The sequence below is a fragment of the Triticum urartu genome, chromosome 6A, assembly GCF_056163025.1.
Source record: "Triticum urartu cultivar PI428250 chromosome 6A, HENAU_Tu73, whole genome shotgun sequence".
NCBI lineage: Eukaryota > Viridiplantae > Streptophyta > Magnoliopsida > Poales > Poaceae > Triticum > Triticum urartu.
This window is the reverse complement of record NC_141878.1, coordinates 60,321,860-60,393,948: the sequence shown is the minus strand read 5'-3', so window position 1 is coordinate 60,393,948 and position 72,089 is coordinate 60,321,860. Positions and strand designations below refer to the sequence as shown.

The following is a 72,089-nucleotide window of genomic DNA, read 5'->3' as shown; positions in this document are numbered from 1 at the left end:
CAGAGAGAAGGATTCATCGCATTTTACGATACGGAGCCGCCGCCAAGCCCTAAAACCTCTCGGGAGGGCTGATCTGGAGTCTGTTCGGGGCTCTGGAGAGGGGAATCCGTCATCATCGTCATCCTCAACCTTCCTCCATCACCAATTTCATGATGCTCACCGCCGTGCATGAGTAATTCCATCATAGGCTTGCTGGACGGTGATGGGTTGGATGAGACTTATCATGTAATCGAGTTACTTTTGTTAGGGTTTGATCCCTAGTATCCACTACATTCTTAGATTGATGTTGCTATGACTTTGCCATGCTTAATGCTTTTCACTAGGGCCCGAGTGCCATGATTTCAGATCTGAACCTATTATGTTTTCATCAATATATGAGAGTTCTTGATCCTATCTTGCAAGTCTATAGTCACCTATTATGTGTTATGATCCGTTAACCCCGAAGTGACAATAATCGGGATACTTACCGATGATGACCATAGTTTGAGGAGTTCATGTACTCACTATGTGTTAATGCTTTGGTCCGGTACTCTATTAAAAGGAGGCCTTAATATACCTTAGTTTCCGCTAGGACCCCGCTGCCATGGGAGGGTAGGACAAAAGATGTCATGCAAGTTCTTTTCCATAAGCACGTATGACTATATTCGGAATACATGCCTACATTACATTGATGAATTGGAGCTAGTTCTGTGTCACCCTATGTTATGACTGTTACGTGATGAACCGCATCCGGCATAATTCTCTATCACCGATCCATTGCCTACGAGCTTTCCATATATTGTTCTTCGCTTATTTACTTTTCCGTTGCTATTGCTATCATCACCACAAAATACCAAAAACATTACTTTTTCTACCATTACCTTTTGCTATCGTTACCACTACTATCATATTACTTTGCTACTAAACACTTTGTTATAGATATTAAGTTTCCAGGTGTGGTTGAATTGACAACTCAGCTGCTAATACTTGAGAATATTCTTTGGCTCCCCTTGTGTCGAATCAATAAATTTGGGTTGAATACTCTACCCTCGAAAACTATTGCGATCCCCTATACTTGTGGGTTATCAAGACTATTTTCTGGCGCCGTTGCCGGGAGCATAGCTCTATTCTATGAGTCACTTGGGATTTATATCTGCTTATCTTTATGAAGAACTTGAGAGATCCAAAACCAAGATTTATCCCTCAACTACGAGGGGAGGTAAGGAACTGCCATCTAGCTCTGCACTTGATTCGCCTTCTGTTTTGAGTAAGCTTGCGACACCTAAACCTGCTTCTGCTATTCGTTCTGATATGTCGCATGTTACTGATGATGCCACTTCTGCTATGCATGATACTTTTGGTGAAACTACTTCTATGCTTGATACTACTGTGCCACTTGGTGAATTTCTTGATGAACAAGTTGCTAGGGTTATAGAGAGTGGAAATATTGAATATGATAATATTGATGAAAGTGATGATGAAGACTCTTCCCCTAACAAATATGAATCGCCTGTTATTCCTGAGGGTTATGTTTTTGAAAAAGAAGCTGCTTTAGCTATTTTAGCTTGCAAAGATAGATACGAACTCAAGAGGTTATTAGCTAAATGGAAGCAGCAATCTCTTAATGCTAGAATGAAACCTGACCCGGCTTTTGCTACTTCACCTATCTGTGTTACCGATAAGGATTATGAATTCTCTGTTGACCCTGATATAATTACTTTGGTTTAATTTGATCCTTTTCATGGCTATAAATCTGAAACTGTTGTGGCACATCTTACTAAATTAAATGATATAGCCACCCTGTTCACTAATGATGAGAGGACTCGTTACTTTTATATCCTTAAAATATTTCCGTTCTCATTAAAGGGTGATGCTAAGATATGGTTTAATTCTCTGGATCCTGGTTGTGTGCGTAGTCCCCAGGATATGATTTATTACTTGTCTGCTAAATATTTCCCTGCTCATAAGAAACAAGCTGCTTTGAGGGATATATATAATTTTGTGCAAATTGAAGAAGAGAGTCTCCCACAAGCTTGGGGGAGGCTTCTCAAGTTACTTAATGCTTTGCCTGATCATCCTCTTAAGAAAAATGAAATACTTGATATCTTTTATAATGGACTAACCGATGCTTCCAGAGATTACCTGGATAGTTGCGTTGGTTCTGTTTTCAGGGAAAGAACACCGGATGAAGCTGAAATTCTATTGAATAATATGTTGACAAGTGAAAATAATTGGACACTTCCTGAGCCTATTCCTAAACCAACTCCGAAGAAGAGAGGTGTCCTATTTCTCAGTCCTGAAGATATGCAAGAGGCAAAGAAACCTATGAAAGAAAAAGGTATTAAAGCTAAAGATGTTAAGAATTTACCTCATATTGAAGAAATACACTGTCTTAATTTACCACCTGTTGAAGAAACATATGATCTTAATCCATTACCTATTGAAGAAGTACATGGTCTTGATAACCCAACACAGGTAGTAAAGGTAAATTCTCTCTATAGATATGATAAAGCTGAAATCCCATTTACTAAGTTTGCTAGCCCATGCTTAGATGAGTTTGATAAATTTATGGTTAAGCAAGAAGACTTCAATGCTTATTTTGGTAGACAATTGAAATACAATTCAAATATGCTTGAACACTTGGGTGATTATATGTCTAATGTCAAAGGTGAACTTAAACTTATTAGTAAACATGCTTCTATGGTTACCACTGAAGTAGAACAAGTACTTAAGGCTCAAAATGATTTGCTCAATGAATTGAATAGTAAGAATAATGATTATGCTGTTAGAGTGGCTACTAGAACTGGTAGAATGACTCAGGAACCTCTGTATCCTGAAGGCCACCCTAAGAGAATTGAGCACGATTCTCAGAGAAATAATATAGATGCACCTAGTCCTTCTAAAAGGAAGAAAAAAATGATAGGACTTTTCATGCTTCTAGTGAACCTATTGTTGATACACCTGAGAATCCAAATGATATTTCTATTTCTGATGCTGAAACACAATCTGGTAATGAACCTGAAACTAGTGATAATGCTAATGATAATGCTCATGTTGATGCTCAACCTAGCAATGATAATGATATAGAAATTGAACCTGTTGTTGATCTTGATAACCCACAATCAAAGAATCAACATTATGATAAGAAAGACTCTGTTGCTAGGAAACATGGTAAAGAAAGAGAACCATGGGTTCAGAAACCCATGCCTTTTCCTCCCAAACCATCCAAGAAAAAGGATGATGAGGATATGGAGTGCTTTGCTGAAATGATTAGACCTATCTTATTGCGTATGCGATTAACTGATATGCTTAAAATGAATCCTTATGCTAAGTATATGAAAGAAATTGTTACAAATAAAAGACAGATACCGGAAGATGAAATTTCCACCATGCTTGCTAATTATACTTTTAAGGGTGGAATGCCTAAGAAACTAGGAGATCCAGGAGTACCCACTATACCATGCTCCATTAAATGAAACTATGTTAAAACTGCTTTATGTGATCTTGGAGCCGGTGTTAGTGTTATGCCTATCTCTTTATATCATAGACTTGATTTGAATAAGTTGACACCTACTGAAATACCTTTGCAAATGGCTGATAAATCAACTGCTATACCTGCCGGTATTTGTGAGGATTTGCCTGTTGTAGTTGCAAACGTTACTATTTTAACGGACTTTGTTATTCTTGATATTCCCGAGGACAATAGTATGTCTATTATTCTTGGAAGACCCTTTTTGCATACTGGAGGGGCAGTTATTGATTGCACTAAAGGCAATGTCACTTTTCATGTTAATGGTAATGAGTATACGTACACTTTCCAACGAAACAACCTCAAGTTCATAGTATCAACTCTATTGGAAAAATTCCATCGATTATATTTGGAGGTTTTTAATTTCCTCTTCCTACTGTCAAGAAGAAATATGATATTCTTATTATTGGGGATGTGCATATCCCCGTTGAGGTAACATAGTGTTATTCGAAATTTCTCCGGTTCCATGTTATTCGGAATGAGTTCATTAACAAGACTTGATCAACCTTGTTAGTGGATTCCTTTTGATGAGCATGAGATGGATGAAACTAGAAGGCACAACTCTCTGTACCCTCCTTTTACTTTCTGTTATTTATATTAAATAAAATAAAAAAATATGTATTTTCCGTCTGTTATCTGAATTATCTGTGCAATATAAAAATACCCCGAAAATAAAAGTTCTCCAAATGCCCTGAAATTTAAATATGATTTTTTCTAAAATATTTGAGAATATTTGGCACTGAGAACATATCAAGGGGGCATCCACCTGGCCACGAGGGTGGAGGGCGCGCCCTACCCCCTGGGCGCACCCCCTGCATCATGGGCCCACGGTGGCCCTCCTCCACTTATTCCTACACCCACACACTTCTTCTTCCTCCCACAAACACGAATATCCATCTCAAGCACGAGTTCTAGCTCATTTTGCTGCGATTTTTGATCTCCTTGCTCAAAGCACCTCTCACAAAACTGCTTGGGGAGATTGTTCCTTGGTATGTGACTCCTCCATTGGTCCAATTAGTTTTTGTTCTAGTGCTTTATTCATTACAAATTTGTTCTGCTTAGGTGACCCTGTTCTTGAGCTTGCATGTCAAATTTATATGGTCAAAAGTAGTTTTGATGCTTGATATAGGCTCTAGGCACTTGTAGGAGTAGTTGCTATCAATTTTGTTGAGTTTGGTTTACTTTTATTTTGAAGTTACTAAAAATTTCAGAATTTTTCAGAAAATAATGAAGAGATTTTTGAGGGGCTCATCGAGCCGAACCTCGAAGGAAAAGCAAAATGAAAAAGCAGAGAAGCCCAAGTATAATCTGCCTCGCACCATGGAGGTTCGGCCGTGTGAATGGCCTTCCGATGAATTCTTCAGAGCAGTCGGGATTTATGATGATTCTTATGAATTGGCTGAGAATGCAGGCCTCACCGCCTTCCTCCATGACCAACGCGCATAGTATCTCTTACTCACCAATATCTTTGTGCAAAACTTTCATTTCCATGCTAGGAGCTCACCACCTATGGTGGAATTTTATTTATATGATGAGCATAAGGAGATGTCATTTTATGATTTTTGTCGGGTTTGTTTGATCCCTTTCGAGGGCACAATAGAGGAACCACATCACGGCGATGTGGATGGGTTTATTGATACCATCACTATAGGGGAAACGAGGAAGGTTTCCGATGCATGAATCACTAGCATACATTTTCCTGTTTTACGCTACTTTGCAATATTTGCTAGTCGTTGCTTAATTGGTCGCGGAAACTGTGGAAACCTTAGTGTTCCTGATGTTATTATTTTGTTCCACGGTTTATTCAGTGATAACTCCGTTAGTATGGGCGGTATTATTGCTAAACGGTTAAGTCTGAACTGTACAAAGGTCCCCATCTTTGGAGGCATCTATGCTTCATGCCTAGCTGCACATTTTAACATACCTATTAGGCATTATGAGAAGGAAGAAAAATTGATGCCCACTGTTTATTTAGATTACAAGAGTATGGTGGCACACGATTTTATTGTTAAGAATAGGGAAGGGAAGCTTAAATACAAATTGTTCTTTCATAAACATCATCCTGAGACTATCACCCTGCCTGCTTCTTCCTTGTTTGATTTATCTGCAGGCAGTACCTTGTTCCATTAGAGGCTATTCACGCCTACCGAAACCCTACATCAGCCATAGAGCCAGATCCGGAACCACAAGTTGATCCTCCACGACAGTCTAATTACCATTGGGATCCGGAAATGATTGCCAACCAGTGGCAGTCAGAGTCTTCTTCTTCGCAGTACGACCCCAACTATTATTATGGATATCTGTCAGGCCAACCGTGGACATAGACCAACTTAGGCCAAAAGCCTAAGCTTGGGGGAGTACGTATTTCTCACCAACATTATATTCATGTTCACACACTCATTGCTAGATGTCAGTGCTCATACTTTTTCATTGTATCATCCATGCTAGTTTATTTTACTTTTTATGCTTTCTTCTTGTGTGTTTAATAAACCTTAAGGAAAACAAAAAAATAGTTGTAGCTTTTAGCTAGTTTTAATTTCCATGCTTGTAGTAGTAATTAAAAAGAAAAAACTAAAAAGATTTCATGTTCTTCTTTTGCTTATTGGGAGCTTTCCCGTGTAAATAGTTTTATTTCTTTTCTTTTCTTTGGGGGTCCATAGGAGAAGACAATAATTAAATTGTTGAAGTGGCTCTTATATGCATTATTGTTGATCTGACAAAAGAGCCCATATTGCCTTGTCTTCTCCTGTTTATTGAATGCTTGCAGATTCCAGCTTAGTCCAATGCACGTGCACTATTATTATTATTATCCACATCGTTTGGTCGTGCAAGTGAAAGGCAATTATGATGATATATGATGGACTGACTGAGATGAGAAAAGCTGGTATGAACTCAACCTCTCTTGTTTTTGTAAATATGATTAGTTCATCGTTCCTGATTCAGCCTATTATGAATAAACATGTTTGCAATGACAACTAGAGATCATAGTTTCTTGTACCATGCTTGATTAGCTAGGAGCTTATAATGGTTTACCTTGCATGCCAACATGCTATTAAAATGGTTGTGATGTGGTATGATAGGGTGGTATCCTCCTCTGAATGATTTAAGTGACTTGACTTGGCGCATGTTCACGCATGTAGTTGAAACAAAATCAACATAGCCTTCATGATATTTATGTTCATGGTGGATTATATCCTACTCATGCTTGCATTCGGTGTTGATTAATTTTAATGCATGTTCATGACTGTTGTCGCTCTCTAGCTGGTCGCTTCCCAGTCTTTTGCTAGCCTTCACATGTACTAAGCAGGAATACTGCTTGTGCATCCAACTCCATAAACCCCAAAGTTATTCCATATGAGTCCACCATACCTACCTATATACGGTATCTACCTGCCGTTCCAAGTAAATTTGTATGTGCCAAACTCTAAACCTTCAAGTAAATATCCTGTTTTGTATGCTCGAATAGCTCATGTATCAACTAGGGTTGTCCGTATCTTCCATGTTAGGCGGGTTATTCTCAGGACGAGTGGACTCTGCTCCTCACTCATGAGAAAGTGGCTGGTCACCGGGATGCCCAGTCCCATGCTTTATGCAAACTAAATCAAAATAATTGCAAACAAAACTCCCCCTGGGACTCTTGTTAGTTGGAGGCACTCGTTGTTTCGAGCAAGCCATGGATTGATGCTTGTTGGTGGAGGGGGAGTATAAACTTTACCATTCTGTTTGGGAACCGCCTATAATGTGTGTAGCATGGAAGATATCGCCATCTCTTGGTTGTTATGTTGACAATGAAAGTATCCCGCTCAAAATATTATTCACCAGTTGGAGTCATCATCTTCTTATTAAAAAGCACCAGTTGGAGAGCACCGCTGTCATTTGCATTCATTACTGTTAGTTTACATTGAGTATGACTTGACTGGATCTCTTTTACCATGAATTACAATGTCTAGTCAGTCCTTGATCTTTAAAGGTGCTCTGCATTTATGTTTTGCGGTCTCAGAAAGGCCTAGCGAGATACCATCTTGTTATATCATATTATGATTGTTTTGAGAAAGTGTTGTCATCCGAGATTCATTATTATTGCTCACTAGTTGATTATGCCATTGATATGAGTAAACATGAGACCTATGCGTTATTGTGAATATGGTTAGTTCATAATCTTTGCTGAAAACTTGAATGCTGGCTTTACATATTTACAACAACAAGAGCAAACAGAGTTTGTAAAAGTTTTTCTTTATCACTTTCAGTTTGTCAACTGAATTGCTTGAGGACAAGCAAAGGTTTAAGCTTGGGGGAGTTGATACGTCTCCGTCGTATCTACTTCTCCAAACACTTTTGCCCTTGTTTTGGACTCTAACTTGCATGATTTGAATGGAACAAACCCGGACTGACGCTGTTTTCAGCAGAATTGCCATGGTGTTATTTATGTGCAGAAACAAAAGTTCTCGGAATGACCTGAAACTTCACGGAACATCTTTTTGAAAATAATAAAAATTCCTTGCAAAGGATGAAGACCAGGGGGCCCACACCCTAGCCATGACGGTGGCGGGCGCGCCTGCCCCCCTAGGGCGCGCCCCCTACCTCGTGGGCCCCCTGGAGCTCCTCCGACCTCGACTCCAACTCTATATATTTGCTTTAGGGGAGAAAAAAATCAAAGAGAAGGATTCATCACGTTTTACGATACGGAGCCGCCGCCAAGCCCTAAAACCTCTCGGGAGGGCTGATCTGGAGTCCGTTCGGGGCTCCGGAGAGGGGAATCTGTCGCCATCGTCATCATCAACCTTCCTCCATCACCAATTTCATGATGCTCACCGCCGTGCATGAGTAATTCCATCGTAGGCTTGCTGGACGGTGATGAGTTGGACAAGATTTATCATGTAATCGAGTTAGTTTTGTTAGGGTTTGAACCCTAGTATCCACTATGTTCTGAGATTGATGTTGCTATGACTTTGCCATGCTTAATGCTTGTCGCTAGGGTGCGAGTGCCATGATTTCAGATCTGAACCTATTATGTTTTCATCAATATATGAGAGTTCTTGATCCTATCTTGCAAGTCTATAGTCACCTATTATGTGTTATGATCCGTTAACCCCGAAGTGACAATAATCGGGATACTTACCGGTGATGATCGTAGTTTGAGGAGTTCATGTATTCACTATGTGTTAATGCTTTGGTCTGGTACTCTATTAAAAGGAGGCCTTAATATCCCTTAGTTTCCGCTAGGACCCCGCTGCCACAGGAGGGTAGGCCAAAAGATGTCATGCAAGTTCTTTTCCATAAGCACGTATGACTATATTCGGAATACATGCCTACATTACATTGATGAATTGGAGCTAGTTCTGTGTCACCCTATGTTATGACTGTTAAATGATGAACTGTGTCCGGCATAATTCTCTATCACCGATCCATTGCCTACGAGCTTTCCATATATTGTTCTTCGCTTATTTACTTTTCCGTTGATATTGCTATCATCACCACAAAATACCAAAAACATTACTTTTTCTACCGTTACCTTTTGCTATCATTACCACTACTATCATATTGCTTTGCTACTAAACACTTTGCTGCAGATATTAAGTTTCCAGGTGTGGTTGAATTGACAACTCAGCTGCTAATACTTGAGAATATTCTTTGGCTCCCCTTGTGTCGAATCAATAAATTTGGGTTGAATACTCTACCCTCGAAAATGGTTGCGATCCCCTATACTTGTGGGTTATCAAAGCCCTACAGCAAACTCGGTTGCCTACTCCAAACCAAAGAGACCAAATGGAGGCAAGAAAGATGCAAAAGAAAAGAAGAAGAAGAGAGGAGATGATGATTTATAGAATGCTATGGAAGCTATTAAGCACGAAAGGAAGCAAACGCGGTGAGGATGATGGAAAGGAGCCAAGATGCGGCGGTCGAGGAGAGGAGGTTGACGGCCGAGGAGAGGAAGGTGGCATTGGAGGAGAAGAAATTGGCCATGGAGTAGCTATCTAGATTATTGAAAAGGGAGAAGCACTTGTTCTTCATGGACACATCTACACTGGATGATAGGCAAAAGTAGTACGTCATTCTTTCCCGTGAAGAAGTCTTGGTCCAAAAAAGAGCCATGGCCATGGGAGGCATGGGAGCTACCAATGGGAGGCATGGGTGGCTTCAAAGCTACCATGGGAGGCTTGAGAGCACCTACGAGAGGCATGGGTGGATTCAGAGCTATCATGAGAGGCATGAGTTTTGGGTCTCTCATAGGAGGCATGGGAGCACCTTCGGGGTGACATGGGCGGACGCATGTCTTCCGGTGTGCCTCACATACCTTTGCATTATCTCGTTGGAGATCTTGTGAACACCATCCAAGCTCCCGATGACGATGCGGCGCTTCAAAATGAAGAGGAGGAAGAATCGGAGGAAGAATAGGACGATGATGAGTGATGTGGCATGATTGTTGATGTGCCATTTGTTTGTGCAAACTTTTATTTGTCATGAACTTGGTTGGGTGATTTTGAACTATGTCGTGCAAGTGAACTATGCTACGTCTCTGTTTTGCATATTTGTTTATTCTTTGAAACATCACCATTGTCAAATGGACATGTAAAAATCATATTTGAAAGCGTCGGATGCTTGCGTGCGCTGTAAATTAGCATGCCTTCTGGAGCAGCTCGTGCATGCCATATTTTGCAGCGGCTGCTAGAGCCAGCGTCCTGCTTCGCGCAAAAAAACGCTATTTCGACGTTGTAAAAAAGTTTTTACGCGCCGTGCGGTTGTACGCTTGTTGGAGATGCTCTTAGAATTGTTTTCTACGGCGCCTATGTGATGCCCTATTCTGTAAGAACTTGGTGTTGCGGTCGCCCCTCCGGCCACGGCATCACTTCTTCCCTGTCGTAGAGCTCATGCAGGTCTTTTCAAGCCACACCGAACCGAAGACACACCTTTTAACTTGCTACAAGAAGGCCCGTGAGCCCACTGTTCCCTGCGTCGTGCATGCATGTCCCATGCATGATGTAGCAGCGGGATCCTATACAGCGCGTAGGTCACCCGCTAGCAACATAGCGCCTTACCCCCCCCCCCCCCCCCCGAGCTCCCCGTTCAGCGTATGGGCGAGCCAGTTTTGCAATTTATTTTGCCACCGGTTTTGGAAAGGTTCTAGAACCTTCCCAGAACCCTTTTTTGTTTTTTTGTTTTCCATACTGGGTTTTCATTTTTCTTTTCAATTCTTCTTTCTTTTCTTATTTTTTCTTTCTTTTTCCTTTTATTGGTTTTTTCTTTTCTATTTTCTTCCTCTTCACTTTTTGACTATTTTTGTTCGTTGTTTTCAAAAAATGTTCATCACATTCAAAATTTGTTCACTGAATTACAAATCTGTTCATTATTTTTTCAAAAAAATGTTCATCAAATTCAAATTTTGTTCATGACTTTCTCAAAAAATGTTCTTGAATACAAATTTTGTTCATTAAATTAAAAAGTGTTCATCAAATGCCAAATTTGTTTATAGATGTTCAAAATATGTTCATCAAATTCAAAAGGATGTTCATTCCTTTGAAATCACGAACATTTTTTGAATTCAAGAAATGTTTTGGAATTTGGTGAACATTTTTTAATTCCGTCAGCATTTATCATTTCATGAACATATTTTTCAAATCATGAACAATTTTCGAATTCACGAACATTTCACAAGTTGTAACTTTATTGAAATCACGAATTATTATTATATGGAAAAAATTATAAAAAAAGAAGAAGAAAAAAGATGTTTCCGCTTTCCCTCCCCACACATGGGCTAGCCCATGAGGCAGCGTGGGGTAGCGAGGGGTACGCGCTCCATCGTACGCTAGCGCGTACAACGCTAAATAGGAGGTCTCGATGTAGCAACTCATTGAATCCCGGATGCATGGTCCGACCATCCCTTCAAATCGAAAGCTGCCCATATGGTCCATCATCCTGGCGTCTCAAATACTTTTGGAAAGACAATTATGGTTAGTTTTCGGATAAGTACGCTCGAAAATCTATAAATAGGAGATGTTTTATTCTATTTTAATTACATTTGGATAGACAATTATTACTGTTAATATCAGCCTTCGTATATAGATAAACTAAGACAATCTATAAATAGAAGATTTCTTATTCTATTTTGATTATGTTTGGATAGACAATTATTATTATTAGTATCAGCCTTTGTATATAGATAAATCTAAGGCAATCTATAAATAGAAGCTTTTCATTCTGTTTTGACTACGTTTGTATAGCCAATTATTATTATTAGTATCAGCCTTCGTATCTAAATAAATCTAAGACAATTCATAAATAGAAGATTTTTCATTATGTAGACAATTATTATTAGTAGTATCAGGATAAATACATTTGAAATACCATGTGATACATGTGGTAAACGATCCACACATGTGGAATATATCTAGACATGTTTTAGTGTTAGATACATCGTATCTAGATAAATCTAAGCCAATTTTTTGGGGACGGAGGTAACATATAAAAAGGGGTCTCACACTCATGGCCAGAGCAGCACGTAAAGCAAAGTTGGCTTACCTACGCAACGATAACAAGGCAAGCTACCTCGCAAGCCTGTGTGCACTCAGCAAGCAGCAGTCTCCACAATGTTGGCTTGCTGCTGCTTTGTGTCCCAGTTGCTCATCGTAATAACGCTCATACACCTTGCCATGACCAAGAGCAAGGTCCGCAGTGGCACATCCTCATCGGTGATGGTCCCGCTTCCACTTCCGCCGGGACCATGGTCGTGGCCACTGGTGGGTAGCCTCCCCGAGATGGTGCTCAATAAGCCAGCATTCCGTTGGATCCATCGCGTGATGAAGGATATGGGCACCGACGTCGCTTGCTTCCGCCTTGGCGGCGTCCACATCGTCCCGATCACATGTCCCAAGATCGCAAGGGAGGTGCTCAAGAAGTAGGACAAGAACTTCTTGTCCCGCCCACTCACCTTCGCCTCATACGCCATCAGCTGTGGGTACAAGGACGCCGTGCTCACGCCGTTCGGCGACCAGTGGATGAAGATGCGCAAGGTGCTCACCTCTGAGATCATCTGCCCCTCCCGCCACAAGTGGCTCCATGACAAGCGCGCCGACGAAGCTGACAACTTGATGCGCTACATCTACAACCTCACCGCCGTGGGGTCATCTTCAACGTTGGGACTAGCCAACGTCAATGTCAGGCATGTCACGCGGCACTACTGCGGCAACGTCATCCGTCGGCTTGTCTTTGGCCAACGGTACTTCGGGGAGCCTCAGCCGGACGGCGGGCCGGGGCCGATGGAGGTGGAGCACATGGACGCTTCCTTCACCCTCCTAGGGCTCCTCTTCTCATTTTGCGTCAGCGACTACCTCCCGTGTCTACTTGGCCTAGACCTCGACGGCCACGAGAAATTTATTAAGGAGGCCAACACAAAAGTGGATAGGCTGCACAACATGGTCATTGAAGAGCGTTGGAGGCAGTGGAACAGCGACGAGAGGCAGGACGGGGTCCAGGACTTCCTTGACGTTCTCATCACGCTCGCCGATGGTGACGGCAAGCCATTGCTCAGCATCGATGAGGTCAAAGCACAATGCAAGGTAAGCAAAATATTAATTAATGAGAAATTTTAAGATGGTTCAAGGGCCTAGATTGAATTAGTGACCAATTGCCTCATAGTCCTACAAGGTAATACGTCATCCATGAGAAAAGGTAATAGCTCACACTCTTAAATAGATCTTATACTGTATTTCGCAGGTGTTAGAAAAGGGAAACAATAGAATAAGAAATTATGAATTAATAGTTTAAACATATCATTATTGCATTTTTCTACCATTTTGATGTGATTTCAAGTTAAACTGTATTTAAAATTCTAATTATTCAATGTAATCTATCTTCATGCAAATATATAAATTGTATTAACTTACATTTATCTCCATGGAATGCATGCAGGACATAATATTAGCGGCCATAGATAACCCGTCAAACGCAGTGGAGTGGGCGCTGGCAGAGATGGTGAACAACCCAGAATTGCTGGCCAAAGCGGTGGAGGAGATGGACCAGGTGGTCGGTCGCGAGCGACTGGTGCAAGAGTCGGACATCATGCAGCTCAACTATCTCAAGGCGTGCATACGTGAGGCATTTCGCCTTCACCCAGTCGCTCCCTTCAACGTGCCGCATGTCGCAATTGCCGACACCATTGTTGCGGGCTACCGCGTGCCCAAGGGTAGCCATGTCATCCTCAGCCGGCTGGCCCTGGGCCAGAACCCCACCGTCTGGGATGAACCACTCCACTTCAAGCCAGAGCGCCATATGGGAGACAACATCAATGTGGTGCTTACCGAGAGCGAATTGCGGTTCATCTCCTTTAGCACCGGACGGCGGGGATGCATCGCGGCATCACTAGGAACAACCATGAGTGTCATGCTCTTCGGCAGGCTCCTGCATGGCTTCACCTGGACCAAACCGGCTGGGGTGTCGGCCATCAATCTCCGTGAGTCCAAGCATGACCTCTTCATAGAGGAACCGCTAGTGCTACATGCTGAGCCGCGTCTTGCAGCGCACCTCTATCCTCTCATGCACCGTTGAGCAAATAACGAGCTATGAATCACCAATAAGGCGAGTATGCTATTTTCTTGATGAATCTATATACTTATATACTAATAAAGGAAGGCAATATTCTTATTTTCGTCCCACTTTGTTTCGTTCCACTTTGATTGATTTTCACGTATGCTAGCTATTTTGGTTTTGTCCGTTTCACATACGAGCGAGCCGGTTTCTTTCATGCGTCGCTGGATCGTCCTAGGCTTGTCCAAAGCATTGGAACAATACCTGCTAGCCAAACAACCACCCATCTATTGTTGATTTTGGACAGATAGAGATGAAAATGTAGACAAGATGATGCTCTTTTTATCACCAACGAAGGATGACAGTGGGTCGGCCATATACGTTGGGCAACTCCGTTTGAGTTGTTTCTTCCAGCCCATGTCCCAGGCAGGGCAACGTAGCAGCCTATAATAGTCTTTTTATTTTGGTTCATCAATTAAATAGTGCCACATAGTTTTCTTACTTTGAATTCTACAAGTTTATATACGCTAGCAAGTTGCCATGGAAATCAACAAGCAGCCTCAAAAAACATTAAAAAAAACTCAGAGAGTGAGGTATGCAATGAGGACGCATATTACGAGGGTGATCTCCAATCTGAGATCTGAAATTATGGGCCAATGAAAGCAATAAAGACACGATTAAAGACCTCTGATTATGGGCCAATGGAACCAATGAAGACCCAACTAAATATCTGAGATTATAGGCCAATGAAAGAAATGAAGACCTGATTAAAGATTCAAGATTATTATGGGCCAATGGAAGAAATAAAGACCCGATTAAACCTCCAAGCTCATGTTGATGTGCATGGTGCATAATTAAATCACTCGTGGGCTAAACTATTATAATTTACACCAAAGGCGAGAGGCAGATGGGTGGGGCAGACCAAGGAGACATTCAAGGACGAGGAGGAACTCACAATTTCCACACTCGAAACATATGACCAACTCGTTGCCACACTCACGAAACATGAAATCATGGGTGATGACACGCTTAAGTGTCCGCCAATGCCAGTGCCGCCAGGGAGATACATGTCTCGCTAGGGTTTTTTTATTTCTTGCAATGAATTTTGATGATAAAGATTAATGTTTGTCCCTCATTGCAACTTGCAACACACGGGCATATGTGCTAGTAAATAAAAAAACCAAAAAAATGAAAATAAAAACCTCAAGGAAAAAACCCCAACAGGAAGCCCGCCAAGAAATACCGAAGTAGAATCAAGCCTTGAAAGAGAAAAAACCGGAAAATCAACACATCAGAAATCCCTATTGGACGCTCGTTGCATCATAATGTCGAGAAAATGGGTTCGGCTCAGCTGCAGGACTCCCTGCAGGAAATATTGTGCAGGGCCAATAAGAGACCGCCACTTGTCCATGTAGGCCAACTCCTTCGATTAAGACAGATTTAATTTGATACGAGAAGATCAGGGGCGGAGCCAGTAGGAGGGCCAGACCCCCCCCCCCCCCCCTATGGATCGGCCACCCCCATGGATTTTTAGCGGGGGCTAATACTAATCTTCTGTGTACTTGTCACTTAGTACATGTATAGGCCTTTTCTCTATGCGTCCCAATATTAAGAAAAAGGGTTCCTCCACTTTATATTATAAAGCATCAACCAACCGATACAACCAACTCGCTGGGGCCGCAACACAAACAAGCCCAAAAGAAAAAATGAGAGAAAGAAAAAGAAATAAATGTCGATGCCAGCAACTCAACTAAGAGAAGATGGCCGATATCCGCCGCACCCTCCGGAGAAGTACCACCGCACGCCTAGCACTCCGAAGTCTCGCGTACCAAGAAACACCTTTAGGAAGGAATGCGATGGCGATGTCGCTGCTGCCCGGACAGGTCCTAGGGTTTCCCCCGGTACGCGGTTGGTAGACGGGAAGGGGTATCACCGACGCCCTTCAAGAAGGTCCGGCAACACCCACGGGCGCAGCCATGCCGGTGGCGGAGGAGCCGCCAGGGATTTCTCCCGCCCCGAAACCAACACCAACATAGACAATCGAGAGTGCACCACCTAACATGCCGCCCACCAGCCTGTGCCACCACGGATACCGCACCAACTTCACCGTCTCACTGAGGCCACCAACATGAGGCCTGGAGGGAGGACGGGGAGAAACCGGGCTCGGGGGCGACTACAACGCAGCCGACAGGAGGGGACAACCTCCACCACGCCGCGGAGCCGACCGGACGTAGCGACAGGGACTTACCAGGCCTCCACAGGCCCGGCCAGACCCCAACGGATCCGGACAATCCCTGCAGCCACGCTGCAGCACGCCAGCTGCCAGAGCCATCACCACCAGCAGCCACAGTCATCTCGCCACCACCATCAGGGAGCCGCGACGCCGAGCCCCGAACCGCCGGCCCGCCCCAACCCAGATGGGCCCGAAAGGGCCCAGATCTGGGCCGAGCGGGCACCGCCGGCCAGCCGCACGCCACGCAGCCCCGCAGCCAACGGCCACGTCGTCGCGTCAAGGGCGCTCGAGGCCCGCGGACTCCGCCGCCGAGCCACACCGCCGTCCGCCGAGCAGCACCGCCGCCGGGAGGAGGGAGTCCCGAATCCACCTCCTAGCAAGCGGGGAAGGGATGTCCGCCGCCGCCGGCGCCATCCGGGCTACGCCGGTGGCCTCTGCCGGTGGCGGCGAAGGGTAGGGACGAGGAGAGGGTTCGAGACGAGGCGGCGTGGTGGAGGCGCTCCGCCGCCTCGGGGGGCGACGGGAGCGCTACGGGGGAGGGAGGAGGGGGAGGGAGGAGTAGGGGACGGGGGAGAGGGCTAGCGGCGGAGGGAGCCGGCGGCGGCGGCGGAGGAACCCTAGGAGAGCGGGATGCGTCCCAATATTATTGTTGGCTGGCCCAAGCCCAAAACAAATGGCATGGTTTTCCCGTGAGTGAATTGGACGCATCAATCCAATCACGCGATCGATCAAAGACCATACGTAATACATGCATCTACACGTACAGCCGTTCGTTTCTATTCTGTGTCGTTTGACCTAATCACGCTCCAACTTATCTCTTGTCGCCGTCGCCGCCGCCCACGCTAGGCTAGGGCTTAATCAGGCGTTGACGTCGACCATCATCGCCATGCTAGGGAATAGGCGCACACAATTTTTTGGAAGTGCGAATCCTTCCATGCTTCGTCAACGTTGACCATCGATGGTTACCACATGCCTGTGGTCTACGGAAAGAACGATCATCCGTTATGACGAGCAGATGAGACGAGCTGGGCCTGAATTCCGTACTCTAGCTAGGTATGGATTCTTGCGACTTGTCACCTTTTTTCAAATACAACGCATATTGGCTCAAGATGCTTAAGTATGTCTGCGTTGTCGATTGATTTCCCAATCAAAACTATATGAATGCAAGCTAAATCCTGCTATTTAGTTAGACAATGATCAGTCATGTTCGTAAACATACATATGATGACAATGTTCCGTACCAAGGTACTTTGTGCCGTATTTCAGAGTAATTTGATTACAACTTCATCTACATGGCGCGCATGTGGAGTTGTTCAACACTATAAGCTATAGCTAGACCTGCACCGACTGCAAGTAATATCAGGATTAAAACTCTTATGTAGTTTGTGAGACAAAATATTTTTCAGCTTCATTGTTTCTCGCCCCCCTATGTTTAAATCCTGGCTCCGCCCCTGGAGAAGAGCACGGGGGTGGTGCTGCAAGCATAGAGGAGCCCAGCGACGTGCGGCCCGCTGGAACACCGACGGCTTCCTGGAGCTTTGGCATGGCCGCACTCGTCGCGCCCTCATCTTCGACCTCCGTGGCTTGGGCGCCGGTCCCTCCTTCGACTAGGCGCCTGCTTTGGACGATCTTGAGAGGTGGTGATGCGTGAGATGTGGTGGTGCAGGTGCGGCCACCCATGACAAGTCAATTGCAGCCATTGTGCTCGCGGCGGTCAGAGCTACCTGTAGACTGTAGTAGCGACACAAGTAGCGCCGGTGCCGCTAGCTGTGCACGCTGCACGTTGTGGTTGTGTAAGACGTCCTAGCCGGGATGAAGGTCCACACAGGTCTCTCCTTCACAGAGGATGTCATCGAGCGATGGTGATATGCGGGATGTGGTGGTGCAGTTTGCCGCCATTCATGCCGAGTTTGATGCAGCCACTATCAACATCCTAGCGTGTATCGGTTGGAGTCATCTCCCGCATTGACGTGAGAACCATGCTGGCTTGCTGCAGTGGTACATCATTCTCCGTGTCGTCGAGGTTGAAAGGCTCATTCAACTAACTAACCCTCTGGAATAACCATCGAAACTCCTTGCTCGCCACGTTCGATTCGATTTATTGTTTGAACTCTCGGTCACGAAACTCAGTTCACTTTAACCGTAAAACAAGAACGTATGCTCCTGCCAAAAAGAAGAAGGTATGCTAAAATTAAATCAGAAGACATAGGCGATGGCATGCCACCCCTGGTATCGCTTGATGCAGACAGACACCAGTAGAGGGGAGGCGGAGGTGGTCGAGGAGCATGACAACGTAGGTGGTGGGATCCGCTGGGACGCCGGAGTCGCCGAAGCCACGGAGGTCGGGGACGAGGGCGCGGCGAGCGCGGCCATCTGGTGGCACCAGTACAGCCAAAGCTCCGGGAAGCCATGGAGGAGGAGCACCGCCTGGACGGCGCTGGGGCCTGGCGCCCTGCTCGGCCATGAGGAGGAAACGCCATTCAGTATGCGTCCCAGAACGCCGCACGGCGCCGGACTCCTCCATGCTCGCCGCACCGCCCCTGCCCTCTTCTCGTATCAAATTAAATCTACCAATCGGAGGAGTTGGCCCACATGGACAAGTGGCGGTCTTTTATTGGCCCTGCACAATATTTCCTGCAGGGAGCCCTGCAGCTGAGCCGAACCCATGTAAAATCCCCTCTCTAATCTCTTGGACCCCTGGTTTTCAACGGTGGGTGGGCAGGTGGCCTGTGCTTTCTGTTGCATACAAAGAAAAAAATCAATAGGAAAGGGAGCACGCAACTGCATTGTCTAGTCTGGCCTAAGTGCCTTGTTGGAAACTGCACACTTCAACGCGCGAATTAGCAGCCCTCCAAGCAAACTAGAGGAGGAGTCTTTGACTGCCGTCACGTAGGTTTCCGACATCTTCGACCCACTCAACTGCCCTCTCGGTCCACCTTTCTTTCACTCCATCCCTGTTTCTCACTTGCTTTGCATCCACACCCGCCTCGCCCGCCGCCGTCGTTGTACCTCTCATGTGGCCGCCCAGGTATCGTAGGATGTCTGCAGCCCTCACCAACGCGCCTGCCCTCCTTGGACTATGTCGCCATCCACCCAGGACCCCTCCGCAATCAAATACCCTTCGCCCCTTGCCGACGACGTCCATGGCGGACACCACGCCCAACATGGTGTACCATGGTGGTGGGATACTCAGTGAAAGGAGCATGAGTTGTTTTACAATGCGTGGATTAGTCGTATATGTGGACTTTGTAGTCATGAAATCAAGTGGCTCGATCTTTTAGCGATGTGCGCATAGTTCATTTCATGCGCGAAAGCACTTCGCGCCCTATGACATGCACATCGTCCATGAACGTAATGTGATGTCGATATCCCTTCGATGGTACACCATCTGCAACTCTGACATGAAGTTTTACGGTTGAATGAGTGGAGACAATGTGGTCATTGGGCACGTCAACCATGGAGATCGTAAGTTTTGCTTCTTGTTGCTCTACATGTTGGTTAATTCATTCATTCATTAAGTGTTGCTCTACACGTTCTATAGCCCGCACGCTCTGTCATGATGTACTATAGGACCGAGAGTAGACCATTCACGCACATACATAGGGGTAGCGGTGCGACATGTGCCGGCTCTGATTCTAGTATCGTAGAATTTGGAATCAGTGAATTCAAAAAACTTGTTGGACATTTGGTTATCTCGTTGAATTTGAACTATTGTTGTACTAGAGATATTTGCATGCCATTGATGAATAAATTGTGCTATTTTCTATAATTAATTTGAGTGTTACGGGCATGGTTTAGTTAAACGAAGGAAATATTGTCCATTTTTATGTAAATTATGTCTGGACTTTGATGAATTTCGTTGTGTTTGATGAAATCCATCATGCTTGTTCAACTTTGTTTTGAAATGAGTGCGGAAATCCATCATGTTTGTTCAACTTTGTTTTGAAATTGGCGCGGATAACGTTGGATGGTTGGCTCCCGCATCATTATCTACGGACTAGTCTCCATCACTCCGCGGATGGATACGGGTGTCGATTTGAGGGTCAGCGTTGAAGATACCCTTATGACACAGAGAATAGCAAAACCAGCATAAATCATGAAGAAAGTACGAGTAGAACTGCAAAGAGGATTTGTATAGCAGGTAGGACGGGGCACAGATCATGTACCGTTCATCTATTTGTGCCAAGATTCGGAAAATGGTTTGCGTATCTAGTTTGTTTATTGTTTGTTATTATGTTTAATGTATTTGTATATCATGGCGACATATCTGTTTGTGTGGGATATGGTACCTTTTCCGTGGGATCGCCTAACAGTGAAATACATAATTGAACATAAATAGGATGAGCAAAAATGATTTATTATGCCATTCTCGTGTTGTTCTTTTTGGTTCTTGTTTGTTCTTATCTTTCTATGTTCTCATGCAAGGCCACTCATCTTCACCATCATTTCCGTCGAAGAAATAGAAGAGAGCCTCTGCCTTTGTTAACGATTGAAGAGCTTCAATGATATCAACAAATAGAGCAGTATATTTGCTGAAAAATCATGAAGATTTTGCTGAATCTCATGGTTCATGTTTATGTTGCTTTCTATTTGTTGTTCTACTTGCTGGTTTCTTCGAATAACTTTATTGTTCAACATATTGGGTCTGTGTAGTACGTGAGAATTCTGTTGGAGGTGGAGTGGTGGCAAAGCTCGAGGATAACCTGATGGACAAACAGGTCCATACATAGGAGTGTTGCATTGTACGTATGACTTGATCCTTTTGTGCATGTTATAATGCTAAGGGTAACTCCAGAACTATTAGATCTGGGGCTTCATAGGATGAATATAAATTTATGCCTTACACTAAAAAAGAAGTTATAATTATCGCATTACACTTGCATCCTGGAAGATTGCTATAACTATCAAGCAAGCACTCCACCAAGCATGTTCGTATAGGCCAGGTAGCCCTGATAATCCACTATGGGAGTGCCACAAGATACACGATTTTTTTCATCAAAAAGCATTCAGACAATAAGGAATCCTTTTAAGTAAGGAATAAGGAAACGCCGAGGATAATTATATTCAGCTTAACAGCACAAAACTGGATCATTGTGCTGTCATAACACAGAAGATGAACCTTCAAGCTATCCTAAAGCAAATCCATCAGACTGAATGAATGAACGCAGCAAGGTTTCTCTTGAGAGAATTGACAGCAGATAGCATCTGCAGATTCTTGGTGTCGCGTTTCCAATTGGCGTTGTTAGGAGATGCATCATCCTGTGGCTCCATAGGTGGTTCACTATCCAATGTGCCTACACGCGCACCCTTCTTCCCAGCTTGTTTTCGCACCAAGGTGGCTCTCCTGTACACAACAATACACAGTAAGCATAAATTTAACGCAGTCAAGGTCAAGCAGACTGTACAGTAGCAGGATAGGGAAACGACGACCTCTTGTACTGGGGATCAGTAGGATCCAATGCATACAGGGGAGACGTGAACATGGGTGAGAACCTCTCATCTTTGCTAGCATCGATTTCACCAACTTTGTCCTCGACAGAATCCTTGCCCTTCTTGCCCTTTTTAGTCTTGTGTTTTATGTTATAACCCTTTGCACCATTGGCTGCATCCTGGCCAGCAGCAACCAAGAGCTCCAACTCTTCTTTAGTTGCTTCTGGCTCATAATGTTCCTCTCGAGACTTGTCCTTTGCTTTCTCTTTGGCCTTCACCTTCGGTTTCTTCATGGGCTTAACTTCTTCGTCCGACTTTTCACCATCAAGGAAATCATCAGCGCTATATTGGTCACTATAGCCATCGTCATCCTTTGACCACCTCTTTCTAGCCTTCCACTTCTCCTTCAATTTTTCTTGGTGCATCTCCCAGACAGTCTTTGTCTCAATGCTCTTTCTCTCAAGGATACGTTTGCTCAGGTCCTCGAGCCCCATGTTGAATGTTATCTCCATGTCCTCGTCATCTGTTCGTTCCTCTTCAGATTTATTTCCTTGTTGTAGTAAACGAGCCAACCTTTCCTCATTTGTTAACTTCCTTTTCGCTACACCATTTGGCAGAGACTCGTCATTGGAATCATCTACATCATCTTCTGATGCACTGCCACCACTTGCTATATATTTACCATAGCCATCAAACTGCAACAGAAAGAATACAAGACGTCGAAGTTGGATAAACAAAGTAGAGGACAAGAAACAATAACCAACAGATGGAAACTTTTCATGAGACAAACGAGTAGAAACATGCCTGCCATCATTATCAAGTTATGTGATTTTGTAAGAAACTCACAGTTGTTCAAACAAGATATGAAAAAAATAAAAGAGTTTTGGATGATACTGTACTTATTCCTTTATTATTCACTAGTGCTGAAAGCCTATCTTGAGTCTTGACAGTTGACACAGGGTTTTCGTCCCTTGACATTTATACATTCAAAGAGAAACTAAGTTTTTAGTTTTACGTTAGCAAATAAAATAATTTAATTAAAATACTAGAGCTGACCTCGTGTTTGAACTTTTGCATCAAGATCTTACGCTCTGGTTCATCATCATCCCAGGTGGACTTAACTTTGGTACGCTGCAAAGCAGGAGTCTCAAAATCAGGCGCCTTGTAACTCAGAGGTGCCTGCACCAAGTCAAACAAGTTACCAACTGAAAAGACCTCTTTTAGTACTACGACTGAAAGGCAGAATGACGGAGGGGACGGGATCGGGCAAAAGCTTTTGCCAATAAGCTCAGTGGACTCATGCAGAGTCGATTGCCCTCTGGTGATCAAGTGTTGAAGCGGCATGGACCAGGAGATGGCCAATGTCCTTTATTTGGTTATTATGTCCCTGGCAAAGGTGCAGGTGTCCGTGCTCTGAAGCTTCAACGAAATCTCGGTGGAGAAGGACAAATCGTGATTTTTCTGATTTGTTGTAGGTTCCTTTTTGTAAAACAAGAGGTGATGTGTTTTTTTAGTTCTTTATTACGAGGTCCTCTGTGTAATTTAGGGTATAATCCCACCGACCAGTTTTAATGCAGTTTCTGGGTCCTTCATTTGGGACCCTTCCCTTGTTCAGAAAAAAATATAGATGCATATACGATCTATTCAAGTAATATACCTCTGTAGCTACATCACGAGCAGGATATTTGAACTCCCTAGAGTCATCAAGAAATTGCAAATGGAACACATTTGCCGTTTTCAAGAACTCGGTACCATCAAGAGTTGTGTATAGGTGATCTGCAGTTGCAACGGAATCACACAACACAACTGCATAGTAGTACCTGCAGCAAGATCAATATAATCATCAGAGAGGAGAACAAAGACCCTTGGCAAGTAGCAACATTTTCATATGGTAAATATCAATGATGGATAGACAAGGCCATAGACATATGCGCACAATCCCAAACATGTGAAGGAGAAGCCGCCATAGTTACATTTACACAACTGGAGGGGATCCTCTCGATGTAGCTTTTGTGATACGGATGAAACAGTCAAACACCTCTTTCTCGATTGTCCTTTGGCAAAGATTCTTTGGCAATCAGTTAACATTGCCTTCAATATTACTCCACCGAATAGTATTAGCACGTTATTTGGGACGTGGTTGGATGGGATTGAGTCCCAAACAGCAAGACACATTCATGTAGGAGTATGTGCTTTATTATGGGCTATCTGGAATTGCAGAAATGTTTTGGTCTTTAACAAAACAACAAACACTCACTTTTGTAGGTTATCTTCCGAGCCACTGCGTGGATCCGTATGTGGTCGTTACTCACTCCGACGGAGGCCAGGGAGCGTTTGGTTACTGGATCTATCCGACGGGAGATGGTAGCACGGGATATTTTCAGCCGGTTTGGATGGCGGTCATGTAATAGGATAGACAATTAGTTTTCTTATCTCTCTTTTGCCAGCCGGTTGTGGCTTTTATTTTGGTTCCTTAGCTCTTTGTGAGCAGCTTTTGTTTGAGACTTTGAGACTATTGTTGAACCTGTTTTTATTCGCTAATAAAGGTGGCCATATGCATCATTCTGATGCAGAGGCTGGGGATGTCCCCTTTTCAAAAAAAAGTTACATTTACACAGGATCTGAACATTTTTATATTTTAATTAGCAAGAGAATATTATGGAGTGTATTGTTAAAAAAATCATTCAAACTCTTCTTGGTAAGTCCCAGACAAATAGAAGTAAACAAGATGATAATCAACAAAGGTATCTCTATGCTTTGTTGCTAACCTGAGTTTGTTTAGCTCATAAGTACGGAGCTTGTTGTTCTCAGTCTCATAGTCAAGGTCACTATCTTCTTTGCCATCATCGTCATCATCGTTGTTATCATCTTCCCCATCATCATCACCATCACCATCAGCGCCAATAAGAGCAGAAGGGCCTTGAGTTGCCTCAATGTTCATGCACTTCAGTCCAAATTCTGTTGGATATACCCAAACTGATACAACTCACCCACCTTTCGGGATACAGGATGTCATGACCATATACAAGTCCACCGCCTGTTGAAAGGGCAAAACAAAGGAACACAATATCATTGAGCCCAAGCAGCCAAAGAGAATTTTTCATGACCAACACAAACTATAAATGCCAAGGGGTTTGTTCCATTGTTTGGATCTCCAATTAAGCAAAATACAGGATTTCGTTCAGTTAAATACGGACTATTATCAAAATATTTTGTTGGGGGTGCTGCAAAAGTCATAGAAAGTGCTTGAATACTTAACCAAACAAACAATACACATACAAATGCAAAAAACAATCATTACAAGTGTGTTTGAGTAATGGGCATTTCTTTGTGAAGTTTTGGATTCAGTTCCACTCTAAGGGTTCAAATTTAAATTCCTTACCGAAACAGATCCTTAGGGGTAAGTTTGCACGGATGTTCTGAGATATTGGCAATTAGCACACCTGCAACACAAAGAAATGATGATGTTTGCGCTGATTTGGGTATACATAAATATGGACACATTTTAACTATATACATCATTGTGTGAGGATGTCTGGACCAAAGAACCCAGTAATTTGACAGCACTTCAGAATTTGTTCTTAATCCTGAATATCTACATTTGGTGCATTATCTCAACTAAAAACAGGCGGATTTTAGTGATACAGATTTCACCTGTTCTCAACAAAACAAGAAGATGACAAATGAAAACATCTTTAAGGTAAACAACATGAATCTATGCATCGTACTTCAACCTAACAAACTAACAAAACAACATAGTTTTTTTTTCAGAACTCCTTACTGTCTTATATTACGTTACAAAGGGAGTATTTAATAAACTGCCATCTAAACAACCCTTAAAGGTTTTATATAAGTCTGCCATAAACACACAAATGCACGACGGAAGAAATGCATATCAACCTCACAGAAAAGGAACAAGTTGGCCTCAAAACACATTCGATTCTGATGCAACTCAAATAATAAAACTGCCTTTTGAACATGGCTGAAATTGTTGAGGCAGACGGATTACTTGTCAAGATAATAGAAATTTGAACTGGCATGCACCTTAATATGATCCCAGTCCATATTCACAACAGCAAGCCTGTGAGTTTCCTTGTCAACACAGGTGCATCATCATGCCTCGCCATCAAGTAATGAGCAATGTCACAGCCCACAGAGTACTGCAAAATAAACAAATGCATATTAATCTGTGTGCTTTTCTAGGAATGAAGCTGACAGATTTGGAAGGGAAACATCACCTGGTCATTGTCGTCCTCCTCTACCTCGTCATCGCTACTGGAACTCTCTTCTTCCTCTAGCCCATCCTCTTCTTCCTGCTCATGATCGAAAATGTTTTACGGAACCATGGTTTAGCTGAACCTATGCTCAACACCATTGATTTCTGTACACTATTCCTGAGGATCCATGCATGATTGATTAAAAAATGCAGTTGGCATGTATGTCTATTCATGAGGATCCATGCATGGTTGATTAAAAAATATAGTTGATATGTATGTCACAGATCCACATGTAGTAGGATGTTAAATCGTATGGCATAGACAGTGGCGGAGCCAGGAAAACTTAATCAGGGGGGCCAACTAATGTTAAATCATGTTGGGGAGGGCCAAAGCCAGCAAAATCATCATAATACACAATATTAGCAGCAGATAATCCCTCATGTAGTAGCAAAATCTGCATGTTGACCTGGGCCGGGGCCCTTGCTAGCACCCCCTGCCTCCGCCACTGGGCATAGACCATAGGTTCGGCTGAACCATGGTCGTGAATCACGTCTCTCGCTCATGATCCTCCTCCTGACAAATCAGCTCCTCCTGTTCCGCCTTTTCATAGTCCTTCTCGTCCCCCTCATCTTGGCTGAGATAGTAATGCAGCATGGGGTTCTCCCTGTCCCTGGCGCTCTTCTTGCGGCGTCTGCTGCGCTTGTCCACCGGCGCCGCCGAAGAATCGAACATGGGGTCCGTGAGCATGGGGGTCATGAACCTCGAGTCGAGGGCCACCTTGGCCTCCTTCCGCCGCATCGGCCGGAACCTCGGGTCGGTCCGCGCCGCCGCGAACCGCTCGTCCTCCGTCGCCCGCTTCATCTTCGAGTCGAGGGCCTCCTTCCGCCGCATCGGCCGGAACGTCGGGTCGGCCCGCGCCGCCTCGTACCGCCCCTCCTCCGTCACCCGCTTCGTCTTCGAGTCGACATGCTTCACCTCAACCGAGCCTGCCACCGTAGCGTCGATCAGGAGCAGGAGCTCGAGTCGGGGGCGAGTGGCGGCGGGGGTGGATGTGGGAGAGGTTGTGGCGGCGGGTGGGGGACAAGGGCACCGACAACGCTACACGCTTATATCGAAGAAGAAAATGGCATGAAATTCATAAATTGCGTGATTGGCGACCAAAGGTGGCCAACGGCCGGCTTTATGAAAAAATATCAGGAAAAGTAAAACGGGTCATGCCGTACCAGCACGTGGGCTCTAGGTCGCGACCCAGGCATTGCACACGGCGAGCCAGAAGTCTCGAAATCACTAATTAAGTATTTGTTGCAAAGAACAGTCCACTTTTCTAGGTCGCGACAAGTAGTGCACATGCAATGCGTCATTTGTCTCAACATGGAAGTTTTCCTTTTTTGTAGATCCGTTTATTCAAAACGTTTTATCTCTTAAACCGTGCGTCCAAATCTCGAACCGTTTTCACTATTGGATTTCTCGCGTCGAGATCTTCTAAACTAGATCCCATGTTGATAGGTTTTGACGAACTTTTTTTTACGAAAAAAACGGGACGAAAAAACCGAACCGGGAGCATGATTTTTTTTCCCTTTTCGAAAGAGGCACGCCCGCGCATCTCGCGAAATCACAACCGTACCTCTCGTGGAAGCAAAACCGCGACTCTCGTGGAAGGAAAAAAACAGAAAACGCGTTTTTTTTCGTTTCCGAGAGGCACGGCCGTGACTCTCGCGAAGGCACAACCGTGCCTCTCACGAAAGCAAAACCGTGACTCTCGCGAAAGAAAAAAAAACAAAAAACACGTATTTATTTCCCTTTCCTAGAGGCACGGCCGTGACTTTCGCGAAAGTACAACCGTGCCTCTCGCGAAAGCAAAACCGTGACTCTCATGAAAGAAAAAAAACAGAAAACGCGTTTTGTTTTTCCCTTCCCTATAGGCACGGCCGTGACTTTCGTGAAAGCACAACCATGCCTCTCGCGGAAGCAAAACCGTGACTCTTACGAAAGAAAAAAAAACAGAAAACACGTTTTGTTTTTCCCTTTTCCGAGAGGCACGGCCATGACTCTCGCAAAAGCACAACCGTGCCTCTCGCGGAAGCAAAACTGTGACTCTCGCGAAAGAAAAAAAACAGAAAACACATCTTTTTTCGTTTCCGAAAGGCACGCCCGTGACTCTTGCTAAAGCACAACCGTGCCTCTCGCGGAAGAAAAACCATGACTTTCACGAAAGGAAAATAAAAGAAAGCGCTTTTTTTTCACCCAAAAAATTGAAAAAAAAAATGATCGAAAAGCTAAGAAAGACCGGGGGAAAACCAAAACATCGAAAAAACCCGAAAAAAAACCGTTTAAAAAGCCGAAAACGCGTGCGGAAAAATAAAAAAACAAAATCCGAAGGAAGCGTCCAGAGCGCGACACGTGGTGAATGGCTGAGAGCGCGCCAAGTGACGCTGATCGTTGCGAACTAGTTGCTCCCCACAAGCCTGGCACCATCCGTTAGCCGCGTGCCGGGCCAAGACTTTTACGGCCTGGCCCGTGAATTTGTGGCCTGTTGGCCACCTTTGCCCGCAACACCATCAATATTATCTGGGTGCAAAAATTGGTTGTTCTGTTACCAGCACGGCGTTGGGCCAGGCCCGTTGTGAACGGCTGAATTGCTCGTTACGCTGGAGCCACCCTCGCGCAAAGAGGAGAAGGACAATGCGATGCACGTGCTCATGCAACCATGGAGATGGTGGGAGCTCCCGCGATGCAGGAAAAGCAGGGCGGGATAAATTCGCTCACCTCCCGCCAAAACCACCCCCCTGTTTACACCCGACACTCTCACCACCCAAACCCTACACCACCATGTCCCCACTTCGAGCTTCATCGTGTTGGGAGCTTCTTCACCGACGAGCAGGACGGCGGCGGTCGTCAGTGGCAAGCATTCTTCTTACTCTTACGCGAGTTGTCTTCTGCATCCTCTCACTCATGCGATGGTTGTAAGAAACCTCTAACTCTTGATCTTGTAGCTTAGATCTTTGAACAAGTGCTAGATCCGGATGGATTTGATGGTAGTTGTTACTAGTGAGTGTTTATCTAGATGATATGTCGTTTTGATGGTAGTTGTTACTAGTGAGTGTTTATCTAGATGATATGTTGTCAAGATGAGATCGATTGTGATCAACTTATGTTGTAGTGTGATTTTCATGCTTACCATTGTTCTTTGGGTTGCCTGTACATTGTTTGTGTAGTGTGTGATTTTCATCACCCTGCACTCCACAAATAAGGATGATTATTAGTTCGAGGATTGGTTGTGAAAGATGGTGATATGATGACTAGAGAGGGTGTAAAAGCGAAAGTTTCAAGCAAATAACTGGACAAAAACTAAGCAGACTCAAGATGAGAAAAGTAATAGATCAAGAATAACATGGCAGAACCAAAACTACTCAAAGCAAGACGATGCTTCAAGCACATGAACAGAAACAAACATGAGCTGAAAAAGTAGAAATACGAGATGAATACACCTGTTTGTTTCCGGAGTTCAACTTGTTGTCACCAGCTCTACACCTTCATTAAGAGAGGCTATGCACGCATGCACCCAAGTCCAACAACATCACCCGCTGATGACTAAGCCTTATTCTTCATTAGCACATGCTTCACCCGCTTGGCCTGCTCACTAATGGCAACTCTTGAAGTAACCTCCAAACCTTCACAAAAATTCGCGGAAAATCCATACCTTGGGTGCACAACGACCGACACCTAACCATCTAGGAGATGCCAAGTCTCCAAGGGTAACAAGCAGATCACCGCCTGATGTAACTCACTCTTGTTTGGTGCTCAACCAAACTCAAAGTCCAACACTCAAAGGATTCTCGCAAGAACAAGTTAGAGAGAGGGAGGGGAAAGTCGACATATTAGATCAGCATCTCTAAGACTTCAGCTCTACTCCCAACCCTACCTAGTGGGCCTCAGGTGTTATTTATAGGCGCACAAACACAACGAGCCGTCACCACCGGATATTCCTGTACGGACATGTCCAATGTTCAAGTTTATCTTCAACACTTAGAGTTGAGCACACATGCATCAACCGCCTAGAGCTTCAATCACAACATTGAAGCTCTGATTCCCATTAATATTGCAAGTAATCTACATAAGTGACAGAAAGTTGAAGAAGGCTTGTATTGTGTTGTTGACACTAAGCATACAAATATAGTTCTGTAGTCGTCCTTTGAACGTAGGATGAAGACAATCTACTATCTACATCATATCATCATACTTATCACAATACTCTATTTTACTTAATACTTTGATATGCATGCTCGATAGGGGTCTTGGGGTGGAGTATTAGCTATAGATGTAGTTGGATAACCGTATATGGATATCTCGACATGATGCCTAGATGCAATTATGCAATGTATAATCATATACATAAACACTACAATTTAATCAGTACATAAATGTAAATTGTTCACCACATCATGTTGTATTTTATTGGAGAGATGCCTCTAGTGAAACTATGGATCCCAGTCCATCCATCCCTTTTGCTTTCAACCTCTATCAAAACGCTTATACAATTCTTTGCTTTTATTTCTTTTGATGCAATCATTACTTCCAAACACAAGTTATTCTAATCGTTGTAACTAGCAAGACTAATAATGCTGACAATCTTACTAGTTTTGTTCGAGCTAGGCAAGTTTTGTGCTTGTGTGTGCAAGTACTAATTATTGGTTACAAATCAAACGCTCCAACTAGTTCGATTAACCTTAAGGTCGTTAACTTGAGTGAAAATTGCTGCTTACCTACAAATCTCTGCACTTGTGGGGCCAACACATTTCCTAGATTAGAGGAAGCACCCGCCTACTCCACGTCTTCTGTAGGTTGCTCGGGCACCCGGACCTGCTCGGTTTTCCCGAGCCCCACCAGCCGCTCAGGATCCTCAAGACCAAGTGTGGTTTCTTTGTTATTGGGATAGCCGAACTCTTTAGGATCCATCCCCCAAAGGCTTGGGGCGTCACTTAGAGCTCTGAGGTTGCTCAGACTCCACGGGCCTTCCTTACGAGCTCCATAGATGGCCACTCAGACGGCCCCTCCATTGACACCTTCTCGGGGCATGTCGCAAGGGGCTCCTTGGGCATTGAGCTTGGAGCTTCTTGCACGGAACGAAATAATGGCAGAAGAGCGCCAACGATGGCATTACACATACAAACATCTCACGGAGATGGGCAAAGATTGCCAGCATCACTATAGAGATGCGAGGTGAAGAAGGTGATACCAAATCTTCCAAAACGGCAAGGAAGAAGGCTCATGATTTCATTGGGCTTCATATTTGGGGGATACATCGCCAGCTCACGAAGTCCCCCTCACTAGCTGGTTGGGACCAACGTCTTCCTCTGCTTCCCCATCCGCTCCTTGTTGACGATACAGTACTAGGGGATGATGGCGCTCTCGGCACGCCAAGACGATGAGGAACCGATGCATGTTTTCTTCTTGTGAGCCATGGTGGCGGCATGGGTTGAGGAAGCAGAAGATTCGAGGCGAAAAGGCGTAGAGTCTGAAAGGGGCGTAAGGAGGAAGATATGGGAAGGGAGAAACAAGGTGTGGAGCGCGAGGCTTTGTAAGGCGAAGGACGTGGGCAGCCGCTCTACGATTAAAGGCAAGGCATGATTCCCTTTAACGCCAAGAGTGGGCGATGGTTTTAGTACACATGGAGACTCAAACGACGCCTCCTCTCCAATGCCAATGACATGGCGCCTGCGTCGACCCATCAAGGAGAGGCCCTCACTCCAGTCTCGCCCTCTTCACATCCATCGCCTAATGGCATGGCTGAGGTTTATTGTCAATAGTACGGGAAACAAGTTCCCTGAGCCTACTGAAATGGGATGAGCTTCGCGCCATAAGGCCCAAGAAACAAGGGCATAGGGAAGAACACCAAGAGTCAGTGTCGGGGCTCCCCCGAGCACAAGCTCTCAAGGAAATCACACAATGCCTCCGAACACCCTCAATCCTCCCGAGCTCTATGACTTCGACTTCAATAACGATGAAGACAACACGAGGGACCAAGGGAGTGCTCACCCCCCGCCCCCCCCCCCCCCCCCTTGGACTCCCTAGAGCACTAACTATGCACTCGTAGGCCATCCAAGGGGGATGTCAATCGAATTTAATGCAAAGCATGTGGAGCTCCCCTGGGGTTTCATGGGTCGATCAGTGCATTTAAGCAAGGATTAGAAGTCTACATCGACCTACGTTCCACAGGAGCTGATAATGACAAAAGCCTATCACCTACCATAGGGTGCGAGAGCGCGTGGATGGCCAAGTCAGAAGTTGAACAAAATAGCTTATGATGAAGCACTACCTATTTTGACGATGTAGTACTACCTACACACATAGTCATTTAACTGCAGATCATTTACAATATAATCACAATTTATTTAAAATAGATGCAAAGCTTCAGCTTTGGTTGCTCAAACTGAAATATTGAACTCTATTGGATAGTAAAACATGTACTCACGCCGTCCCAAGATAAGTGTCTCAAACTTAGTACAACTTTATACTAAATTTTGTACAAAGTTAGTTAGTATAAAGTTGAGACACTTATTTTGGAACGGAGGGAGTAGATAACTTTCAAAAATGCTCTAGGAATTACTACATGAAGTTGTCATTGCCCAAGGTTAAAAAATTAGTGGTGCATGTACATCTGTAAATTGTTTTTCTCCTAACAAAAAACAATGATACACATTAGATGGTAGCAACAAGTAGATATTGAGACACAACAAGAAATAATCATCACGCATCCATGAAGAAAATTGATGAGAAGGTAATCTTCGTTCAATATAGCTACATCCGTTGACGGGAAACCACAGAAAAAACATGTCATGAGTTAGGATTTACACAATTCAAACCAAGGAGGGAAGGGCGAGGCATGCAGACCGAACGAAGCGAAAGAGATCAGCCACATCCTTGCCTCCACATCCTTCTCGCGTTGATGATGTTGCCCCTCACGCCGTTACAACTCGAAAAAGAATGATCGAACATGTGTGGAGTGGAACGGACGCACGACTACAACTCTTGCCGCATCGAGGCGGGATTGAGCATCCAGATGGTCGCGACAACACAGCTTGGGATCACCAAAGGGGACATGATCAAAGGAGAATGACGGTGGCGGTGACAACGGTAGCGGCATAGAAGCTTGTGATGGAGGAACCGAAAGGGGGTGGGGTTTTGGGGATGGGCATAGCAGAGAGACACTAGAGACCCGCTTCTTGGCCATATGAAGTGACCCACAGCGGGAAGTGTGTAAGCGAAGGCACACCGATAGTAGCACGGGTAGTAGCCGCAGAGACGAATGTACGCATCGTGGGGATTGGTTTCTTTAGACTTGCATCATGGGGGATAGGTGCATAGCACAGAATGGGCTGCTAGTATCTTTTTATGGGAAAACTTTGTTTTTGCCACTCTAGTTTTTGCCAAGTTTTCTTATGCCACTCTAGAATTTGACATCTCATTTTTGCCACTCTTAACTTTTGACAATACATCACAAATGCCATTGCGTGACAAAAACGATAATTTTTCATTTCACTTTTGCCACTCTCAGCTTTTGACATGTATCACAATTGCCACTCTAATTTTTTTGCTTTTGCCGCAGAATGGCAAAAGTGATATATTGTCAAAAGCTAAGAGTGGCAAAAGTGAAATGTCAAATTCTAGAGTGGCATAAGCAAAGTTGGCAAAAACTAGAGTGGCAAAAACAAAGTTTTCCCTCTTTTTATTTGGGCCTATGTGCGCCTTTGACCATTGGGATATCAGGTTGCGGAGTAGCGGCCCGGTTACCGGGGCTGAGTAGGTCGCGTGATTGTGACAGGTTAAAAGATTAGCACATGCGAGTGGTGGAATGACCCAGAGATCTATACCACGGGTAAGTGTGATCGGACGGATGAGGACGTTTGATCCTTGTGGAAGGCAGTCAAATCGCTGTGGAGGCTTGTAGCTAGCCTAGTTATACTGTTTCTCAATAGTAAGCCCCGCTTGAGTGGTTCTGAGAGATGTCTATATAGACTTTTTACATGTAAAAACCTGCCCACAATCGTACCATCTTCTCCCACGTCTACTTCCATGTCCTTGCCGATTACTCCCTCTGTTCCAAATTACTCGTCGCGAAAATGGATGTATCTAGAATTAAAATACATCTAGATACATCCATACCTACGACAAATAATTCGAAACGAAGGGAGTATGTCACTAATTGCTTCTCCAGCATACTAACACATCATATCCAGATATGATCCATTTGAACCTGTATCCCCTAAGGGTTTTAGTTGGCACAAAAATCTTAGTAGAGACTTCCCAAATTCCCATGGTCCCTCCTCCAAAGACTTCCTCTTCTAGACTTCTCCGACTGGGATGGAACATGAACAGAAAGATATATCCTCTAGATCCTTGCACTCAATCCCCTTCAAGAGGCACCAAGCCCTAGCCAAAGAATTTGCCATCGCCTACGCAAGTGTTGCTTATCTGACAACAGTTTGTGATCACTTGCATTTGCACAGACCCTACTTCCCCACCTCCACTCTATATGATCCTCTCACTAGTAGAAAAAGGGCCTAATGTTCATCTCATTAGTCCCGGTTTGTATTTGAGCCGGCACTAATGTGACCATTAGTGCCGGTTCCAATGGCTAAGCGGGCCGCTCTCATTAGTACCGGTTCGTTGCGAATCTTTAGCACCGGTTCGTGCTATGAACCGGTGCTAAAGAGAGTGGTGGCAGGATGTTGTCAGACTGGGGCCCCTCTAGCACCTTTAGTATTGGTTCGTGCCACAAACCGGTACTAAAGGTCGTCCTATATATAAACCCTTTGTCCACCTGAGCTCGCTCTATTTTTTCCCTTCCCCCTCTCCTCTCTGTTCTTCCCCTCTTCCTCAAGCTTATCACACATTTTGCCCAAATTTTGTCAAGATTTGAAGGCTCCCATCCATTCAAGTGATCACAAAGGTAAGAAACTTTGTCCTTTCATCTCTCATTGCTAGATTAGCTCTTGCAATGCTTTAAATAGTGATTAATTTGTGGTTTTTAGTATTTTGGGAGGAATTATATGTGGTAGTTGTCACGACCGGTTTTTCAATAAAATATTTATTGAGAAATCAATATTTTGAGTCCAGTATGAGAAAAATTCTCCTTACCGGTAGTCAAATTCTTGATACAATAAGCCAGTAGCAAAAAATATATTACAGGGTCGAGCTACGGCAGCTCAACCAAATTATTACAAGCACGCCAATAATTATACATAATGGCGGACATGACACAGTGGTGTGGAGGCATACTACTGACTCGAGGATAGGGCGGTGGTGGAAAAACACAGCGGGGAGTGGGATACATGACTCTAAAACTGGCATCTCATCGAGCGTCGAGGTGAGGCTCGATGAATTTATTTGGTAGCGGAAGCGGATATAATATAGTGACCAAATCCAGGGTCGCACGAGACTGACTGGGATTCCTCTAGGCGTCGGACTCGCTATCGAACTCTTCATCCATGAGATCGCCTTCGTCAGCATCTGGCCAAATCAACAAGCCAGTGAGTACTTTGAAAGTACTCGCAAGACATTTCGGACATGAGATATAACAAATGCAGGCATGAATGCGTCACGATTAATTCACCAATGTATATTCAAAAATTAGCATAGCGAAGTAAGTAAAAGGGAAACGGCAGTAGTCCGCCTGAAGTCCCAACATATCATAAATAAAAACCGATCGGGTGTCTGAAGCAACGCCTCGAAAGGTGAACAAATAAAAATAAGGAAATGATGCCACAGTCGGACGTCTGAGCGACATCGCAGAAAGGGCTTTAAAAGAAATGCCACAGTCGGACGTCTGAGCGACATCACAGAAAGGGCTTTAAAAGAAATGCCACAGACGGACGTCTGAGCGACATCACAGAAAGGGCTTTAAAAGAAATGCCACAGTCGGACGTCTGAGCGACATCACAGAAAGGGCTTTAAAAGAAATGCCACAGCCGGACGTCTGAGCGACATCACAGAAAGGGCTTCCATCGAAAGTAAAATATAACAATGCCACCGTCGGACGTCTGAGCGACATCACAGAAAGGGCTTTCATCGAAGGTAAAATATAACAATGCCACAGTCGGACGTCTGAGCGACATCGCAGAAAGGGCTTTTATTCACAAGTAAATAATACTCATTCAATTCATGAAAATAAACGGGTTAGTCCATCCACAGGAATAATCATTTAGCCGGAATTAGCACTCATACGATTCACCGGAGTCTCTATCATCAAAACTGGCACTTGTCAGGATAAGATAATACTGAACTTGGACATGGAATAGATGATTCAAGGAATATATGACTCTGCAGAGGTTGTACAAAAATTTCCCACAGCCAACGGATTTCCGTAGTCACGAAGGACTAGTTCCGTTTACGGTATTTCGGAAGAAAACACAGCTAACCAGTACACACCCATCATACCTCTCGATGCTAGGAATCACCCTAGACATCGTCCAAGAAAAACTTTTGAGACGGGGAGATCACAATCTCGAATAGCATGGGATCAAATTTATATACGCGCGCTCTAAGGGGTGCCCCCCTCTCGGTCCCAACCGGAAACACCCATGCCCCCTGACCGGATGACTGGCTTTAATCCAGGGCCATGGAACCATCATCCCGGCCTCTCCTTTTGGTGTGTACCAGGAAAGCGGTTTGCAACTTACTAAGCCATATTCCTTGCGGAAAACATGTGGTAGTACAGGGAAGGAAATGGGAGGAACTGGACCGATACGGTTTGACACTGCAGTCACATAGTCTGGCATAAGACTGGCATGCTACAACACTGCCATCTCACCTATCCTCATGCCAACACATGGCCATTCATATTCACATCCATCCACTTATGGATCATCGAACTCACTTAACTCATCAATGCATGAAAATAACGTTCATCGGTATGCTCATCAACTTGCCATGAGACTAACTAAATGCAAAACCTGCCAAGACACTCATCATATCAAAAGTTCAAACATGCTTGCCTGGTTCGGAGTAGTCGGAGCCTAGCTCGGTGAAGTTTGCGGTCCCGTCACCTCCTTCGGTATCTACGGTATAAAGAAAATTATATGTGCTATCGTAAATACCACGAGGTGCACAAAAAGTATTCCAAATTTTTTTTCAAATAAATATGATAAAAACTAGACAAAAATCTGAAGAGAACAGAAAAAGAATCAATCAAAAATATTATTCTGTTTAAAAGTTATAAAGGTTTTTGTCCAGGGACTCATCTGTAATGAAACAGAAAGTTCCCAGGGGCTAGCTTATAAAAACAGAAGACGTTCCAGTATTGAATACGCCAGCCCAGAGGGGAAAACGCATTTTGCCCGAAGGCGCTACCAGAAAACATTTCACATAGAGATGACAGAGAGGCTGACGGTGGGGTCCCACTCGTCAGGTTTGAACTTTCAAATGGGGGGAACGAAGCTCGTCGGCGTCCGAGAGCCGCGGTGGTCGCCGGCGGCGATCCACGGCGAGGCAGGGGGATCGGAGGGTACCTCCGTGATCAGGGCTCCTTCCCGCGTCAGTTGGTGGTGGTGGTGGTCGCCGGCGAGTACCACGTCGACGGCGAGCTTTGCTCCGGCGGACGGCGGCTCGGGTGGTCGAGGGACTCGTCGGAGAGAGCTGCGAAGGACAAATTGACGCTGGCGTTAGCTTACTGGGTACTAGAGGGAGTAACTGACGGGATTTGGGCGCCGGAGACGGCTTCACCGGAGCGAATCGTGGTGGAGGCCGAGGCGGATCGGGGCGGCCGGAGTTGGGGGAGGAGACCTCCTCGAGGTCCTCCGGGTGGCTTGGCAGAGCCTTGGTGAGGTGTGGTGATGATGCGTGCACGAGGGTGAGCTCGGGAGCCCTTTATATAGGCGGTCCGAGGCGGTGGCCGTGAACGGGGGTCTCCGGTGACGATTACGACGGCGCAGGGCTTGGTCGGGGTAATTAGGACATTGTGCGTCATCGTGGAGGTCCACGGTTCCGTTTTGGTGCTAATCGAGCTGGAGTTTGGTGCTTTGGGGTGAGTTCGACAGAACGGGGCGGCGCGGGCCCGTCGGCGGCAGGGAGCGCGTCCCGTGCTTGCCGGCCACGGTGGCGGTGCCACGGGCGTGCGCTGGCACGCATGAGGCCACGCGGAGAGCAGAGGGGCGATGGGCGGCGCGGAACGGCGTTGAGCCGCCGTTCTTGTCCCCTGTCGGCTGTAATGGGGTTTCGGCCGCCGCAAGACACGCCGGCGCGGGCGGCCAGGGGCGCCACCGACGCCGGGAAGACGCCAAGCGCGCGTGCGGGGGTGCTGGCCAGGGAGAAGAGGCCGCGCGCAACGCCCCAAGCACACTGTCGACGCGTGAGTGAAGCTGACGGACGAAAAACAACACTGAAATCTGAATTTACTGAATTTGCAAAGGAACAGTGCAGCTCAGGTGTTCGACAGAATGTTTTTGGCCTCTGGGGATTTTTCCTAAAGATGAAATTTGGTGGAGTGGCTTCTCATTGCTCCAGTAGGCTGCATGATTTTTGGTGGAATTTTTGGAGGAGTGTAGATATGAATTTCACCAGATTTGGCAAATCTGGTCCAAACTTGCAGTGAGTGAAATTTGAAATTTTTGAAAAGAAGAAGAGTGGATCAAGATGGTTCTAGGTTGTGGGTACTAAAGACAATCGAGGGAAGTTGGTTTTAGGTCAAAACTCAAATGCAATAGGGTACTTGCTTTGAAAATCACTCAGGCTCCAAATAATTTGCAGAAATGGTTTTGAGGGAAAAATAATTAGAATAAAATCCAAAACTTGCTTGGATGAGTTGGGACAGAGAACTTAGGTTGATTACAAGGAGGAGGGAAGGTTTTGGAGGGGTCTTATCACATGGGCAAAAATACAAAGATCATGGGTGGTTTCAAAAAAGAAAGAAGTCCCAAAACTCCTAGGGTTTCTAGGATATGAAAATCCAAATTTTCATAGAGTTTCTTTTTAAGAGAAAAAGATTAAAACTCCCAAAATAATTTGAGGGGGAACCAACAGAGAAGAAATTTCAAAAGATCAAACACCATAGTTTTGAAGAAAAAATAAAATCCCTGCCAAAGAAAAGGAAGTTTTTAAGATGAAGGATTTCTGGAAAAGAAATTTTTTAAATGCCCTCAAAAAAGAATTCAACAAAGTTTTTGATGAAAACCAATTAAAATTTTTTTGGGAGTGTCACAGTAGTTTATTTGATTTATATGCAATTTGAGGTCAAAATAACTCTTAGTTTGCATATGTAGGTGTGGTTTACTTAGTGCCTCCCGTCTCCGTCCTAACCATCGCCGATCGTCTGCACCGTCCCGTCGCCGCACCATCTTGTGGTGAGCCTCTTGTTATTATCTTTTTTATATAAAAAATCATGTTTGTGTGATTTAGATATATAGTTACTTGTATAATTATCTTACCCGTACGTTGTTTGTTATTCATAGTGCCTGAAAGTGCTAGTTATCGACTAGAGGGGGTGAATAGGCGATTTTTATGGAAGTGTTAAAAACATGAGGGCTTTGAAGACAAACAGTAGAAATGAACCTATTGATATGCAGCGGAAGGTAGACTACACTAGACAAGCCATAGTCAAGTAAGCAATGAAGTGAAAGTACAAAGACTATCAGCAGCTAGGTAGTATGGATCAAGGTGGAAGATAGTATGAATGTAACGCCCCGGACAAACAGTAGAAATGAACCTATTGATATGCAGCGGAAGGTAGACTACACTAGACAAGCCATAGTCAAGTAAGCAATGAAGTGAAAGTACAAAGACTATCAGCAGCTAGGTAGTATGGATCAAGGTGGAAGATAGTATGAATGTAACGCCCCGGACACACCCGCCGGTGGTCGTTACTCCTGGTGGGATCTAGACTGTCCCCACAGATCAATACTAGTCTTTTCTGCGCACTTTGTCCTCACTCATGCGCACCCGGGAGCAACTTTCCGGTCGGTCACCCATCCTGACACTACTCCAAGCTGAGCACGCTTAACTTTGGAGTTCTGTCCGAACGGGCTACCGGAAAAGAAGGAATTCCTTATTCATATGAGTAGTCTATCATCCCTAATAAGCCAGGCCATCACATACACCCCCACTCAGAGGAACCAACGTCCTCGTCGGGCCACAGGAACGTTCCCTCTTGGCACAAACGTCTGTGCTTCCAGTCCGGTACATGTGCCATGTCGGGTGCCACGACGGGTCACAAACGTCATGAACAACATGACCACGCACCTGTCCGCAACCATCTGTGTAACCGCGAGGGTCGGCTCTGATACCAACTTGTAACACCCCGGACACACCCGCTGGTGGTCATTACTCCTGGTGGGATCTAGACTGTCCCCACAGATCAATACTAGTCTTTTCTGCGCACTTTGTCCTCACTCATGCGCACCCGGGAGCAACTTCCCGGTCGGTCACCCATCCTGACACTACTCCAAGCTGAGCACGCTTAACTTTGGAGTTCTGTCCGAATGGGCTACCGGAAAAGAAGGAATTCCTTATTGATATGAGTAGTCTATCATCCCTAATAAGCCAGGCCATCACAATGAAGCCAATCAACAACAGTCTTCACACAGTGAGGTCAATCAGATCATGCAAGCAGGCAATGACTTCACGAAGACAAACTGTAAGTAAAGAGAGAGGTAAGGATAGAACTAGTTGCTTGGTGAGGACAGGTATCTGTTGGACCAGTTCCAGTTGCTGTGACAACAGTACGTCTGGTTAGGGAGGCTGAGATTCAACTCAGAACACCGCATCTTCACCTTATTCCCCTTGAGCTAAGGACACATAGTCCTTGCCCAATCACTCTGGTAAGTCTTCAAGGTAGACTTGCAAACCTTCACAGACTTCGTTCACCGGCAATCCACAATGACTCTTGGATGCTCAGAACGCAACGCCTAACCGGGTGGAGGATTCACAATCCTCAAGTGTAACAAGTCTTCAGGTCACGCGGACAGAAAGACTTCAGTGATGCCTAACACTCTTTGGCTCTGGGTGTTTAGGGCTTTGTCCTCGCAAGGATTTCTCTCTCAAAGGCTTCGAGGTGGGTTGCTCTCAAACGACAAAAGCCGTGCACTAACTCTGAGCAGCCACCAATTTATGGTATAGGGGGTGGGCTATTTAGAGCCAGTAAGCAACCCGACTTGATTTGTCCGAAATGACCCTGGGTCACTAAGGAACTGACACGTGTCCAACAGTCAGATTTCAAACACACGCAACAGCTTGACTTGGGTTACAAGTAAAGCTGACTCATCCAGCTCTGGATAAGATTGTCTCTCATTGTCTTCGCTCGAAGACATAGGATTTGGTTGAGCATCACTTCAGTCATTCTGACTTTGTTCACTTGGACCCCACTTAACAGTACGGTGGTTCCTATGACTCAACAAAGAAGAAAAGGAAACTACGAAACAGCTATGTCTTCGCATTCCATAGTCTTCACGTGAATGTCTTCTCGAGTCATAATCTTCATTTTGAATATCTTCACATACCACCATTGTCTTCAATGTCTTCACACATTTTTAGGGGTCATCTCCGGTAGGTAAACCGAATCAATGAGGGACTACTACATGTGTTATCCTGCAATTCTCACAAACACATTAGTCCCTCAACCAGGTTTGTTGTCAATACTCCAAAACCAAATAGGGGTGGCACTAGATGCACTTACAATCTCCCCCTTTTTGGTGATTGATGACAAACTGGTTGAAGTTTTCAATGGGGATAACAGTATGTGAAATTGTAAGGGTTAAGGTATTGTCTTCATAAGTAGCAAAAGGCTCCCTCTGAAGATGTGCATATAAATAGTTTGCGTTTGAATGCAAATGCACATGGCAGGTTTTACTTGTGGAGATCCTCTTCAACTTATGAAGACAATTCATCATGCATGAAAGGATATAATGAAGATAATGACATGCATAATAAAAAATGGATGTCTGCAAAATGACTTCGTGCGGAATTTATCATCGCACATGCGGAATTTATCATAGCATCACATAGTTAACAGAAAAGGTAGCAGACGACCATCAAGTTTAAGTGTTACAACTCAAAGAACCAAAAGTATCAAAAGTGAGAGTTGTAAACACTTGGCAAAAAGTATAGCAACCACCCATAAGGACCTGCTTGAAGACTATCAACTCATATGCTTCTCCCCCTTTTGTCAGTAAGGACCAAAAGGGTTTGAAGACATAGAGCTTCTACTCGTTCCCATGAGTAGGTGAAGGTGCGGGGTCGATGTTGGAGTCCGGTGGTGCAAAAGAACTTGGTGTAGTGTCGATTCGCGGCGAAGTTGTAGTTGGTGAAGTAGCATCATCTTCGTCATCGACGACTCTGGCATTGACAGTGGCCGCCGAGGAGGAGTACTCAGAGTCTTCGAGTGAGGGAGTCCGACGCAAGACAACGTTCCTGGGAGGAGTGGAATCAAATTTGAATCTCTCTGTGAAGCCATTGATACGTCTCCAACGTATCTATAATTTTTGATTGCTCCATGCTATATTATCTACTGTTTTGGACTATATTGGGCTTTATTTTCCACTTTTATATTATTTTTGGGACTAACCAATTAACCGGAGGCCCAGCCCATAATTGCTGTTTTTTGCCTATTTCAGTGTTTCGGAGAAACAGAATATCAAACGGAGTCCAAACGGAATAAAATCTTCGGGAACGTGATTTTCTCACCGAACGTGATCCATGAGACTTGGACCCTACTCCAAGGAGTCAAAGAGGAGGTCACGAGGGTGGGGGGTGCTCCCCCCTGCCTCGTGGGCCCCTCGGTGCTCCACCGACGTACTCCTTCCTCCTATATATACATACGTACCCCCAAACGATCAGGAGGAGCCAAAACCCTAATTCCACCGCCACAACTTTCTGTATCCACGAGATCCCATCTTGGGGCCTGTTCCGGAGCTCCGCCGGAAGAGGGCCGTCATCACGGAGGGCTTCTACATCATCATAGCCTCTCTGATGAAGTGTGAGTAGTTTACCTCAGACCTTCGGGTCCATAGTTAGTAGCTAGATGGCTTCTTCTCTCTCTTTGAATCTCAATACAAAGTTCTCCCCCTCTCTTGTGGAGATCTATTCGATGTAATCTTCTTTATGCGGTGTGTTTGTTGAGACCGATGAATTGTGGGTTTATGATCAAGTCTATCTATGAATAATATTTAAATCTTCTCTGAATTCTTTTATGTATGATTGGTTATCTTTGCAAGTCTCTTCGAATTATCCGTTTGGTTTGGCCAACTAGATTGGTAGTTCTTGCCATGGGAGAAGTGCTTAGCTTTGGGTTCGATCTTGCGGTGTCCTTACCTAGTGACAGAAGAGGCAGCAAGGCACGTATTGCATCGTTGCCATCGAGGATAACAAGATGGGGTTTATTTCATATTGCATGAATTTATCTCTCTAAATCATGTCATCTTGCTTAAGGTGTTACTCTGTTTTTAACTTAATACTCTAGATGCATGCTGGATAGCGGTCGATGAGTGGAGTAATAGTAGTAGATGCAGAATCGTTTCGGTCTACTTGTCACGGACGCGATGCCTATATACATGATCATGCCTAGATATTCTCATAACTATGCTCAATTCTGTCAATTTCTCAACAGTAATTTGTTCACCCACCGTAGAATACTTATGCTCTTGAGAGAAGCCACTAGTGAAACCTATGGCCCCCGGGTCTATTCTCATCATATCAATCTCCATCACTTTAATCTTGTTTTGCTTTTTACTTTGCCTTTACTTTTTACTTTGCATCTTTATACCAAAAATACCAAAAATATTATATCTATCAGATCTCACTCTCGTAAGTGACCGTGAAGGGATTGACAACCCCTAATCGCGTTGGTTGCGAGTAGCTATTGCTTTGTGCAGGTACGAGGGACTTGAGCGTGGCCTCCTACTATATTGATACCTTGGTTCTCAAAAACTAAGGGAAATACTTACGCTACTCTGCTGCATCATCCCTTCCTCTTCGGGGAAAACCAACGCAAGCTCAAGATGTAGCAGCCATCCTATTGAAGATCATCTTCAGAGCTTAGCAATGTCAGACTCTTCCATGACCGCCGACAGGTTTCATGTGTGACAAAGGCATTCTTGGTGGCAAGATTTCGAATGCGATTAGCATCCACCAAGAGGCTCTGCATCTGACACTTGAGCCAGTCATGATGCTTATCCTGTTTTTGATGTAATGCCACGAGAAGCTCTCGGTCATTGAGAGCGTGAGATCGCTTCCGAGGCCTTTCAGCAATGGTGCTTTCAGTGGCTTCAGTGGTTGCATGATGAGGTGCACGAGTGTTACCAGCCAGAGGATAAACACGAGTTGCAGCAAGAACTCCTTCAATAGGTTGCGTGAAGCTTTGGTGATCTGCATTGTGAAGATGTATAGGCTCCTTGGCAGGTTCAGGGTAGATGGCTTCGACAGACATATCAACCTCTGGCAAGAAGATGAGATGATTGCGCGTAGAGGGCTGATAGTTGACAGAAGAGTGAAGCTTGATGAGGCGCATTACCCATGGAGCATAAAATTTCAGACCAAATAGATCAGAGCCAGATGCAGCAAGTTGCCTGATGAAGAAATCTTGAGCATTGAAGCTGATGCCATTGAGGATATAGAAAACCAATGTCTTCATTGCTCCTTCAAGTTTCGCTGTAGGAGAATGTCCTTTGACAGGCCATAGAGTTCGCCTGATGATATGATAAATGGTCCGGGGCAGGTACTCTAGGTCTTCAACAAAGAATTCCATTGGATATTCAGCATCGCTTGGCAGTGGCCTCATCGTGCTGAGCATTTGACTCATGTTCGGCTCAGGCTTCTGAAATATGCTCTCCAAAGCATTACGGTGAAGCTAATAATCAGGTTCATAGAGTTCACCTGGAGTGGACGGGGCAGTAAGCTCAACGATATCTTGGGCTTTGGCTTCATTGTGTACATCGCCTGTCATCCACTCAAGGACCCAAGTCTTCGGATCCCTGTTGTAGCCGTGAATGTGAAGAGTGGCATAGAATTGTAGCAGAAGCTATTGGGGAACGTAGCAATAATTCAAAATTTTCCTACGTGTCACCAAGATCAATCTAGGAGATGCTAGCAACGAGAGAGAGGGAGTGCATCTTCATACCCTTGAAGATCGCTAAGCGGAAGCGTTACAAGAACGCGGTTGATGGAGTCGTACTCGCGGCGATTCAAATCGCGGAAGATCCATCTAGCGCCGAACGGACGGCGCCTCCTCGTTCAACATACGTACAGCCCGGAGACGTCTCCTCCTTCTTGATCCAGCAAGGGGAGAGGAGAAGTTGAGGGAGAACTCCAGCAGCACGATGACATGGTGGCAATGGAGCTCGTGGTTCTCCGGCAGAGCTTCGCTAAGCACTACGGAAGAGGAGGAGTTGGAGGAGGAGAGGGCTGCGCCAGGGAAGGGGTACGGCTGCCCTCTCTCTTCCTCACTATATATAGGGCGAAGGGGGGTGGAGGAGGAGCCCTAGGGTTCCCTAGGGGAGGGGTGGCGGCCACAGGGGAAACCCTAGATGGGTTTGGGCGCCCCCAACCCCTAGGAAACTTGCCCCCCATGCCGGGAGGGGTGGCTGCCCTAGGGGAGGCGCCCCCACCTCTCCACCTTACGTGAGAGGGGTTGGGAGGGGCGCACAGCCCCTTAGTGGGCTAGTGTGCCCCCTCCCCTTGGCCCATAAGGGCCCCCAACGCTTGCCGGGGCCTCCGAAACACCTTTCGGTCACGCTGGTCGTCACCCGGTACTCCCAGAACAATTCCGGAATCCAATACCCTTCGTCCAATATATTGATCTTCACATTTGAACCATTCCGGAGTTCCTCGTCACGTCCGGTGTCTCATCCGGGACTCCGAACAACCTTCGGTAACCACATACTATTTCCCATAACAACTCTAGCGTCACCGAACCTTAAGTGTGTAGACCCTATGGGTTCGGGAACCATGCAGACATGACCGAGACAACCTCCGGCCAATAACCAATAGCGGGATCTGGATACCCATATTTGCTCCCACATGTTCCACGATGATCTCATCGGATGAACCACGATGTCGGGGATTCAATCAATCCCGTATACAATTCCCTTTGTCTATCGGTATGTTACTTGCCAGAGATTCGATCGTCGGTATCCCTATACCTCGTTCAATCTCGTTACCGGCAAGTCTCTTTACTCGTTCGGTAACGCATGATCCCGTGACCAACTCCTTAGTCACATTGAGCTCATTATGATGATGCATTACCGAGTGGGCCCAAAGATACCTCTCTGTCATACAGAGTGACAAATCCCAGTCTCGATTCGTGCCAACCCAACAGACACTTTCGGAGATACTTGTAATGCACCTTTATAGCCACCCAGTTACGTTGTGACGTTTGGTACACCCAAAGCATTCCTACGGTATCCGGGAGTTGCACAATCTCATGGTCTAAGGAAATGATACTCGACATTAGAAAAGCTCTTAGCAAACGAACTACACGATCTTGTGCTATGCTTAGGATTGGGTCTTGTCCATCACATCATTCTCCTAATGATGTGATCCCGTTATCAACGGCATCCAATGTCCATGGTCAGGAAACCATAACCACCTATTGATCAACGAGCTAGTCAAGTAGAGGCTTACTAGGGACATGTTGTGGTCTATGTATTCACACATGTATTACGGTTTCCAGTTAATACAATTATAGCATGAACAATAGACAATTATCATGAACAAGGAAATACAATAATAACCATTTTATTATTGCCTCTAGGGCATATTTCCAACAGAAGCTCCTCATTCCAATTTTCTTTGTCGGTCACAAACTGCAGAAGGCTAGCATCTTTGAAGCAGTCTAGGGCTTCTTCCAAGCAGGGCAGGCCAGAAATGGCTTCGCAGTCTAGACGCATATGGGAAAAAATGCGCCCTTGATTGTATAAGATACAAGAATAATAACTGCGCCGCTGATAGCTCCAGAACCGATCTGATGAAATTCTTGGCTGCGAATATGGGTTCTTGGCACTATCAAAGAAGGTGTTGTGTGATTTGAAGCCATTCAGATTGAACGATCCTGGCGAAGTCGCAGTACCTGGAAACCTTGGCAGCCTAGGCTTTGGCTTCTGGACCTGAGGCCTGTGCTCCACATGATAGTCAAACTGTGGTTCGGGAGCAGGCGGAGGAACCAGAATGGCCAGCGGACAATGACAAGTTGACCACGATCGAATGCTTGCTCAATGGTGTGAGGCCTTGGAGGCGGTACAGGAGTAGAGGCATTGACTTGGGCTTCAAGCTGCACATTGGCTTCATGTGCAACATTTACTTCCGGCACCATATTCACTGTAGGCGCCACATTAGCTTCAGCCATGACAACGTCATTGGCTTCAATAGTGTTGTTGGTGGCTGCCTCAGTGTTTTAAACCTCCACTTGAGTAGCTGGGGGTCGGGCACTGACTCGTTTTCCTCGAGAACAACATCTTGGTTGGTAGGGGGTGTGGCAACTCGCTCTTCTTCTTGACGGGGTTCTTGTTGGTCATCGGCTGATGCAGCCGGAATGTCTTCAGTAACTTCTGCTTCGGACTCAGAGACGTTCGCAGTTGGAGTGGCGTCAGGAAACACTTGTCATGCCACTGAGTTGTTTTGCACTTCTCCCTCTAGAACGCTCGGCATGGTGACATGTGGCCTAGGGCCTTTGCGAAGCCTGCAGAATGCGGGCGACGCCTTTGGAGATGGGGTGGTCTTCACCATGTAATTGTCATCATCAAGTACCGGAGTGGTAACTTGAGGAGGGGGAGTACTAGGTGTGTCTTGGCTTGGTGTGTCTTGGGGGTGATCAGCCCATGATGCATCCTGAGCAATTGGCGTCAAGGGACGACCAATGCTGATGAATTCGTTGTTCGTGAGAACAGGCGATGATACTGGTTGGTGCTCGATCTGAGGAAGGACTTCATCATCATCTACATTGTCGTGATGACCAATGTCTTCAGCTGTGATGGGGTCAGCAGTTGGAATGTCTTCAGCTTCAGGAGCCTCTGTGGAAGAAGGCTCATGAAGTACTAGCAGACGCTCTTGGTTGGTGGATGCAGGATGAGCAACTAAGATGGGCTCGACAAGGAGGGGCTCTGAGGGAGCAACCCGATCTTTCTTCGAAGACTTTGTCTTCCGCTTCTTGGTTTGTGGGGCATCATCAGTGGCATTCTTGTTCTTGTCTTCTTTAGTTCTGAAGCAGCTGTGGGGACCTTAGGCTTCGAGCCTGTCATGCTGGCAGGGAATACAATGCAAGGTGCTTCCCGCCCTGATGGTTCAGCTTGGGCCACAATAGGCTTCTTCTTTTTGGCAGCCAACTTGGGGTCGATGCCAGGATGCCCAAGTGCCTTGCGCTTCTCAGCCTCATTGTGGGCTTGCACACATTTCTCAGCGAAGTATTTCATTCGCTCTCTTGAACCTTTAGCTTCTTCATGTTTCTTGTGAAACTGCTCCTTGACCATGCTTCTTCATGTTTCTTGAAGCTTTGAACATTAGCCACGCTGAGATTGACCATGTTCCTCTTGAATTGAGCTTTCTCATGATCAATCTTGTTTTTCAGTTCAACGATCTTCTGAGCCAGAGCCAGCTCATTAGCAATGGCACTATGTAAAGAGACACTGATGCCAATTGGAAGCTCAAGGTCATCGATGCTGATGCTGGGGTTTTCAAACCATTCATCAATGAAGTTGTTCAAAATATCCACATCAAAGAGGGGCAGATCATTGAAGATCTCCACCTCCTCCTTGCTCTATATGAGCATCTCAAGGGCATCATCACCAAGATCGTCGTCGCTGGACAGATCAATGGTGGCTTCTTCATTCCGCAAAATATCAGTTGGGGTCAGTTCTTGCCCAGAGCGCTGGATGGGGTTCTTCTGCTTTGAAGACTTCCCGGTCTTCTTGGAGATGCGAGAAAGATCTTCAGACTGCACACTTGCTTCAGGAGGTGCAGTGGCTAGTGGCTTCGTACGTGAAGCTTTAGGTGCAGCAGAGGGCTTTGAAGCCTTAGATTGCTTCTGCTTCTGTGGCTTAGGTGGAGCTGGTGCTTCATCAGTATCAGCGTCGTTATCAGAGTGCTCCACGGCTGCCCCCTGAACAACAATGTGAGTGAGGATACCTTCGAGGTTGTAGAAAGGCCCGATGATGTTGGGTTCAGCATCAGGAGTGCCATCAGCCCGAGGAGCAGATGGACCAGGGTTGAAGTCGAGTCCAAATGCTTTCTTGTTCTTCACAGCAGAATCCTTGGCAAACTTGTAGTTGCGCTTGAACAGATTGTCGTCACGACACCATAGCAGAGAAGATGGGTTAGTATTCTCTGGTTGTGGTCCACGAACCATGCAAGGATAGAAAATTTGAGCAATGGCTTCAGTTCTGGACCTGGGTGGAAGATTTTTGAAGAGAATGTCTCCCAATGGTCGCTTGATGGCATTCTTCTCCGCATACTCTACAGTCACAAATCTGTACAGAAACCATTGTTCAGCCCAGTATCTGCGAATCCATTGGATTCGAGTCTTGCGTTGGCCATAGCTCTCTTCAGGATCAGTCTTGTATAACTCATAGGGATCTTCGGGCAAATCCTTTGATGTGCCCCCACGGCGCTGTCTGCTGCCCTTTCTTGTTGACTTTTCTTCCGCCATGAAGTTCAAACTGAATGGCTTTAGAACTTGCAAAGGCTTCCGTCTACTGGTCAGACAGGAACTGGCTTTAGGAGAATAGATGTGACACTGTAAGAACTCTGCAAATGAATGCAGACTATGAGAACCAAGGGATTCTCCCACGGACATGTACCTGTGACAACATTAGAGATGCGAGGGAAGGGGAAGAGGTCATATGCATTCTCAGAAGATTTTGAAGATAAATCAGTTTGAAGACATTGACCTCATAGCGCGAAGACATTCACTTGTTTGTTGAGAGTTGGTTCCAGATTTGTACGAATCCAAGAATAGGTACAAGTGAGGAATCTAACTAGTAGTGAAGCATAAGTGAATATACTAGGCATGATATGAGATGCAGAACAGGATAGATCCAATTTTGTAGGTTTAGAAACCACTTTTGGTGGAGAAGGATGGATCTATCGGATCAAAAAGGCAGTAAAAGGTAAGTTTTAATTACCACACGAAGAACTACTAGACAGAGTGGAGTTGGAGGCCGAGCAGTTCAATCTGCCGTGCCCTAACTTGGCGACGAAGGACACCTACGGCGACGGCGGAGGAGACGAGGTCCGCGGCCGACATGAGGACGACGTCGATGAGGTCATGGTAACTAAGCGCTTCGTCACCGGCATCGTCGAGAGCTAGAGGTGGCACTAGGGTTTGCGCGAGGTGGAGAGGTGGGAGAAGGATTTTGACTGTGATGTGATGTGTATTTATAAGGAAAGGACAGCACAGCGCAATTACGCAGGTGCCCCTGGCGGTTCACATATGAGGGACACGTGGCAAGCATGCAACACATTGGAAGTTGTTCCATGTTCCCACACATGCCTGGACTGTCGGGTGGTCGTTCCGGCTTCTCCGGGTTTCAGGCAATAAGGACATAACATTTAAAACAGGTTCAATTTTTGTCTTTGTATCTTCTACTAACAAGGACGCAGAGAAGACATTTGACAGTTTCAATAGAATGCATATGATTTGGATAGATAGAATTTGGGGTAGAAGCATATAAGAGGTTAGGGTCCGATCACATTCACTTAGATCAAATTATTCAAGCAAGAAGACATAGCTATAAGTGAATGTTGTAGAGGACAGAACACAAATATATGCATATATCTGAATAAGACCAAATCAACATTGTGAAGATAAACATGAAGTCAAAGTAATGTTGAAGACAAATTAAATGCAAAGACTTTGCAAATGACACGCCGGATGAAACACTAAAAACAAGAATTTGGTGGTGGCGTTACCCACCGTATAGGAAGTATTAGACCCAGACACGGCGCACAATTATCGTGGCCCTCCGAAGTCAAATTCTACGTTAATGTATTCACACTTAGAGTGTATGTCTTCATTGATTGAAGATATACATTACTTCGTGTGTTGCACATCTAAGTCATCAATATGCATAAGTGTTAGGATGAGTGTCCAATCATAGGACATTTGAGGATTCTAAGATATTTATCTCACACCGCAACTTGCAAAACCTTTTCTCATCCAAGGGCTTTGTGAAGATATCTGCCAATTGCTCTTCAGTGTTGATGTGAATGATATCAATATCTTCCTTCATGACATGATCTCTGAGAAAGTGATGACAAATTTCAATGTGCTTTCTCTTCGAGTGCTGAACTGGGTTGTTGGCAATCATTGTCGCAGTAGAGTGGCACTTGCTTCAGATGGATGCCATAGTCCTTGAGAGTTTGCTTCATCCATAGAAGCTGAGCGCAGCAAGATCCAGCAGCAATGTATTCAGATTCAACAGTGGAGAGAGACACACAGTTCTGCTTCTTTGAAGACCAACAAACAAGTGATCGTCCCAGAAAGTGACATGTCCCTGATGTGGACTTGCGATCAACTTTGTCACCAGCATAATCAGCATCTGAGAATCCAACTAGATCAAACTCTAAGCCCTTTGGATACCATAATCCTAGTGTTGGGGTGTAAGCCAGATATCGAAGAATTCGCTTCACAGCTAACTGATGCGATTCCTTTGGTGCCGCTTGGAATCGGGCACACATGCAAACACTAAGCATTATATCTGGCCTAGATGCACATAAATAAAGTAAAGAACCAATCATGGAGCGGTATACCTTTTGATCGAACTCTTTACCATTTGTGTCGGGACTCAGATGACTTTTGGTTGGCATTGGCGTTGTGAAACCTTTGCAATCTTGCATTCCAAACTTCTTCAAGCAATCTTTGAGATATTTCTCTTGAGATATGAAGATGCCGTTGCTTTGCTGATGAATTCGAAGACCTAGGAAGAACTTCAGCTCACCCATCATGGACATCTGATATTGCTCTTGCATCATGTGTCCATACTCATCACTGTGTCTCTTGTCAGTGCAACCGAAGATAATGTCATCCACATAGATTTGGCACACAAACAGCTCTCCATCATATGTCTTCGTGAAGAGTGTAGGATCTAGGGAACCAGGTTTGAAGCCTTTGCTCTTCAGGAAGTCTTTCAGTGTGTCATACCAAGCACGAGGGGCTTGTTTGAGGCCATACAGTGCCTTGTTGAGCTTGTAAACCATATCAGGATCTTCAAAGCCAGGTGGTTGTGCAACATACACTTCTTCTTCAATCTTGCCATTGAGAAAGTCACTTTTCACATCCATTTGATACAGAAGGATGTTGTGATGGTTGGCATAGGCTAGTAGTATGCGAATGGCTTCAAGCCTAGCCACTGGAGCAAATGTTTCATCGAAGTGAATCCCTTCAACTTGAGTGTATCCTTGAGCAACGAGACGAGCCTTGTTTTGACAACTTGACCATGCTCATCTTGTTTGTTGCGATAGATCCATTTTGTGCCTATGATATTTGTTTGCAAGGATCAGGACGCTTGACCAGTTCCCATACATTGTTCAGCTCGAACTTTTGAAGCTCTTCTTGCATAGCTTGAATCCATTCAGGTTCCATGAAGGCTTCATCAACTTTCTTGGGCTCAGATATGGAGACAAATGCAAAGTGCCCATAGAAATTTGCTAGCTGTGTTGCTCTTGAACGAGTAGGGGGACCAGGTGCATTGATGCTATCAATTATCTTCTCAATCTGTACTTCATTTGCAACACGAGGATGAGCTGGACAAAGATTTTGCTCTTGCTGATCATTGTCTTCATTTTGAGCATTGGCGTTAGACTAAGCATTGTCTTCAGGTTGATTAGGCGCAGAAATGACAAGTTCTTCTTCAGCCTGTGCCTCAGAAGGTATGATTTATCCAGTTCCCATAAGCTTGATTGATTCACTAGGAGGGACTTCATCTAGCACATTTGGCAGGTGCTCTTTTTGCGAGCCGTTAGTCTCATCGAACCGCACATCCACAGTTTCAACCACTTTGTAGTGAAAGAGGTTGAAGACTCTGTAGGAGTGCGAATCCTTTCCGTAACCCAGCATAAAACCTTCATGTGCTTTCGGTGCAAATTTTGAAGTGTGATGTGGATCCTTGATCCAGCACCTAGCACCAAATACTCTGAAGTAGCTTACATTTGGCTTCTTACCAGTCAGGAGCTCATAGGATGTCTTCTTCAGAAGCTTGTGAAGATAAACACGGTTGATTACATGGCATGCATTATCAATGGCTTTGGGCCAGAACTTCCTTGGAGTCTTGTACTCATCAAGCATCGTTCGAGCCATCTCAATGAGTGTTCTGTTCTTGCGCTCCACGATGCCATTCTGCTGAGGTGTATATGGAGCAGAGAACTCATGAGTGATACCCAAGGTATCAAGATAAGTGTCGATGCCTGTGTTCTTGAAATCTGTCCCGTTGTCACTTCTGATGTGCTTGATCTTGATGCCATAGTTCGTCATGGCACGATGGGCGAAGCGTCTAAAGACATCCTGCACTTCAGTCTTCTAGAGGATTATATGCACCCATATATATCTTGAATAATTATCAACAATGACGAAGCCATAGAAGCAAGCAGTGGTAGTAAGAGTAGAGTAGTGAGTAGGACCAAATAAGTCCATGTGAAGCAGCTCAAAGGGTTGATATGTCGTCATGATAGTTTTCGAGGGTTGCTTGGCCCTGGTCATCTTTCCAGCTTCGCAGGCACCACACAGATGATCCTTCTTGAACTTGACGCCCTCGATGCCTACGACATGATTCTTCTTCATGAGAGTGTACAAGTTTCTCATGCCAACATGCCCTAGCCTCCGATGCCAGAGCCATCACTCTGAAGCTTTTGCTAGAAGACATACGACCAACTGTGGTCCTGAAAGTGCTAGTGATCGACTAGAGGGGGGGGGTGAATAGGCGATTTTTAGGAAAGTCTTCAAAACATGGAAGTTTCGAAGACAAACGATAGAAATAAACCTATTACCATGCAGCAGAAGGTAGACTACATTAGGCAGACCATAGTCAAGTATTCAATGAAGTGAAAGCACAATGACTAACAACAACTAGGCAGTAAAGATCAGGTAGGAAGATATAGTGAAGCCAATCAGAACAAGCAGTCACTCAATGAAGACAAAAGATAATGCAATCATGCAATGACTTCACCAGGGCCAACAGTAAGTAAAGGAATGGGAAGGATGAAACCAGTGACTCGTTGAAGACAATGATTTGTTGGACCAGTTCCAGTTGCTGTGACAACTGTACGTATGGTTAGGGAGGCTGAGATTCAACTCAGAAGACCGCATCTTCACCTTATTCCCCTTGAGGTAAGGACACCTAGTCCTTGCCCAATCACTCTGTTAAGTCTTCAAGGTAGACTTCCAAACCTTCACAGACTTCGTTCACCGGCGATCCACAATGACTCTTGGATGCTCAGAACGCGACGCCTAACCGGCTAGAGGATTCACAGTCCTCAAGTGTAATAAGTCTTCAGATCACACAGACAGGAAGACTTCAGTGATGTCTAACTCTCTTTGGCTCTGGGTGGTTAGGGCTTTATCCTCGCAAGGAATTCTCTCTCAAAGGCTTCGAGGTGGGTTGCTCTCAAACAACAAAAGCCGTATACTAACTCTGAGCAGCCAACCGTTTATGGTTGTAGGGGGTGAGCTATTTATAGCCACTAGGAAACCCGACCTGATTTGTCCGAAATGACCCTCGATCACTAAGGAATTGACACGTGTTCCAACGGTCAGATTTCGAACACACACGGCAACTTTACTTGGGCTACAAGCAAAGCTGACTTATCCAACTCTGGACAAGATTTGCTCTCATAGTCTTCACTCGAAGACATAGGATTTTGGTTAAGCATCACTTCAGTCATTCTGACTGGTTCTCTTGGACCCCACTTAACAGTGCGGTGGTTCCTATGACTCAACAAAGAAAAACATAGAACAACGAAACTGCTAAGTCTTCGCGCTCCATAGTCTTCACGCGATGTCTTCTCTTGTCATAGTCTTCAATGTGAATGTCTTCACATACCACCTTTGACTTCAATGTCTTCATACATTTTTAGGGGTCATCTCTGGTAGGAAAACCGAATCAATGGGGGACTTCTACCTGTGTTATCCTGCAATTCTCACAAACACATTAGTCCCTCAACTAGGTTTGTCGTCAATACTCCAAAACCAACTAGGGGTGGCACTAGATGCACTTACAATCTCCCCCTTTTTGGTGATTGATGACAAACTAGTTGAAGTTTTCAACGGGGAATAAAATATGTGAATTTGTAAAGAATAGGGTATTGTCTTCATAAGTTGCAAGGGCTCGCCCTGAAGATGTGCATATAAGTAGTTTGATTTTGGAGTGCAATTGCACATGGCAGGTTGTACTTGTGGAGATCCTCTTCAACCTATGATGACAAGTCATTATGCAAGATATGATGTAACGAAGATAATGACATGCATAATGAAAAATGGACGTCTGCAAAATGATCTAAGTGCGGAATTTATCGTCGCACATGCGGAATTTATCATCGCATCACAGTATAGCAAATAAGTAGCAGACGACCATCGAGTTTAAGTGTTACAACTCAAAGAACCAAATGTATCGAAAACGAGAGTTGTGAGCACTTGGCAAAAGTAGAAAAAAGTAAATCAACCACCCATATAGACCCGCTTGAAGACTATCAACTCATATGCTTCTCCCCCTTTTGTCAGTGAGGACCAAAAAGGTTTGAAGATATAGAGCGCCTGCTCGTTCCCATGAGGTGCAGGCGAGGCAGCAGGGTCGTCGGTGAGATCCGGTGGTGCAGAGGAACTTGGTGCAGTGTCGACACGCGCTGAATTTGGAGGAGGTGAAGTTGCATCATCTTCGTCATCGATGACTCTGGCATTTAAGGTCGCAGCTGAGGACGAGTATTCAGAGTCTTCAAGTGAGGGAGTCTGACGCAAGTGAGCATTTCTGGGAGGAGTTGAGTCAAACTTGAAGCGTTCGGTGAAGCCATCGTCATGCAGATCAGCTTCAGCACTAAGTAGGGTCAAACTCTTCCACGACCTCCGACAGGTTTCATGAGTGACAAAGGCATTCTTGGTGGCAAGATTGCGAATGCGGTTGACATCCACCAAGAGGCTTTGCATCTGACGCTTAAGCCAGTCATGATGTTTGTCCTGTTTCTGATGCAGCGTGACGAGAAGCTCTCGGTCATTGAGGACACGAGATCGTCTTTGAGGCCTTTGCGCAATGGTGCTACCAGTGACATCAGTTTGAGCACGAGGGACACGTGTGTTTCCAGCCAGAGGATAAACATGAGAAACGGCTGGAATCCCTTCAATGGGCTGGGTGAAGCTTTGGTGATCAGCATTGTGAAGATAGATTGGATCCTTAGCAGGCTCTGGGTAAATGGCTTCAACAGACAGATCAACCTCGGGCAAGAATATAAGATGATTGCGCGCAGACGGCTGATAGTTGAAAGATGAGTGACGCTTGATTAGACGCATGACCCATGGATCATAGAATTTCAACCCAAAGATGTCAAAGCCAGACGCAGCCAACTGCCTGATGAAGAAGTCTTGAGCATTGAAGATTATGCCATTGAAGATATAGAAAACCAAAGTCTTCATTGCTCCTTCAAGCTTCGCTGTAGATGAATGTCCTTTGACAGGCCATAGAGTTTTTATAATGATATGGTAAATGGTGCGGGGCAGATACTCTAGGTCTTCAACAAGGAATTCAGATGGGTATTCAGCGTCTTGAGGCAAAGGCTTCATCATGCTCAGCATTTGGCTCATGTTGGGTTCTGGCTTCTGGAAAATGCTCTCCAAGGCATTCTGGTGTTGTTGACAACCTGGTTCATAGTATTCACCAGGAGTGGGCAGGGCTGTGAGCTCAATGATATCAAGAGCTTTAGCTTCATGATGGACATTGCCTGTCATCCACTCAAGGACCCAAGTCTTCAGATCCCTGTTGTAGCCTCGAATATGAAGAGTGGCATATAATTGAAGCAGCAATTCTTCGTTCTAGTGCTCCTTGTCAGTGACGAACTGCAACAGACCAACATCTCTGAAACAGTCCAATGCTTCTTCGAGGCAGGGCAGACCAGCTATAGCTTCAGAGTCAAGGCGCATATGTGGAAATATGCGCCCTTGATTGTATAGGACACAGGAATAGTAGCTGCATTGCTGATAGCTCCAGAACCGATCTGAGGAAATGCGTGGTCTTGTATAGGGGTTCTTGGAGCTGTTGAAGAAGGTATTATGCACCACGAAGCCATTTGCATTGAAGACCCCAGGTGAAGTGGCAGTGCCTGGGAATCGTGGAAGTCTTGGCTTGGGCTTTTGAACTTGAGGCTTGTGCTCGACGTGGTACTCAAACTGTGGTCCAGCAGCAGGCGGAGGAGTCAGAATGGGCCATCGAACCATAACTGGCTGACCATGATCAAATGCCAGCTCCATTGTGTGAGGTCTTGGAGGGGGAACTGGGGCATTGGCATTGTCTTCATGGGCTTCAGAGGCCACATGTGCTTCAGGTACTTAGACCTCAGGTGCTGCAGCATTGACTTCAGGTGTTGCAGCATTGACTTCTGGTGCCTCATTGGCTTCTGGCGCCGTATTGGCTTCCGGCGCCGTATTGGCGTCAACCATGACAACGTCATTGGCATCAGCAGTGATGTTGGTGGCTACTTCAGGGTTGTTAACCTCCACTTCAGAAGCTGGAGGGTCGGTCACGTTCTCCTCGAGAACAATATCTTGGTGAGGCGGGGGTGTAGCAACTCTTGAAACTCTTGGGGCTTCTTCTTCATCTTCTTCTTCATCGGCTGATGCAGCTGGAACATCTTCAGCCATTTTGGCTTCGGATTCAGACACGTGCATTGTGGGAGTGACTTGGGGCCTTGGTCCTTTGCGAAGCCTGCGTAATGCGGGCGATGCTTGTGGAGATGGAGCGTGCGGGGCCTCAAAGTCATCATCAGTTTGCACTGTTGGGGTAGCTTGCGGTTGGGGAGAGCTTGGAGTGTCTTGTCTTTGTGGGTGATCAGCCCATGATGCATCCTAAGCAGTTGGCGTCAGAGGACGACCAATGATGATGAGTTCGCTGTGCGTGAGCACAGGCGATGATACCAATTGGTGCTCGATCTGAGGAAGGACTTCATCATCTTCAACATTGTCATGGTGACCAATGTCTTCAGCAGCGGTGGGGTCAACTGCTGAAATGTCTTCAGCTTCAGGAGCCTCTGTGGAAGTAGGCTCATGAACTATCATTCGTCGTTCTTGATGCGAAGAGGCAGGACGAGCAACCGAGATGGGCTCGACAACAAGGGGCTCTGTGGGAGCAGCCCGATCTTTCTTGGTTTTGCGCTTCTTCTTGGAGGGAGCGGCATCAGAAGCTTCAGGATTTTTCCTCTTTCTGGCTTCAGCCTCGGCAGCCCTTGTCTTCTTTAGTTCTGAAGCCACTGTGGGGACCATAGGCTTCGAACCTATCATACTGGCAGGGAAGACAATTGGATGTACTTCTTGCCTTGTTGCTTCGGGTTCGGCCACAGCTGGCTTCTTCTTCTTTGGCTTGGCCGCCATTCTGGGGTCGATACTAGGATGCCCAAGAGCCTTGCGCTTCTCAGCTTCATTGTAGGCTTGCACGCACTTGTCAGCCAGACTCTTCATGCGCTCACAAGACCCTTTAGCTTCTTCACGTTTCTTGAGAAAGGCTTCCTTGAGCTCGTGCAGCATAATCTTGAAGTTTTTCACATCTTGCACGCTGAGCTTGGCCATGTGCTTCTTGAACTGAGCTTTCTCATAGTCGATCTTTTGCTTCAGTTCAACGATGCGCTGAGCTAGAGCTAGCTTAGAAGCAATGGTGCCAGTGAAAGCGACGCTGAGGCCAATTGGAAGTTGCAGATCATCAAAGCTGAGATTGGAGGTTTCAAACCACTCATCAATGAAGTTGTGGAGGATTGCCACGTCAAAGAGAGGCAAATCATTGAAGATTTCTGCTTCTTCTTTGCTCTTAATCAGTTGCTCAAGAGCGTCATCTGCAAGATCTTCATCGCTGGACAGATCAATGGTGTCATTGCACAGAATACCAGCAGCAGTTAGTTCTTGGCTGGTGGGTTGCAAGGGCATCTTCACTCTCGAGGGCTTGGAGATGTGTGACAAATCTTCAGACTGCACATTGTGTTCAGGAGGTGCAGTGGCCAGAGGCTTCGCCAGTAAGACCTTTGGTGCAGGAGCAGGCATTGAAGCTTTAGGCTTCTCCAGTTTCTTTGGCTTCGGCGGTGCAGGCGCTTCATCAGATTCAGCGTCATCTGCAGGCTCATCCACGACTGTCCCTTGAACCATGATATGAGTGATGAGACCTTCTAGGTTGTAGAAGGGCCCAACAAGATTGGTTTCAGCTTCGCATGTGCCATCAGCACGAGGAGCAGAGGGGCCTGGATTGAAGTCTAAGCCTCGTGACTTCTTGTTCTCTTTGGCTGAGTTCCTGGCAAACTGAAGGTTGCGCTTGAACAGATTATCATCGCGGCACCACAGTAATGAAGATGGGTCTGCATCCGCAGGCTGCGGTCCACGGACCATGCAAGGATAGAAGCCTTGTTCAATGGCTTCAGCTCTGGACTTGGGTTGAAGATTTCTGTATGGAATGTCTCCCCATGGTCGTTTGATGGCATTCTTCTCAGCATACTCCTGGGTCACGAACCTGTACTTGAACCACTGTTCCGCCCAATATCTTCGAATCCATTGGATTCGAGTTTTTCGCTGATTGTAGTCCTCCTCTGGATCTGTCTTGTACAGCTCATAGAGGTCAGGAGGAAAATCTCTTGAGGTGTTGCCACGATGCTGTCTGCCACCCTTTCTTGTAGGTTTCTCTGGTGCCATGAAGCTTAAATTGAAGGGCTTCAACACGTTTAAAGGCTTCAAAGGCTTCCGCTTTCTGGTTAAACAGGAACTGGCTTCGGGAGAGTTAATGTGATGCTGTAAGAATTCTGCAAATGAATGCAGACTATGAGAACCAAGGGATTCTCCCACGGACGTGTACCTGTGACAGCATTAAGGTGCGAGGGAAGGGGAAGAGGTCATATGCATTCTCAGAAGATTTTGAAGATAAATCAGTTTAGAAGACATTGACCTCATAGTGCAAAGACATTCACTCATAGATAGAGAGTTGGTTCCAGATTTGTACGAATCCATGAATAAGTACAAGTGAGGAATCTAACTTCTTTGTGAAGCACAAGTGAACATACTAGGCATATTATGAGATGCAGTATGAAATAGATCCAACTTGTGTGAATAGAAACTTCTTGTGGTAGAAAGTGATGAATCTATAGGATCAAAGGGGGCCGTAAAAAGGAAGTTTTATTTACCACACGAAGAACTGCTAGACGGAGTGGGAGAGGAGGCTGAGCAGTTTGATCGTCCGTGCCCGAACTTGGCGATGGAGGACAGCTACGGCGACGACGGAGAAGACAATGTCCGCAGCCGGCGTGAAGACGGCGTCGGTGAGGTCGCGGCAGCTAAGCGCTTCGTCGCCGGCGTCGTCGAGGGCTAGCGGTGGCGCTAGGGTTTGTGCGAGAGTGGAAGAAAGGATAATGACTGTGGTGAGGCGTGTATTTATAGGGATAGGGACGGCACAGAGTTATTACACAAGTGCCCCTGGCGATTCACATCTGAGGGACACGTGGCTATCATGCAACACATCGGAGGTTGTTCCACGTTCCCACGCATGCCTGGATTGTCGGGTGGTCGTTCCCACTTCTCCGGGTTTCAGGTGAAAGGATTTAGCATTAAAAACGGATTAATGTTTGTCTCTATGTCTTCTGCTGACATGGATGCAGAGAAGACATTTGACAGTGTCAATAGAATGCATATGATTTGGATAGATAGACTTAGGAAAGAAGCATAGAGGGGTTAGGGTCCGATCACATTCACTTAGTTCAAAAGATTCATCAAGAAGCCATAGCTATAAGTGAATGTTGTAGAGGACAGAAACCAAACCAAATCAGTATATACCAGAAGACAATCATATCAACATAGTGAAGATAATCATTAAGACAAGTTGAAAATGAAGACAAACCAAATGTGAAGACATAGCAAATGTAACGCCATGGGTAAAACACTTCAATAGAAGAATTTGGTGGTGGCGTTACCCACCGTATAGGAAGTATTAGACCCAGACACGGCGCACAATTATCGTGGCGCTCCAAAGTCAAATTCCACGTTAATGTATTCACACTCAGAATGTAAGTCTTCATTTATTGAAGATATACTTTACTTCGTGTGTTGCACATCTAAGTCATCAACATGCATAAGTGTTAGGATGTGTGCCTGATCACAGGACATTTGAGGATTCCAAGATATTTAGCTCACACCGTAACTTGCAAAACCTCTTCTCATCCAAGGGCTTGGTGAAGATATCTGCCAATTGCTCTTCAGTGTTGACGTGTATGATATCAATATCTTTCTTCACAACATGATCTCTGAGAAAGTGATGACGAATTTCAATGTGCTTTGTCTTCGAGTGCTAAACTGGGTTGTTGGCAATCTTGATGGCGCTTTCGTTGTCGCAGTAGAGTGGCACTTGCTTCAGGTGAATGCCATAGTCTTTGAGTGTTTGCTTCATCCATAGAAGCTGAGCGCAGCAAGATCCAGCAGCAATGTATTCAGATTCAGCAGTGGAGAGAGATACACAGTTATGCTTCTTTGAAGACCAACATACAAGTGATCGTCCCAGAAAATGACATGTGCCTGATGTAGACTTGCGATCCACCTTGTCACCAGCATAATCAGCATCCGACAATCCAACTAGATCAAACTCTGAGCCCTTTGGATACCATAATCCTAGTGTTGGGGTGTGAGCCAAATATCTGAGAATTCGCTTCACAGCTAAGTGATGCGATTCCTTTGGTGCTGCTTGGAACCGGGCACACATGCAAACACTAAGCATGATATCTGGCCTAGATGCACATAAATAAAGCAAGGAACCAATCATGGAGCGATATACCTTTTGATCGAAATCTTTACCATTGTCGTCGGGACCCAGATGATGTTTGGCTGGCATTGGCGTCGTGTAGCCTTTGCAATCTTGCATTCCAAATTTCTTTAGGCAATCTTTGAGGTATTTCTCTTGAGATATAAAGACGTCGTTGCGTTGCTGACGTATTTGAAGACCATGGAAGAAGTTCAGCTCTCCCATCATGGACATCTGATATTGCTCTTGCATCATATATCCAAACTCATCAGTGTATTTCTGATTGGTGCAGCCAAAGATAATGTCATCCACATATATTTGGCACACAAACAGTTCACCATCATATGTCTTCATGAAGAGAGTGGGGTCGAGGGAGCCAGGTTTGAAGCCTTTGCTCTTCAGGAAGTCTTTGAGTGTGTCATACCAAGCCCTGGGGGCTTGTTTGAGGCCATACAGTGCCTTGTTGAGCTTGTACACCATATCAGGATGTTTTGAATCTTCAAAGCCAGGCGGTTGTGCAACATACACTTGATGCAGGTCAATCTTGCCATTGAGAAAAGCGCTCTTCACATCCATTTGATGCAGAAGAATGTTATGATGATTTGCATAGGCCAGCAGTATGCATATGGCTTCAAGTCTAGCCACAGGAGCAAATGTTTCATCGAAGTCAATCCCTTCAACTTGAGTGTATCCTTGAGCAACGAGACAAGCTTTGTTTTTGACAACTTGACCATGCTCATCTTGCTTGTTGCAATATATCCATTTGGTGCCTATTATATTGTGCTTGCGAGGATCAGGACGCTTAACCAGTTCCCATACATTATTCAGCTCAAATTGCTGAAGCTCTTCCTGCATAGCTTGAATCCATTCAGGCTCCATGAAGGCTTCATCAACTTTCTTGGGTTCAGATATTGATACGAATGCGAAGTGCCCATAGAAACTAGCTAGCTATGTTGCCCTTGAACGAGTGAGTGGACCTGGTGCATTGATGCTATCAATTATTCTCTCAATCTATACTTCATTTGCAACACGAGGATGTACAGGACGAAGATTTTGCTCTTGCTGATCATTTTCATCGTTAGAAGGATTGTCTTCAGGCTGAGCATTGTCTTCAGGTTGATCAGGTGCGGAGATGATAAGTTCCTCTTCAGGCTAAGCTTCAGATGGTATGATTTCTCCAGTTCCCATAAGTTTGGTTGATTCACTGGATGGAACTTCATCTAGCACATTTGGCAGGTGCTCTCTTTGCGAGCCGTTAGTCTCATCGAACCGCACATCCACAGTTTCAACCACTTTATAGTGAAAGAGGTTGAAGACTCTGTAGGAGTGCGAATCCTTTCCATATCCAAGCATAAAACCTTCATGTGCTTTTGGTGCAAATTTTGAAGTGTGATGTGGATCCTTGATCCAGCACCTGGCACCAAATACTCTGAAGTAATTGACATTTGGCTTCTTGCCAGTAAGGAGCTCATAGGATGTCTTGTTCAGAAGCTTGTGAAGATAAACACGGTTGATGATATGGCATGTAGTATCAATGGCTTCAGGCCAGAATTTTCTTGGAGTCTTGTATTCACCAAGCATCGTCTGAGCCATCTCAATAAGTGTTCTGTTCTTGCGTTCGACGACGCCATTCTGCTGTGGCGTGTACGGAGCTGAGAATTCATGTGTGATGCCCAAAGTATCAAGATATGTATCTAGCCCAGTGTTCTTGAATTCGGTGCCATTGTCACTTCTGATGTGCTTTATCTTGACGCCATAGTTGTTCATGGCTCGATTGGCGAAGCATCTGAAGACATCCTGCACTTCAGTCTTGTAGAGGATTATATGCACCCGAGTATATCTTGAATAATCATCAACAATGACAAAGCCATAGAGACAAGCAGTAGTACTAAGAGTTGAGTAATGAGTGGGACCGAAAAGGTCCATGTGGAGCAGTTCGAAGGGTTGAGTCGTTGTCATGATTGTCTTCGAGGGATGCTTGGCCCTCGTCATCTTTCCTGCTTCACAGGCACCGCATAAGTGATCCTTCTTGAACTTGACGCCCTCGATGCCTATGACATGCTTCTTTCTTGCAAGAGTGTTCAAGTTCCTCATGCCAGCATGCCCTAGCCTCCGATGCCAAAGCCAGCATTCTGAAGCTTTTGCTAGAAGACATATGGCAAGTTGTGGTCCTGCTAAGAAATTTACCACGTACAAATCATCTTTCCGATACCCTTCAAACACTAGAGACTTGTCAGATTCCATTAGAACAAGGCAACGATATTTTCCAAACATCACAATCATGTTTAAATCGCAAAGCATTGAGATGGACATTAAGTTGAAACCAAGGGATTCAACAAGCATGACTTTATCCATGTGTTGATCCTTTGAGATTGCAACTCTACCTAGACCCAATACCTTACTTTTACCAGTGTCAGCAAATGTGATGTGACTTTTTTCAGATGGACGTAAGGTTGAGTCCATAAGAAGACTTCGCTTGCCAGTCATGTGATTAGTACACCCACTATCAATAATCCATTCTGAAGCAGCTGGTGTCGTACCCTACAGTGCAGTTAGGGGGATAGGCTTCACGAAGAGAATTGTGAAGCAAAAACATTTGACGAGCAAGTGGATTATGAAAGCTTAGATCGAGGTTAGGACTGATAGGGTAAGTAGCAAGCGACTCAGGAACAAAATACATAATAAGACCATTTGGGCATTTGATCTTGCGCCCTACAAGATGTTTAAGGTCCCCAGCAATAGCTTCAGATGATTTTGGTTTTCGGCTGGAGACCTTTCCCTGCAAAAGAGAGTTAAGCTTTCTTAGCCACCCACATCTTCAAGGGTGGCTTTGAAGCAATGAGTCTAAGTGCAGCATCTGAGAACTTTGGCTTTGGAGCCCTAGCAAAAAATCTTGCAGGTGGACAATATTACTCATAAGAATAAGCAAAATAGTTCTTGGTCTTATGAACATGGCAGTTTGATGAAACGCGCTCATATTCATAGGCATGAGTATGGCTTCCCTGCAAAACATTTGCGTTAGTGCGACTCAGGTGAGTCCTCTGTCTATATGAAGCCTTTGGACCGTATGAAGCTTGTGGTTTGGGGTTTGTCTTCTTTACTTGTGGTGTCATGACGTCATTCACAGGAAGATTCTCCAAACACCTTTTCGGCACCCAGACCTTCTTCATAGGCGGTCCATTCCTGCAGTTAGTACCAATATACCTGGCAAACACTTCACCCTTTTGATTCTTAAACAGTTTATAGTTTGCATCAAAGGATTCATCAATAACAATGGGATTAGCACAAGTGAAGCCAGATAGGGTGGATGGATCCACTGAAGGTCCCTTTGCAGCAACCCATGTGGTTTTGGGGTACTTCTCAGGTTTCCAGTAAGAGCCATCAGCATTCATTTTTCTTTCGAACCCAACACCCTCTTTCCTAGGGTTTCAGTTCAGGATCTGCCTTTTGAGGACATCACATAGTGTCTGATGCCCTTTGAGACTTTTGAACATCCCTGTTTCAAGCAATGTCTTCAACCTAGCATTCTCATCAGCAATAGCAGTGGCATCCTCAGCAGAGGGGTTAGTTGGCACATCAGAAGTTGAAGATATTGCAATGGTAGCAGTAGTAGAACAACCAGCAACAGAAGTAGCATTGTCACGCTCAATACATTTAAGACATGGTGGTTCAAATCTTTCCTGAGTGGTACTGATCTGTTTGGCACGAAGTGACTCGTTTTCCTTTTGAAGATCTTCATGAGCCGCTCTCAATTTCTCAAGATCTTGCTTTCTTTGAAGATAATCATAGGAAAGCTTTTCATGAGTTGTTGAGAGCGTTTCGTGACGACTTTCAAGTTCCTCATACTTAATGTGAAGATTTTTTATGTCTTTAATTAAGGACTAAGATCGAGTTAATTCAGCGTCTAACAGGTCAGCGCTTTTGTCTAACAGTTTTTGAATATGTTCCATAGCTTTCTGTTGTTCAATTGCAATTTTAGCAAGTGTTTTGTAGCTGGGTTTGGAACCACAATCAGAGTCATCTTCACTGGAAGTTTGATAGTGAGTAGTGTGTGTGTTTACCTTGGCACCGCGTGCCATGAAGCAGTAGGTAGGAGTGGAGTAGTCCTTGTCATTTGCATCGGTGTCGGTGACGGAGTTATTGTCTTCAGTGTTGAAGATGGACTTGGCAACGTATGCTGTAGCCAGACTCGCAACACCAGAATTGGACTCCTCCTCAGACTCCACCTCCGCCTCCTCAGAAGCGGACTCCTCCTCTGAATCCATTTCCTTGCCAACAAACGCACGTGCCTTGCCAGATGAGCTCTTCTTGTGTGATGAAGACTTTGAGGAGGACTTGGAAGAAGACTTTGAGTATTTCTTCTTCTTGTTGTTGTCAGAATCATACTCCTTGCTCTTATTTTTCTTCTTGTTCTCATTGTCCCACTGCGGACACTCAGAGATGTAGTGGCCAGGTTTCTTGCACTTGTGGCATGTTCTCTTCTTGTAGTCATGAGCAGAAGCTTCATCATTCCTTGAGCTTGATCGTGAGGACTTTCTGAAGCCTTTCTTCTTGGTGAATTTTTGGAACTTCTTCACAAGCATAGCAAGCTCCTTTCCAATGTCTTTAGGATCATCAGAACTGCTGTCAGATTCTTCTTCAGATGAGGAGACAGCTTTTGCCTTCAAGGCACGAGTTCGCCCATAGTTGGGACCGTAGATTTCTCTTTTCTCAGAAAGCTGAAACTCGTGTGTGTTGAGCCTCTCAAGTATGTCAGACGGATCGAGTGTTTTGAAGTCAGGACGTTCTTGAATCATCAGGGCTAGGGTGTCAAACGAGCTGTCAAGTGATCTCAAGAGTGTCTTGAAAACTTCATGCTTGGTGATCTCAGTGGCGCCGAGGGCATGAAGCTCATTTGTGATGTCAGTGAGTCGATCAAACATGAGCTGAACATTCTCATTGTCATTTCTCTTGAAGCGGTTGAAGAGGTTGCGAAGGACACTGATTCTCTGATCTCTCTGGGTTGAGACGCCTTCGTTGACCTTGTAGAGCCAGTCCCAGACTAGCTTAGATGTTTCCAAATCACTCACACGGCCATACTGTCCTTTGGTCAGATGACCACAGATGATGTTCTTGGCAGTGGAGTCCAGTTGAACGAACTTCTTGACATCAGCAGCGGTGACACCTTCACCATCCTTGGGAACGCCATTCTTGACGACATACCATAGGTCGACATCAATGGCTTCAAGATGCATGCGCATCTTATTCTTCCAGTAGGGATATTCAGTTCCATCAAAGACTGGGCACGCAGCGGAGACTTTGATTATCCCTGTAGTCGACATAGCTAAAACTCTAGGTGGTTAAACCGAATCACACAGAACAAGGGAGTACCTTGCTCTGATACCAATTGAAAGTGCTAGTGATCGACTAGAGGGGGGGTGAATAGGCGATTTTTAGGAAAGTCTTCAAAACATGGAAGTTTCGAAGACAAACGATAGAAATAAACCTATTACCATGCAGCGGAAGGTAGACTACACTAGGCAGACCATAGTCAAGTATTCAATGAAGTGAAAGCACAATGACTAACAGCAACTAGGCAGTAAAGATCTGGTAGGAAGATATAGTGAAGCCAATCAGAACAAGCAGTCACTCAATGAAGACAAAAGATAATGCAATCATGCAATGACTTCACCAGGGCCAACAGTAAGTAAAAGAATGGGAAGGATGAAACCAGTGAATCATTGAAGATAATGATTAGTTGGACCAGTTCCAGTTGCTGTGACAACTGTACGTCTGGTTAGGGAGGCTGAGATTCAACTCAGAAGATCGCATCTTCACCTTATTCCCCTTAAGCTAAGGACACCTAGTCCTTGCCCAATCACTCTGTTAAGTCTTCAAGGTAGACTTCCAAACCTTCACAGACTTCGTTCACCGGCGATCCACAATGACTCTTGGATGCTCAGAACGCGACGCCTAACCGGCTGGAGGATTCACAGTCCTCAAGTGTAATAAGTCTTCAGACCACACAGACAGGAAGAATTTAGTGATGCCTAACTCTCTTTGGCTTCGGGTGGTTAGGGCTTTATCCTCGCAAGGAATTCTCTCTCAAAGGCTTCGAGGTGGGTTGCTCTCAAACGACAAAAGCCGTATACTAACTCTGAGAAGCCAACCATTTATGGTTGTAGGGGGTGGGCTATTTATAGCCACTAGGCAACCTGACCTGATTTGTCCGAAATGACCCTCGATCACTAAGGAACTGACACGTGTTCCACGGTCAGATTTCAAACACACACGGCAACTTTACTTGGGATACAAGCAAAGCTGACTTATCCAACTCTGGACAAGATTTGCTCTCATAGTCTTCACTCGAAGACATAGGATTTTGGTTAAGCATCACTTCAGTCATTCTGACTGGTTCTCTTGGACCCCACTTAACAGTGCGGTGGTTCCTATGACTCAACAAAGAAAAACACAGAACGACGAAACTGCTAAGTCTTCGCGCTCCATAGTCTTCACGCGATGTCTTCTCTTGTCATAGTCTTCAATGTGAATGTCTTCACATACCACCTTTGACTTCAATGTCTTCATACATTTTTAGGGGTCATCTCTGGTAGGAAAACCGAATCAATGAGGGACTTCTACCTGTGTTATCCTGCAATTCTCACAAACACATTAGTCCCTCAACTAGGTTTGTCGTCAATACTCCAAAACCAACTAGGGGTGGCACTAGATGCACTTACAGGTCCTGCTAAGAAATCTACTATGTATAGATCACCTTTTCGGTACCCTTCAAAGACTAGAGACTTGTCAGATTCCATTAGAACAAGGCAACGATATTTTCCAAATATCACAATCATGTTCAAGTCACAAAGCATTGAGACAGACATTAAGTTGAAACCAAGGGATTCAACAAGCATCACTTTATCCATGTGTTGATCCTTTGATATTGCAACTCTACCTAGACCCAGTACCTTGCTTTTACCATTGTTAGTAATTGTAATATGACTCTTGTTAGATGTACGTAAGGTTGAGTCCATGAGAAGACTTCGATCGCCAGTCATGTGGTTAGTGCATCCACTATCAATAATCCATTCTGATGCAGTTGGTATCATACCCTACAGTGCAGTTAGGGGGATAGGCTTCACGAAGAGTATTGTGAAGCATAAACATTTGACAAGCAAGTGGATTATGAAAGCTCAGATCCAGGTTAGGACTGATAGGATGATTGGCAAGCGATTCAGGAACGAAATACATAATAAGACCATTTGGGCATTTTATCTTGCGCCCCACAAGATGTTTTAGGTCCCCAACAATAGCATCTGACGCCTTTGATTTCCGGCTAGAGACCTTTCCCTGCAAAAGAGAGTTAAGTTTTCTTAACCACCCACATCTTTAGGGGTGGCTTCGAAGCAATGAGTCTAAGTGCAGCATATTAAAACTTTGGCTTTGCTGCCCTAGCAAATAGCCTTGCAGGAGGTGAATAATACTCATATGAATAAGCAGAGTAGTTCTTGGTCTTATGAACTTGGCGGTTTGATGAAAGATGCTCATATTCATAGGCCTGAGTATGGTTTCCCTGCAAAACATTTGTGTTAGGGTGACTCTGGTGAGTCCTTTGTCTGTATGAAGTCTTTGGACCATGTGAAACCTTTGGTCTGGGTTTTGTCTTCTTCCCAGATGGTGTCATGATGACATTCACCTGAATATTTTCAAGAAAACTCTTGGGCACCTAGATCTTCTTCAAAGGTGTTCCATTCCTACAGTTAGTACCAATATACCTGGCAAATACTTCACCATTCTGATTCTTAAACAGTTTATAGTTTGCATCAAAGGATTCGTCAATGATAATCGGGTTAGCACAAGTGAAGCCTGATAAGGTAGATGGATCCACTGAAGGTCCCTTTGCAGCAATCCATTTGGTTTTGGGGTACTGCTCAGGCTTCTAGTAAGAACCATCAACATTCATTTTCCTCTCGAACCCAACACCCTCTTTCCTAGGGTTTCGGTTCAGAATCTGTTTCTTGAGGACATCACATAGTGTTTGATGCCCTTTGAGACTTCTGTACATTCCTGTCTCAAGCAATGTCTTAAACCTGGTATTCTCATCAGCAATAGTAGTGGTATCCTCAACAGAGGGGTTAGTTACCACATCAGCAGTTGAATATATTGCAATAGTAGTAGCAGTAGAACATCCAGCAACAGAAGTAGCGTTATCATGCTCAAGGCATTTTAGACATGGTGGTTGATAACCCACAAGTATAGGGGATCTATCGTAGTCCTTTCGATAAGTAAGAGTGTCGAACCCAATGAGGAGCAGAAGGAAATGATAAGCGGTTTCCAGCAAGGTATTCTCTGCAAGTACTGAAATAAGTGGTAATAGATAGTTTTGTGATAAGATAATTTGTAACGAGCAACAAGTAACAAAAGTAAATAAGGTGCAGCAAGGTGGACCAATCCTTTTTGTAGCAAAGGACAAGCCTGGAAAAACTCTTATATGATGTAAAGCGCTCCCGAGGACACATGGGAATATCGTCAAGCTAGTTTTCATCACGTTCATATGATTCGCGTTCGGTACTTTGATAATTTGGTATGTGGGTGGACCGGTGCTTGGGTACTGCCCTTACTTGGACAAGCATCCCACTTATGATTAACCTCTATTGCAAGCATCCGCAACTACAACAAAGTATTAAGGTAAACCTAACCATAGCATGAAACATATGGATCCAAATCAGCCCCTTACGAAGCAACGCATAAACTAGGGTTTAAGCTTCTGTCACTCTAGAAACCCATCATCTATTTATTACTTACCAATGCCTTCCTCTAGGCCCAAATAATGGTGAAGTGTCATGTAGTCGACGTTCACATAACACCACTAGAGGAGAGACAACATACATCTCATCAAAATATCGAACGAATACCAAATTCACATGACTACTAATAGCAAGACTTCTCCCATGTCCTCAGGAACAAAAGTAACTACTCAAAAAGCATAAACATGTTCATAATCAGAGGGGTATTAATATGGATATATGATCTGAACATATGATCTTCCACCAATTGAACCAACTAGCATCAACTACAAGGAGTAATTAACACTACTAGCAACCTACTAGCACCAATCTCGGACTTGGAGACAAGAATTGGATACAAGAGATGAACTAGGGTTTTGAGATGAGATGGTGCTGATGAAGATGTTGATGGAGATTGCCCTCTCCCGATGAGAGGAGCATTGGTGATGACGATGGCGAAGATTTCCCCCTCCGGGAGGGAAGTTTCCCCGGCAGAACAGCTCCGCCAGAGCCCTAGATTGGTTCCGCCTTGTGGCGGCGGAGTTTCGTCCGAGAAGATGGCTTATGATTTTTTTCCCATCGAAAGACTTCATATAGCAGAAGATGGTCATCGGAGGGCCACCAGGGGGCCCACGAGGTAGGGGGGCGCGCCCAGGGTGGTAGGGCGCGCCCCCCACCCTCGTGGGCAGGGTGTGGCCCCCCTGGTGAAGTTCTTGCTCTCAGTATTTTTTATATATTTGGAAAACGTCTTCCGTGGAGTTTTAGGACTTTTGAAGCTGTGCAGAATATGTCTCTAATATTTGCTCCTTTTCCAGCCCAGAATCCCAGCTGCTGGCATTCTCCCTCTTTATGTAAACCTTGTAAAATAAGAGAGAATATGCATAAGTATTGTGACATAATGTGTAATAACAGCCCATAATGCAATAAATATTGATATAAAAGCATGATGCAAAATGGACGTATCAACTCCCCCAAGCTTAGACCTCGCTTGTCCTCAAGCGAAAAGCCGAAATCGAAAAATATGTCCACATGTTTAGAGATAGAGGTGTCGATAAAAAATAAAATACGGACATGAGGGCATCATGATCATTCTTAGAACATCAACTTATATAATTCTTGTCATATAATCTCTAATGCTAGAGCAATAATTCAATCACAATATCAAGTATGAATCGTAAACTTCATGGAAAACTAACAAACTATAATCTCAGTCATTGAAGCAATTGCAATTTATCATAACATAGGAAACAGTCAATGTATAAGAGCTTTTCAGCAAGTCCACATACTCAACTATCATATAGTCTTTCACAATTGCTGACACTCACGCAATACTTATGAGTATGGAATTTTATTTGGACACAGAGAAAGATAGGGGCTTATAGTTTTGCCTCCCAACGTTTTACCTCAAGGGTAATGTCAACAGTAATAGTTCATGAAAACTCACAACCAATTAGCCATATTTACCAGGATCTTTCCAACATACTGTGCTTG

General features: G+C 44.9%; 2 pseudogenes; one reads left to right on the top strand and one right to left on the bottom strand.

Moving 5' to 3' along the window:
* Nucleotides 1-12,093: 12,093 nt before the first annotated feature.
* Nucleotides 12,094-14,050, top strand: LOC125512310 (tyrosine N-monooxygenase-like; annotated as a pseudogene).
* A 7,237-nt stretch (nt 14,051-21,287) lies between these two features.
* LOC125528289 (pre-rRNA-processing protein ESF1-like) lies at nt 21,288-48,354 on the bottom strand (annotated as a pseudogene).
* Nucleotides 48,355-72,089: the final 23,735 nt, after the last annotated feature.